At 33.0% G+C, this 72,089-nt stretch overlaps 1 protein-coding gene across 1 annotated transcript; it reads left to right on the top strand.

Annotated features, from left to right (window-relative positions):
- The first annotated feature begins 14,082 nt into the window (after positions 1 to 14,082).
- LOC129222588 (uncharacterized) lies at positions 14,083 to 44,272 on the top strand. Its single transcript, XM_054857101.1, is given in 11 exon segments — positions 14,083 to 14,359; positions 14,839 to 15,012; positions 19,489 to 19,618; positions 24,773 to 25,172; positions 27,600 to 27,935; positions 27,937 to 28,237; positions 28,572 to 28,771; positions 28,773 to 28,803; positions 34,672 to 34,804; positions 37,473 to 37,587; positions 44,136 to 44,272. Coding segments are annotated over 10 exon segments (1,929 nt in total). The 5' UTR covers positions 14,083 to 14,359; positions 14,839 to 14,846; the 3' UTR covers positions 44,253 to 44,272.
- Positions 44,273 to 72,089: the final 27,817 nt, after the last annotated feature.

Consider the following 72,089-nt stretch of genomic DNA (forward strand, 5'->3'; position numbering starts at 1 on the left):
TACGTTATTTCTGTAAGTGCTGTAATTTTCAGAACAAATTAGTAATTTGCGCATTTTGAAAAACTTAAGTTATCTTAACTGTTTCACCTTGCCTCACATTCTCCTACGAGTCACATTTTCTTCAATACATTGATATTAATGATGATGTGAAAAACCAAATGTTTACTAGCAACTATCACCTAAAGTTTATTTTCTTCCGGTTTTTCATTTTTTGAATTTATACAGTTAAAAATTACCTAATGCAGAGGGCGCTGGGAGTCTCAAAACAAGTATCTGCATCGCATACACGTACTTTACTGGGTTAAACATGTTCATCAAATCTTTCCCGAAATTAGTACATGCTCAATTCACTGAAATGTCAGTGAAATAAATGTCACAAAGTTTGTTTGTTTTTTATTTAATTTTTTATATACACTGTTGTATCCGCTTAATGTAATCGCGGTTAACATTATCAATCGCTTAAATGTATCAAAGTTGCTCGCTCATGATTTTCCCTATTCTCTTTTCCGTTTAAATTATCGCTTAATGTAATCATTACATCGTTTAATGTTATCAGTTTTTGAATCAGGATTCGAGTTTCTGTTGAAACGCTTGGAAACTGCTCCCGTACTCAATTTTTTTCACAAAATTTGACCGGGAAACTAAATTTTGATAGAAAATCCTTTAGATGTGACAACTCAAGAGTTCGAGTCATGAATAGAAAGGGAGGTTGTCCATAATTGATGTCATGCTTTGTGGGGGGAGAGGGGTTCGTAAACTTGTGGCAGTTTGTGACAAGGGGGTGGAAAGGGGCAACAAGAAGTGAGACATCAGGCCTTTTTTTTTTGGAATATGTTTGGAAAAAATAGTGTGACATGTGAAAAGGGGGAAGGGGAGGAAGAAAGTGACAATTTGTGACAAAGAAGGGAGGCGGTGAAAAATGTTGAAAGAATTTCATTTATGGACAGCCCCAATTTCTATTCATGACTCGAACTCCTGAGTTGTCACATGTAAAATATTTTTTATCAATTATTACTGTGCGGCAAAAAAAAAAAAAAAACTTCAAAATGCTTCTGATACAGTTCTTGCTGATTCTAATGTAAAATGAACCCCAGAATCCAAATATGACCCTCGTCTTTCCCCAACACGTCCCACGTTTTAGAAATGGCATTTTAGAAATGTGTGGTTTTTCCTGCTTTCAACAGTTTCGTAGCTATTATTTTTATTTGGAGGGAAAGGGAGCGTTATATTAGCCAGAGAGAAATAAGGATAAATTTTTAGTGCTAATCACTTAAAGTTTAAGACTTGTTTATAGTTATTTATTTTTAGTATGGAGCGTTTTTATGAAAAAATAAGGTAACGTGTCATGATGGTAGCTTCGTACTATATCTGAAATACGTACATTTAGGGAAAAGGGGGGCACATGTGAACAATTTTTTTCATTTCTTTATTTTTCCTAAAATGTTATCAATTTCTCAACGCAAACGTGTCCCTATGATTGAATACACTTTTCTTTGTGTCATGGATTTTTAAAATAAAGTTTTGTTTTACTATATGGTATTTTTAAAAAACGTCTGCAGCTGTTCACATGTGCCCCTACAGGGGTGCACATGTGAACAACTACACATGTGAATAGGGGAGCCCCTACAGGGGGCACATGGGAATAGGCCTGGAACACATATGAACACGGGTAAAAATAAGGACAAGCATCATATTTTAAGGGAAAATTCCTCAATATGAAACATATACCTGAATAACAAATACGTTGGAGGATTTGTAACCTATACTGCGTCAGTTTCAATTGTACAGTTATTGTTTCACTAAGAAAATATTTTTCCCGAATATATAACATCGCACTGTCAAACTCTGAAATCTTGTAGCCTGTTCTGATGTATGACTACATAGTACAAAGAATTTTTTTATGTAATGGTTACTCCATATATAGGGTAAAGGTTTTATTAATCGGCCATTTAAGAGAGCGATTTCTGTTCTTTGTTAACCTATAAATTTCAGCAATCAACACAACAACAAAAACATTGTAAGACTTTGGGCTATACCTTTCTGATAATGATTCACTAAATTTTTTTGGAAATAAAAGCTTTTTATTTTAAAAACTAACCTATTGTTAATGCGAGAAAATGCTTCAGAGTAGTCGACCATGGACATCCAATGCTCGACCATGTATGAGCCCGGTAGTCCGCCGTTTTATTTTCATTACTCTTATGGGGTATGAGTGAATAAATTTAAACAAAATTTAATGCTGAACTTACAGCACAGCATTGTACTTACAAATTTAATTTTTCCAATAATATCGAAATAATTCTGCATTTTTGATGTCTTTGTTACATTTATGTTTTTTTTTTTTTTTTTTCAATTTACAACCAGTTTGGATATGCATCACGTGCAATACATTTTTTATTATTTTTCTTCCACATCACTTACTAAAGTAGTATCATGTACTGCAAAAACAGAAATCAAAGAATGGAAAAGACCCGGGTTTTTGGGGAAAGGAATTTTGAGAACATGAGAGCGTAAATTCTCTCCCCTCCCCCCCTCCTGGCACAAAACGTTTCTGTATTAACTGTGTATGCTAAAAAAAGGACTCAATAAAAGAGTTGATAAAATTCAAGACCGATAAACAGTGAATTAATGATCGATATTATTGACACTTAACTGGTCAATGTTCATTTTAACGAAACAACATATGGAAAATAAAATTAAAATTGTAGTTTTGGAAACAATTTCCCCTTGAAACAAAGCAAGTAAAAATCTGTTCGAAAAGCACTTAAAAAATTGGCAATCGTTGGCACATCTAAAACAATTTATCATAAGAAAGGTACTTTTGATGTGAACGAACTGGAGTAAGACGAAATGTGTTGGCAGGTCCGTATTTTCATTTTCACGGGGGGAGGAGGGTAAAGTGTATAAATTCAAAGCGTTTAAAAGGAAATAAGAATCAAAATACTAGCAAAAATGCAAATTTCAATTAAGTTTTAAAAGTACAATGAGTCAATTGCCACCCCCCCCCCCCCCCCCCGACTGCTCAAATGACGGGTATGTATGTGGGTAAACCGAAATTGAGAAATGGGGATCGTCATGACGATAATCTTACAGCTTACAATAAGAGTATTAGTAAACAACGAATAAACCAAAATTGTGCGGGTAGCAACGTAATGCAACTTTGAAACCATGTTATTTTAAAATAAATTCAGCATAATTTTAAAACAGAAGTAAATTATGATTTCCTTGTGAAGAAAACCCAATTCGGTTAGAAGCAGTAATAAAAAGTGGTACCAACATTTGAAATAATTAATCTGAATCGAATACAGGTTTCTTGAACCTTTAGTGAAGCATAGTTTAGCAAAATGAGCAATAGAAAGAATAACACAGGTTTAACGTTCTTGAAATAATTTGAGCTAACGTAACTATTGCAGTATTACATCATAATTCTTTACAATGGGAGTTTATTTATTGCCGATTAAATACTAACTGTGCAATTAAATCATTTATTTTATCAATTTCACCAACGCATCATGATTCGATTGTTAAAAAACACCCGATAAATTACCTTTAGGTAGTGACAAGTTGAGTAATAGAACTTATATCCTAAACGCAACGACGGGAGGAACTTACAACCTGTTTTTGAGAATTCTTATCTAAAACCAACATTAGACGCAGCAAAATGATGAAACGACTCTTTTTGTCAAAAAAAGTTAAGCCACAAAATTTAAACTTTTTCTTTTGGAAAAATGACGGGGGAATTTTTACTTAAAGCAGCTTAATTGTCACTGTGTCAATACTTTATTTTATATACTATATTTGATGAATATTAGAAAATCCATATTAAGTACGCAGTAGACTACTGGATAGATCAACCAAACAGTAAAGAACCAGTGGTCAATCTGCCATGGCCGACTATTGGAAATGCATAAGAATTCAGCACCCTGTGATCGGCAACCCCTCTAAAAATAATTGAGAATTAAAAAACATTTAATTGAAACGTTATGTTTAAGCAAAGGTTAAAGCAAATTTACAATAGAACGAAAAAAAGAATGGGTGCTTTCCAGATTAATTTTTCCAGATTTTTTGCTTGAAGCGATCTTAGCAAAACATGCCATGTTTACATGTGTCCCATGTTCATATGAGCCGCTTTTCCCCTACACTTAAAAGAATGAAATAAAATAACTTTCTGTACTGGGATTTATGTAAGATTCGAATTAAAGAATTATTCAGATCAAAGCAACTGATTGGTATGAGATTGAATCAAGATTTGCGCTTACCTGAATTTATTCCCGTTTGAGACATCCTGTACCGGCCTGGAAAGGAAGTATTTGGCACATCGAATGGATTTCGAGAATGATTACACGAATTTAATTTCTTTCGAGTTTAATTGGAGATTTAAGACTACATGATTCGATTTATATGAAGACCAAGTGGTCTCAGCGTGCTTACACAGACATCCGAGAACACATGACTGAAAGTTTATAGTCTCTCTTACGCGCTAGTTGACTTCAGCGCCCTCTATCAATGTTTTGTCCGAAACATCTTCCGGGGGGGCACAGTCACTAATCGGCAGCAGTCGTATACGTCCTACAGCTCTGGTGACCTCTCCTGTGGCGGTTCGGATGCTGACCACTCGGGTGATGTCATCCTTCCCTGGAAATATTTTGGCGATTCGACCTAGGATGAATCCTTGGGGTGAAGCTTTGTCTTCTACCAAGACCATTTGTCCCAGCTGCAGTTGACGTCCTGCTCTGGTCCACCGGGTCCTGGGTTGAAGTGACTGCAGATAATCCTTGGACCACCTTCTCCAGAACTGCTCTTTTAGCTGTAATAACAACCTCCATCTGGAATAAAAACTAAGATGATTATTAGCGGAGTCAGATTCTGGGATTTCCAATAGAGGTGACCCGATCAAAAAATGACCAGGGGTAAGCGCTTGGAAATCGTTAACGTTGGTAGATAGAGACGTCAGTGGGCGTGAATTTAGACATGCCTCTATCTGGCAGAGGAGAGTACTTAGCTCCTCGAAATTTAGAAGCGCTCCTCGAGTGATTTTTACCAGATGACGCTTTGCTAACTTGATGGAAGACTCCCATAGTCCCCCGAAGTTAGGCGCGTACGGTGGAATGAAGTGCCACGTCACGTTTCTCGAAGCACAATAGTCTTGCACAATTGGGTCTTTGACCATTCTTACGAGTTCTTTTAGGTACGACGCCGCACCTACGAAGTTCTTCCCGTTGTCCGAATGCATATGAGTTGGTAGACCCCGACGTGCAACAAACCTTCGAAAAGCTGCTAAAAATGCCTGAGCAGACAAGCTGGAGACTAACTCTAAATGAACGGCTTTGGTGCTGAAGCACACAAAAAGGCATATATATGATTTGAATTCGCTCGCCTTGCGAATATGCTGACATTTTGTTATAATTGGCCCAGCGAAGTCAACTCCAGTGTTTTCGAACGCCCTTGAAGGTGTAATTCTAGATGCGGGTAAATCGCCCATTAGTTGAGTGGGCGGTCTAGCAGAATACCGGAAACATCTTATACACATACGAAGGAATTTTTTAACTGTTGATCTTCCATCTATTATCCAGAATTGTTGACGAATTAAGGATAAAACCATTTCAGTTCCTCCATGCAAACTGACTTCATGAAAGTGCTCAACAACTAATTTTGTGAAGTGATGTTGCTTTGGAAGAATAATAGGGTACTTATGGTCATACGGCAGAGTAGGATGCTTTGACAGGCGACCACCAACTCGAAGAAGTCCCTCGGCATCTAAGAAGACATTTAATCTCAAAAGTCGACTTAAAGTGGGAATAGCCCGTTTTTTTCTCAGGCAGTTAATCTCCGTATTGAAAGTCTCCTGTTGAATTTGTAGAAGAATGCACTTCAAAGACCGATCTAGCTCCGGAACAGTCAATGTCCCTGAAAGTCTTTCCTTGTGCTTCAGATTGTAGAAATAACGTAAAATCCACCCAATAACCCTAATTGTTTTCTTATAAGAAGAATATCTTTTAAGAAGGCTCTGCTCTTCAGATGCGGTGGTTGCCAGGAAAAGATCCTCCTCAATATGTGAATCGTTCCGAACAACATCTGGAATTGTAGACGGACTTGCCCAATTTGAAGCATTTTGGAGCCAGGTTGGTCCCGTAAGCCAAGTCTTATGATCTTTCAATTGGTTAGGAAAGAGTCCCCTGCTTGCACAGTCGGCTGGGTTCTCCCGGGAAGGAATGAAATTCCAGGACTTAACATTTGACATGGATAAAATCTTTGTAACTCGATGACGAACAAATTGGTTTCCGCTTGAGGGTGGATTGGCTATCCAACTTAAAGTGATGGTTGAGTCACACCATAAAAAGGTTTTCTCATTACTGAGTGACAGTGTTTTTTTGATAGTGTTCACCAGTTCTGCGAGCAATAATGCTCCACATAACTCCAGACGGGGTAAAGTCAATGTCTGGACTGGTGCAACTCGCGTTTTTGCTGCCACGAAAGATACGCGCACAGTCTCAGAAATAGCACGGATGTAAACCACTGCTGCGTACGCCTTTGTGGAAGCATCGGAGAAACCATGTAGCTCAATTGTTGTGGCTTTAGCGCATTGCAAATACCTAGGTGCAGAGATATCCTGTAAGACGAAACTTTGAGACTGAAAGGTTTGCCATTCTTCGAGCAGATAATGAGGTAAAGAATCATCCCAACCTATTTTAGTTTTCCAAATCTCTTGCAACATTATTTTCAGTTTAATGGTGGCAGGTGCGATAAGACCAAGTGGATCGTATGTTTTAGCAATAACGGAGAGTAATTGACGCTTAGAATTTACATGTTCTGTAAGGACTGCCCGAACCCGAAGACTGTCTTTAGTTCCATTCCATTCAAGACCCAAGACTTTCTGATTTACGTCATTTTGAAAGGAATGGGTATCGGTAGAAGCTCTCATGTGATCAGGAAGATTCTCTATTACCTCCGGGTAATTGCATGACCATTTGCGCAGAGGGAAACCCCCACTTTCCATGAATTTTATCATTTCGGGTATTATGGATCTTGCTTCTCCAACAGATGCAGCACCGCACAATAAGTCGTCGACATAAAAATGAGTACGCGATAATTCTGACGCAATTGGAAAATTTTCCTTTTCATCGTCACATAGTTGATGGAGAGTACGTAGAGCTAAGAATGGCGCTGCTGACGTACCGTATGTCACTGTGTTAAGACGAAATATTTTTAGAGGTTCATCTTGATTATTCCTCCACACTATTCTTTGATAATCTTGATCTTCCTCAGCAATACGAATCTGACGATACATTTTGGCGATGTCAGCCACAAAAGCAACGGGATAGGAACGAAATGTTATCAAATTGCAAAATATGTGAGTCTGAAGTTTAGGTCCAGTAAGAAGAATGTCATTTAGAGAATGTTGATTAGAGGTTCTAGCTGAGGCATCGAACACTACGCGTAATTTCGTGGTGGTGCTATTTTCATTAACCACACCATGGTGAGGCAAATAATAGTGAGGGACCTTATGGACATCTTCAGATTTTACGACACTCATATGGTTAAGTTTCTCATACTCCTTCATGAATGTGACATATTGTTCCTTTAACGCGGGATTTCTATCGAGTTTCTTTTCTAGGAGATGAAACCTTTGATGCGCTTGGGTTTTGCTTTCTCCTAGATTCGAATTTACTTTTATGGGGAGCTTTACAATATATCTTCCATTTTCATCTCTTTTAACGGATTTTTTAAACAATGTTTCCGCGAGTTCATCATCTTCAGTTTGAATTTCTTGGGTGGGCACAGACTCCACGGTCCAGAATTTTTGTAAAGTCTCATTTAATGACACAGTAAGGTGGGACACAGATTTCCGATCACTGTGGCAATGTCCGACTTTGCCTGCCAGCACATACCCTATTTCTGTTGGCAAGGCATCTGGTGTTCCGTGCTGACCTCGAAGAGGAGGGCCAATGATAAGACGTGTGGCTAGCTCAGCCCCTAGCAAAATGTCAATCTCTGATGTGTCATAGAATGTGGGATCAGCCAACTGAATCCCTTCCAGGTGAGGCCAAGAATGTTTTCTCAAACGGAAATTCGGAAGAGGTGAGGTTATTTGATTTACTACGAAAGCATTAATTTTCAGAAATTTTTTAGAAAAGTGTGCGGAGAATTCAAAGGTAGTCGAATGAAGAGAAGTTTCAGCCATAAGGCCATTAATCCCTATCAACTGATGAGATGTGTTCTGAAAATTTAATTGTAAGCGTTCCGCACATTTTCGAGTGATTAACGAATTTTGCGATGCATTATCAATCAATAATTTACACTGAATTACCTCTCCCGAACTACCCTTCACATTAACTAATGCTGTTGACAAAAGTACACACATTGAGTTTTGCCCCGCATTATTAGACACTGCTGATACCGAATGGACAGGCTCTGGAGCCACAGTATACCTATGCAACAAAGTATGAAGGCGCAAAGCGCAACATTTACATGTGTATGAAAGTTTGCACTCCGATTGACTGTGATTATCCCTCAAACAATTTTCGCACAACTTGTGAGTTTGCACGACACCCCACCTATCCTCAAGGGGCATATTATTGAATTTTGGACATTTGAATAACTTATGATTTTGTTTGCACGCAACACAGATAATTCCTTTCTCTACAATTGTACTATTTACAACAGGCTTACGGAATCGATTTGAATTGCCCATTTTATTTTCCCGATTATCCATGGGTTTACGGTTTGAAATGCTACTATCATTTCGACTTTCCCTTTTGTTTTCCAGACTTCGCGCTTCCTTTTCCATAAACGACTTAAAACTCTCTAGACTTGGTATACTGTGATTATCTAAAGTCAATTCCCATCTTTGTCTAACCAACTCATCCAATTTGGAAAGCATGAATCGAATTATCATTAAGTCACTTAGAGCGTTAGACTCCAAACCTAATGTTTTTAGATTTCTGACTGCTTCATTGCATCTATCTAACAACTCCAGTAGACCTTTCGAATTATCAACCTTTGTTATTTTAGACGAAAACAAGTTATTTATTTGAGCTAAGGCTAAAATGCGTTTGTTTTCAAATCTCTGACATAAAATATCCCAACAGTTTTTTAAGTTCTCTCCTTGGAGGGAAAAGCCACGAATTAATTTGGCTGCACTTCCACGAACAGCTGTCTGGAGATATTGTAATTTTTCTAAGTCTGTTAACTGACTGTTGTCAAGAATAGCCGATTTAAATATTTCTCTAAAACTAATCCAATCCTCTGTATCTCCATAAAAATTCATCAAAGTCATTTTCGGGAGTTTAAGAGTTTTTGCTTCCGGATCATTTCTTACCTTCTGATCAGCGGATCCCGAGTTCTGTGATACAAAGATTTCGATTTTAGCTAATGCTTCAAGCACTTGATCTGACGTTTGAATGTATTTATCATAAAACTCCTCATTATCTTCAATTAAAAGGAATGCTGATTCCAAACCCCCTGCTAAATTATCCAATTTTGTTTTTATGCCCGTTAGAAATGCAATGTTTTCATTTTCCGAAATTAAAGTTCCGACTTTATCACAGTATCTAATACATTCTTTCGACAGAAATGTGAATTTAGACACCGCTTCACTCTGATTTTGCTTCTTTGATTTCGGCATATTAATGCTCAGAATCTTACTGTTGCAATATCTAACTTTTCAACACCAAATGAAAGAAAAAATATTCCGCAAGGAAAAGAATTTTAAGTTTCGCCACTCACTACTCATGAATGAAAAAACCATAAACAACGCTAAGAATCCTAGTCAGACTGTGAAACATAACACATGGCGCCAGGGGCCATGAGGGGGGAAAACCAGATGAATCCGCAACGCACAACGAAATCAAAACGAAATGAATTAGATTTTCGCAATTTTTTGATTTATTTCTACTTTTTAATTAGCTTAATTACCCTCGAAAGCTCTCCGGCTCGACGGACCATAAACTGAACTGGGATTTATGTAAGATTCGAATTAAAGAATTATTCAGATCAAAGCAACTGATTGGTATGAGATTGAATCAAGATTTGCGCTTACCTGAATTTATTCCCGTTTGAGACATCCTGTACCGGCCTGGAAAGGAAGTATTTGGCACATCGAATGGATTTCGAGAATGATTACACGAATTTAATTTCTTTCGAGTTTAATTGGAGATTTAAGACTACATGATTCGATTTATATGAAGACCAAGTGGTCTCAGCGTGCTTACACAGACATCCGAGAACACATGACTGAAAGTTTATAGTCTCTCTTACGCGCTAGTTGACTTCAGCGCCCTCTATCAATGTTTTGTCCGAAACACTTTCAAAAAAAAATATTACCAACTTCAAAATTGCTTTTAAAAGTGAAAAATAAATTTATTCTTTGAACACCAGCGATAATACTTATAAACATAATTTTTGAAATTGGCGCAAAAACGAGAGATAAAATTATTCGCAGCCATAATTTAACTACGACTATATAAATACGTGTAACGAGGTCCAGTTTCTTCAATACCAAACCATTCGCATACATTATGCATTGATGACAGCATATTTGAGTAACGGTATAAATGCTTTGATCCTACCTTTGGATGATTTTCTGAAAAACTATGAACGAAGTATAGTTGCACATGATTTTACATTATGTTTTTGCGACAACTTCAAAAATTATGTTTAAAACTATTATCAATGGTGTTCCAAGAATAAAATTATTATTAACTTTTTAGAATAATTTTGAAGTCGGTTCCTTTTTTTTTTTTTTTTTTTTTTCGAAATTATTTCATTAAAAAATAAGTTGAGAAAGGTCCATTTATTTGGAATTTTTAGTTTTTACTTTTGCAAAATAAATCAAAATCCACCCGACGAAAAATCTTTTTTCAATCTATCATTAATTTTTAAATCTGAAAACTGAAAAGTGAGGGGACAAGGCTCTTTTACTTTTGAAAGTGAGGGGACAATTGCCCTCCCCCTTCTCCCGTATGAGACGCCTGTTAAGGGGTTTGGGAAATTTTTCATCCTGTTAAAGACAATTTATGGGAAAATTTAGCTTAAAAAATTAATTACAAAAAAATAATTCGATTTTTAGAAAAGAAAAAAAAAATGTTCTGAGGTACAAACTAGAGGTGCGACATCGATGGCAAAACATCGATGTTTGAAAACATCGATGTTCGAAATTAAAACATCAATGGTAATGATACATCGACTAAAAAACATCGATGTTTTCAAACATCGATGTTTCGAAACATCGATCTTTTTATCAATATATAACATACATTTTTGAGTATACAACACTACAGACTTAAACATATGATAATCTCTAACAAATGTTTCTTAGTAGATCAGTAAATTCTTTTTTAGCATTGCGTCAACTCATTTAATTATAACTATTTTTTCAGAAATTTCTAAGTAAAGTCATTATTAAATTATATACATATATTCTCTAACCAATTACGTACAACACCACGTTTCGCAAGTCAACAGAAAAAATAAACAAAGGAAGCTTTTCTGCCGCTGTTTATGCTTATAATACATTGAAAAAAATCCCATGTTTATTTTGAACGCATGCATTTCATACTCCGTTGAAGCTTAAATAGTTTTGGGAAATTTCTGATAATCTGAACACCGGCAGCAGCGAATTTACTTTCTTTGAATTTTTCTATGCTATCTTCCAAGCAATGAGAATTCTGAGCCAACCTTGGAGAAACAATTTGAGGAGCATATGTGGTGGTTTTAAAAAGCGTTTTGAAATTTGGCGGAGCAGCTCCGTATTTTGCATAAAATTCAATTTAAAAAACGAAAATCACTTGTCTTAAATTCTTTTTGAGCTTTGATAATCATTTTAAGCAGTAGCATAAAAATAAAAAACAGCTTTAAACACTATGTCATGCTTGAAAACTCTCGGCCGGGAAATACGGAGCAAAATAACTTTTTTGCAGAGCACAGGAGTTTCGCAATTTTTGCGGAGCAGTTGGCATCCCTGTGTGAGCTTATTTTGCATGGTAGTTGACAGGAGGTTCGATCCTTGCTGGTCGAAGACCCACCGTCGTCATTAAAGGGGACTGGGCGACGTTAAATATGCTCGTGGTCTCAATGTCGTCCAAGTGAAACGATACCTCTGGGGGTGCTAGTACCAGGTAGCTATTAGCTCTTGGACTAGTTCTAAATTCTCATTAACTGCTCGATCCGGTGATGGTGCTGCCATCTATCGGTATATAAAAACAATGGAGGCAAGGCACTTAGTATGCAGTCCTCGACATAAATGCAGTTGAAGTCAGTTGTGACTCTTGAATAGAATAGAATAGAATAGTTGACAGGAGCTCAGCTCCTAAATTTTTCAAATTTAGGTGATGTAGATGTTTCCGAGAGTTCAATGCTTTTGGGTCAATTTACAGATACCATCGTTTTTTTTTTTTTTTTTTTTTTCTTATCTTGAATATCGATGTTTTGAATCCTTGATGTTTTTCAATCGATGTCGCTTCTCTGTAAAAACTTTAATTACGATTTTCAATTAAAATACAAAAACATCAACATCGAAAGAACATCGAAACCAAAACATCGATGTTCCAAAAACATCGAAAGTAAAACATCGATGTTAAAAACATCGATGTTTTAACAAAAACATCGATGTTTCCAAAACATCGACATCGATATCGCACCCCTAGTACAAACCCTCGGAGCTCAAAGTAATTTTGTACCAAATTTCAAGGCTGAGGGCGTTATGGAGCCTCCTAGACGCAAAAGCGTCTAGACTATTACAGACAGAATTTCACAATTTTTTGGACGCTACTTTTTTTGTTTTTTTTAAAATATGTAGAGATTATTGTTAGGTTCCAAAACAAATGTACTTCTATATTTTTCCCCTTAAACTTCACTATTGCTTATAATTTCTTCTTTTGATTTTCAAAAACGTCTTTTTTTAATTTTTTTTTCCTTTTTTTTTTTTGTTAGAAAAACAAGTTAGAAAAATATTCATATATAAAGACATTCTTCCGTTTTCATTGTATCTTTTAGATTTAAAATCTATTCTGCGCTTATCGGAAAATTGGTGGAAGTTCTTTTTTTTTTTTGAGCAATCACGATTGCTTATTGTTCTCATTTGACGGTCCTTGGCGTTGTGGTTCCTTTTTCAGCTTGGACCAGGCCTGCAGCACCACCGTCCACCGGCGGCAGCGCGGCTGGTCCTGAGCGCTGTCCCCCGGAATCCACTTTTGCTGGGCGTTGGCGTCCATGTCCTACACACGCATGCTCATACACACTCGCATACGCGCGCATGCCTTTACACACACACATGCCTAAGTGCACACACGTAAGCCTACACACACACAACTACACATAACCACCCAGGAGGAGGGACATGCTTGGAGGGGGGGACCATTTCTAGAAACAATAACTCTAACCAGTAGGGTCTTGCCGCAACTCGTGATTGCGAAAAACATAATTTGAATTCAAAGTTTCAGAATTCAAATTAGAGCTGATTGGGGGAAGTGGGGGGTCACAGGTTTTTTTCTTTTTTTTTTCTTTTTTTCTTATTTCCTCAGTGCTCGTTAAATAATCGATAGTTTATGTAAAGCAGACGCGTGTTCAGAATAAATAAAAATCCTATTACTAATAAATAAACGCAACAGTTTGACACTTAAATGCTATGCATTATGATTGAATGGCATTCAAATCAAATATTTTGCTTTGTTTCTTGCCCTTTGTAAATCATCTTTTCTTCTCCTGTCCTCTAGTGAAGACATTTCTTCACCAATTTTCAGGTTTAAAAAAAAAAAAATAACAGAAAGTTTGTCTAATTTTTTAAACTGCTGCAGAGTAGCGTATTCAAGCTCTAGAACAGCGATAAAAATTGTATTATTCTTTCATTCAAAATAGTAGAAGACGTAAATCAAAATAAAAGTACATTTCCGATGCAAAGGTTGCGTTCGCATAGAGCTACTAGTCGACCGTGGTTGGTTGATGACGTGATAGTTCGAACATACCGCCATTTTTGCACGTTGATGCAAATGTAACTGTAACTTAACCTGCATTATCAGTTTCACTGTAACTATAACGAAGAAATCGCGATCAATTTCAAAAACATGCCAAAGATGTAAACAATCATCTAGCAAAGCATTTAAACTGTTTTATTTCATATTGAAAATCGTCGTCTTAAAGTAAAATTCAGCAGTTGTTTGATTTATTTTCCTTCTTAGTCCTGTGGATGAATCTTCTAGCGTTTATCTTTTATGATTGATGAATTTTCAAACCATTATATAACATTATATAACACTTGCATTGCAGCGGGCATCTAAGTTTTAAGTTTTCTTTTTTTCATCAGTGTATCACTCTTCTAACAAGTTGTTTCTTGCTGCATATTGGATTTCCTCTCCTATCTTAAGTAAATATATAATGAATTTGCATTGTAATAAAATCCTGTTGTATAAAATTAAAAGATTGTTAGAACTGTATTAAGAAAAGTTGTGCATTTTTAAATAAATCTTCATTTTCTTTTCACATGTTCTTTAAAATTATGTGAAACGTTTTTATTTAGAAGAGATATAAATTAATGTTTCGTTTGTTTGTTTTTTAATGTTGGGTAATAAAATTCTTTTACATTCCGAATATAAAATTTACATTTCGTTTCAGCCTTGAGTGATCATAAAGGATTTACAAGAGGCACAATTTTGATTGCTCTAAACTGTAACTCAATTTTACCAATATTTCTTTACATGCATATCAAAGCATCACTTTCCGAGTAGCTTATGATCAGCATTTAAAATGCTAACATTGAACACTAATTATAATGTGTTTTTTTTTTTTTTTGATTTAAATCAAGTTTAATTCTTTCATTATAATGATAGCGTTTGTATATTTTAGATATCAAAATGTTTAGAAATCTATATCTTCTAAGCTGTGGCCGTTGCATTTGGGGCTGTTACAGAAAAAAATTACACACTAGTACCTGTCAAGTGCTGTATTCATTTCGAGACAAAGATTTTCCTAACCCTAATCTTCCAACACCAGTAAGCAGGCTACAAAGTGCTGAACCAGGTATTTTAAATTTAAAAGTTTCAATGAAATTGCAGTTTAGTTAATATTTCAATTAGTACTTATAATTTATTTTTTGGTCATTCTACAAAAAACACACTTTTTTAGGTCCAGTGTGGTTAGTTTCAAAAATGTTTATTTTTAAACACCTTTTAATGATGTTTAGAAAATGAAATTTAATTTACAATTCCAGTACAAAAATCAACTAAACTAAACACTGAATTATAAAATAAACACTGATTTAAATTACTATACAATGAATTATTTTAAATACCTAACTAATTATATACGATCTCTTAATTTTTAATAGCCTTTTGAAGTCGGGGCCTCCTATAAACTACTACCTAACGTAACTGAGTAGGTTTAGTTTTAAAGACTAATTTCGCGTATAGTTAGTGTTTAATTCAGGATTCGGTGGGTTGTCAGTTACGTTATGGTAGTTGTTTATAGGAGGCCCCGACTTCAAAAGGTTATTAAAAATTAAGAGATCGTATATAATTAGTTAGGTATTTAAAATAATTCATCGTATAGTAATTAAAATCAATGGTTTTTTTTTATAATTCCGTGTTTAGTTTAGTTGATTTTTGTACTGGAATTGTAAATTAAATTTCATTTCTATGTTTCGGTAGGAAATAGAATGTAAGTGTAATCAGTTATTAGTAAATTCTAAATAACATGTTGCGTTAACCCTAAATCAACACAATGTGCATAGCAAAACATGAGTATTTGTATCCTCCATTACAGTATAGATGTAATGGAGGATATACAATCAGAAGTGCAGCATACGCAACTTTTTTTTAAAATTCATTTTAAGAAAGATGTGTAATTTCAATGTATCAGTTCAAATAGTGTTTCGCATACAATATGCAAGTTTATTTAAATGAAAAGTTTTAAAATAACATTTAAAATATATATTTACTATCCGTTACCTTCCGTTCAAGTCCAAAATTTTAGCTACAAAAGAAAATTATAAAATAATCAGTAAAGAATGTGACTGTGAGAGTTTAGGTGCTTAAACGAAACAATATAAATTAACTTTTAAAAAAATTGAAGATTTTTTTTTCATAAATTCCAACTTGAAAAACCTGCATTTTTTGTATAATGACCCTTTTACAAAATCATAAATTAAAAATTTTCAAATACTAGTTCATGCTCTTAGTCACAATATGAAACATTGAACTGCTGGTTAATTTTTTACTTCTCTTTCAATTTTGTTGGAACTTATTAATAGCATTTATTGTGGACCTGTTAAAATGCTGTTCTTTGTTTTTGTAATTAAATAAGGTTTTTCTACCATTCTAATATTCCGTGATGCCTTCATTTTCAATCTTGCAATCTCATTGCATCTGCTATGAGAATCCGATTTTTTTACGCTTTACTCTGAGGCATATAATTGAAATTTCTGCTCATTTTCTGATGAAGAGTTTTCCCCCAACAAATGAACTTGTAAAAAATTTTGTTTTTATAATGAACGACCTAATTACCCTCATTAATCAGCAGTATAAATATACAAACTTTCAATCCTGGATAGATAAAAATCAATTGATTTTTATAGCTTAATATGTGGAAACAACACCTTGGATTCAAGCTGAATTTAAATTTTTTGTGTTATAGAAAGTGTTTTGGCAATCAGAAAAAATGGAAATCAGATGGTACAATTTGTGATGAGAATATTTCTACTATTATCAACAGAAAAGGAGTGGTCATGAAACAACATAATAATGCAGGACCACACTGCTCAAGGTGAACCCTTAAAAAATTAATCGCTGTGGTGCTTCATCCACCAAACTCACAACTTGACATTGCACCAACTCATTTCATTTTATTTTGCTGTACATGCGACAAAAAACCTAGAAATTATGTCTGATATATCCGAAATGCTTTCTGCAGATATTTTGCTCAAATACAGATTAATTTCTATCTATCAGAGATTAAAAATATGTGCACTACACAGCAAAAGGTTCTTTATAACGGGGGTACTGTCTGTTCGCGAACTCTGCGACAATTGAAAAAGGGGTGTTGGTTTAAGGAAGCGCACTTCCCGATGCATTCAGTTTTTGCTTGCTCGTTACTTCCTTCTTGCTATCACCCCTGTTTTGATAAAATCAGAAGAGACCTGACGCATGTGCAAATTCAAGTAAGGTTTTGCATTAAAATATGGGACAATAATTGCACTGTTGATTAAAAATAAAAACTTTTGTTTGAAAAAAAAATATTACTTTCCCTTTCCCTTAATAGATTGGAAAGTTTTAATTGAAATTACGTTTTCTTTTCTTCGTCAAGTATCAACAAGGTTTTTTTCCTGGGCTTAGTTTTATTTGTGTTTCAATTATTTTAAGGTGTGTAATGTAATATATACATGACATTTATAGTTAGTACTAGAAAATGAGTATACCTTTGAAAACTAAATAATACACAGAATAATGTATGTAAATAGGTAAAAATTGACACACATGCTTGAAATGACATGGGGTTTTATTGTAATCATGAAGAAAAAACATCATGTTGCGACATTGGCGTTGAATGTCATCTTTTAGCATCCCTATTGATGTTGATCATGGTCTTCAGGTGTCCGCTGAGCCAATAATCACATGGAGTGAGATCTTGGGACCTTGGGGAGCAAGCATGACGAAAGTAGCGGCCCAGCATGTGATTATCACTGTTAGGCATATATGCCGGTTAGCCTCAACAATAAAATTTTATCTCATCACCTCACAACAACAATAGTAAAAGAATATGTTTTATTTTCTTACAATGTGTTATCTATCATTCTGCATGACTGGGAGAAAACACTTATCAGCATTCATTCACGTTGGTCGAATCGACTGAATGTTTGTTTTACTTTCGTTCACCTCGGCGAAACTCAGTAGCGGATGATGTCATATAGAAGGATCAGAGGACCCATTTACTCCATGATTGCCATGACGTATATCCGTTCATGTGACTCTAATGTGCTGATGACCTTGAGATGTTTAAACCACTCAGGATTTATATTCAATCTCTTCTCTATTCTTATCTTAGCTAATTGCTTCGTCGGCACACGAAGTTATTTGTTCGTGTCCACGCACGACTTGGCCATATCACATGAGACCGTAGTTGTTTTATCAAACCGGCATGCTGTATGATATTGATGCTTTAGTTGTCAACAGTCATGCAGTTAGGTATTATAATTTTGAAGTTAGGTTTTCGTTATCTTATACATTGTAGCAACTATCACTACGTTGTGTGCTGTAAAACACTAAAGGAAATTAAGATAGAGACATTATCAGGCTAAAAGTCTCTTTATCAATCACCAAATGATGTGTGCAAGAGATCTTTCACATGTCTAAAAGTATGGGACAGAGCACCATCCTGTAAATAAATCCTTTGCATTTTTTTTTTCCATAGTTACAATAAAAACCTTTGTCATTTCAGGCAAGTGTGTCAATTTTTGCGTATCTACATGCATTATTCCCTGCATTATTATTTTTTTAAAATTCATTCATTTCTTATCACCTGGTATTTCCTTCCGTATTATGTGTATGTGAAGTATAAGAATCTGTTCATATTGTTTTGAAAAAAATTACCACACTTTGCATCGAAAATGTAATTATTTTTTAAGGTGAAATCAAAAGACTTGAAACAGATCTTCCATCGTCTGTAGAAAAGCAAGGTATCTAAAGCAAGGTTCGCCGATATAAGTCATTCAATATTTTTCACGATATATGTATGCAATATTTATTTTAAAAATATCATGCTAGCCTCTCAAATGAAATTTTTCCAGAAAAAAAAAAGTTTTCCACTGCTTTAAAATCACCGGAATTTTTTTATCCTCTTCAGTCTCAGCAATATATTTGCAACCATGGCCAAATGGAATTGAGTTACTGTAAAGGCATGGCTCCAGAACTAAAACATTTGATTCTAGAACTAAGACATTTGCTACTGAATACAGAAAAGACTTTAACTAGATTCAATATGCAAATCTCCTAATCTATAGCCTGGGAGATTTGCAGCGTAGCGGATATACAAATTCGGGGTGACTGCTTAAGACAGGTGGCCACTCAAAGAGGTTTTACTGTACAATCACTGTATCACTGATGTGTGAAAAAATATTAATCAAAGTAAACTTATTGAAAATTATTTATATTTCTTCAATAGAAAATGTTTCTTTATTCCAAATTTATTCAGATTCTTCTGGCATATGCAAACAACTATGTTTGAAGACAAATTTTCAAGTTTAAAATTGTTATATATCTGTTATGAATCTGGATAAAGGATTTTCAACCAAAAAAATTGCTGTAAAGATTATAGTTTCCAAATATGTATTATGCCATACACCTTCATGTAAAAAAATTTTTTTTGATTTCTTTCTTCATTGTTACTTTGAAGATACAAAATGTCTGTTAGATGTAAATTATAATTTTAATTCTATAACAAGTGATGCAACAGAATTATCTTATGTTACTTAATAAAATTGAAAAAATTATTTTTTTTTTCTAGATCTTTTGCTGGAACAACTTCGAAAAGCAAAATCGGTACCTAAAGTTCTAGAAATGGTATCTCTGCATCTGGATGTAATGAACAGCAAACATATTGTGACATGTATGGACATCATTCATGCTTTTCTAAAGTAAGAGCTAATTTGAAGAGTAACTATATACAGCGGAAGTTGGGGCATGTTTTTCTGCTTTTCTATTTTTCATTTTCCATCTCATCAAAAAATTGAGTGAGCAGTTTGATTTTCCACCATGAAGTTTATTAAACATTTCCCACCATCCCAGATTTTATTGCAAATGTTCAATTCATTAACTTTTTTTAAAAATTAATTTTTAACAGATTTCTTTGAAGCAGAATGCACCCTGAGCGCGAGATACGTTGGTCTGCAGTACAAAAAACTTCTGTAACAATTTTAATGATAAATATTATCTAAGATTGTAATTTACTTATGTTCTTTTAAAATTTAGAATGAAAAAAAATAAGTTTAAAAATCAATATAACATATTAAATTGACCAACTTCTACTTTTTTGCACTATTTATGCCAGTAGGATCTACATTTTCTCTATAATCAGAACTTGTGTCTTCAATAGGGACGGATACAAGGAAGGGGCGATGAGGGCGATCACCCCTCCCTTGAGGGACTCTCTACTGGTAATTTTTCAAAAATGAAGTTCAAAAACTCAAATTTTGACAAGTTTTATTGATGTTGGGAAAAGAAAGTTTTGGGTGTGAGACCCTATCCCGGAACTGTTTAAGAATTAAAGTTCAAACCCTTTGTGTTGAATTCTTTTAATTCAGTATACATAGTAAAAAGTAAATAATAAAAATAAATCGCTCCTCCCTTGAAAATGTTCTGGATCTGCTCTTGGTCTTCAACCACTTTACTGTTTCTGTTACTAGAATTTTGCTCTTCTAATTATTCTAAAAATTTTCATGTATTGTGGGTTTTCTAAAACTGGGTCAATGTACCCCACATTCTTGATCTGAAGAAATGCTGCCACAATTTTTTGCTTTATGACAAAAAAATAAAGAAACTACAAATAATTATGAACTAAAAGAATTTACTTTAAGAGAGTTCAATTTAATGCTCCATTGTTAATTGAAACCATTTTTAAAAAGGCAAAAGTTGCTTATTTATGAAAGTTACTCATCACCGAAAAAAATGGCAGTAAAAACAAATGAAGTTTTAAAATGAAGTTTGTTCAGTGTAACTGCTTGTTCAATGTAATTTGCGTGGAAAATATTATACTCTACCTCTGTTACATGGTACTTGTGTTTTATTTCTTTTATCATTGTTTGAGATTTTTTTTTTCACAAAATATCTGGTATACAAATAAATTTTAATTAATTTTTTTCAAGTTTGACGCTTTATTGTGAAAAAATGGTTTTATATTCATTTCCAAAGTATTTTTCATCATTGGCCACTACCTTTTCCGATCTTTCTGGCAATTTTCGAAGGCCATCTCGAAAACTCATCTTTTGATGCAATCCAAGAAACGATCCACTTTTTGACTTCTTCGAAAGAGTTGAAGTGTTGATCCTTAAGAGCGTGCGTCATTGCCTTAAACAAATAATAGTCTGAAGGGGCAATGGCTATATGGCAGGTGGGGTAAGATTTTCCATTTCAGAATATCAAGGTAAATGTTGACCGGCTGCGCAACAATTGGACGAGTGTTATCATGTTGCAAAATTACCTTTGGCCGTTTTTCTTGCAGTACTCAGCCCAAACGCATCAATTGAGTTTGGTAAAGTTGTTCTGTGATGGTTTCACCTAGTAGTAGCAGTTCATAGTACTCTATGCGCAATTGGTCCCACAAAGTACAGAGCATGACCTTACTATCATGAATATTTGGCTTTGACGTCGGTTTTGACACATGGCCGGGTGGCCCATATGATTTTTGTACCTGCGGATATCGCAGTGAACCCATTTTTTGTCACCAGTAACAATACGATGCAAAAACATTTTCTTTTTGCCTTTGAAGCATCTGCTCACAAGCGAAACAACAGCGTTCAACTTCCCTCTTCTTTAATTCATACTAAGCCCAATATCTCACCTTTTGGATCATTCCCATGGATTTTAAGTGAACGGATATGGCTGGTTGTGTCACTCCTGATGCTTTTACTAGTTCTTGCATTTGGTACTAGTCTTTGTCCAATATAGCCTCCAATTCAGCATCCTCAAACTTTTGTAGCCTCCCATCATGCTCTTTGTCATTGGTATTAAAATTGCCAGTTCTAAAACGGTGATACAAAAACTCACAAGTGGAAATCCATGAAGCAGGTTCTCCGTAAGCTTTTTGCGGCATTTGATTGCCTTCAGCAGCACTTTTCTTCAAGTGGAAGCAGAAGAGTGAATTTTCTCGCAAATTGTATTTTGTTGGCACAAAAGTTGACATATTCAGAGCGCACAAAAACTATGTTGTTACCAATTCAGCGGAGTGTCACATACTGAAAATAAAAGCCTAATGATAAAGTTATAAAATGACGTTAGTTGACACACATTATCCGTTTTGATTTCATACTTGTGAGGTCAACTCTCGAAAATCCTTTAAAACTTATTTGTATGTGTTCCTTAGCAATTGTTGTGCAGTTTATTACAATTTTGTTCGAATTTTTGACATTTGCTGTGTTTTGTAAAAGCAAGAGTGGGATTACTTTATTTATTAATTTAGTAGATACTTAAAGCATGCATTATTTGGTTTCATTATAATATTGCATTTGTGATACTGTATGAATCTCATTAAAAAAGTATATCAGTACTGTTTGATTTAAAATAATATTTGACCAAATAGATACTTTACCGAAAAAAACTAATATTGTTCAGGGATCTTAACTAGTCCGTTTTTTCGTTAAAAGTCACTTTTTTTAGTTTCAACTCTGAAAAAAAAGTTTTTTTTTTTTTCAAAATTTCGTCCTTTTTTCCTTCAAAATTTCAGTTTCATTTTGAAATTTTCCTGTTACCAATTTCATTTATTTGAATTTTTTCACTAAAAAAGATATAAATGTTGTTCACACCCATACCACAATTATTTGTAAAATTTGATCAGTGGAATAATGAAGGCTTAAATTCGAAACTATTGGCAAGTGTAATAAAATTATTCAGTAAGGTTTTTTGTTCTTGGTAATTTTTTTCAGTTAATTGGTAAAAAAGAGTTGATGATAAATAATGAGTAAAGTAGATTATTACAAACAATGGCCGATTCATCAGTACATCCCTTGTTTAGTCCCTTTTTGGTTTCTTAGTTTTAAAAAGTGGCTTCCTTTTGTCATTATGAATGTACAAAAAAAATGTTTGGAGCCCTGAATATTGCATATGTTCCAACTTTTACGCTTTTATTTTTAGTTGTTATTAGGCTTTTATGCTCTCCAGTCTCAATTTCTTTCACACTTTGAAATATGTTTGCATCCGCTTCCTAAACTCGCTTATTTTTGCATTTTACAGTATTCTGCAGCTTAGATGATAATAGCTTTGTGGTGATTATTATTTTCAATCCTTCCAAAATTTAATCTTTTCCCGAAATTTTTCACACTTATCTTTTTGTCATGCCTATTTCAAAAATTTCTACTAAGTTGAATCCAAGTTAATTTAAGCCAACATAATTCACAAAATTTTGTCTTAATGTGTACCAAAGATAAAGTTTAGATATTTTTAAAAGTAACTTGATTTAATTATTTAGAATGTTTCTTCATGGCAATAGTCTGGGGAAATTGCGAGTTAATAACTTTTGTGTTTTTACAGTCATTTCAGTTATTGTGGTTATGAAATATAGTTATATTATTATAATATGACTAAAAAATGTTTGGCTGGAAAGGTTTTTGTTGGGGGGGGGGGGGGATGATGTTGATGTATGTTAATGGATTGTTTCAAATATTTGATGGTTGATTGAATAAGTATGCTTTGGTGTGCTTCTCATGGCAAAGTAAACATTTTGATTGCTATACCAAGCAATATTTCATGCACATTGCTTTTTCAATACCATCAAATTCACTTTGTTTTTCATTTTTCTTTACTTCAATTTTTCACTTTGTTTTACCATCAAATTCACTTGATTTGATAGTTCTAGTAGCTAGTCTTATTTAACATGTGCAGGCCCCCCATGCGCAGGTTTTCTTTTCTTATAAAAAGAAAGAAAAGAAAAGAATGTTTTGAACAAAAAAGAAAAAAAAATGGTCTTCACCGTTTATTCCTTCCAAAATGTCTAGACTCCTTTTGATGCAAGGGCGCCTGTTTTGTTATTAAATTTTTTTTGTTCATAGTATTGTAGCAGAAATTTATATGATTGTACTGCTTATTATTCATTTTAGAAGGAGCATTTTTGTTCTGACTTGTGAAAATGAACAATCTTCAACACAACGCCATTTTGAAAACGTGGCGCCATTTTGGAAATGCGTTGCTTAAAAAGTAGCGCAAAACTTAAAAATAACCTTTAAAGGAGAAATAAAGTAATTAAACGAGTTAGCGATCAGCAGAAATGTATATTTCACAAAATCAAATAAGAGATTTTTCTCTGTTTACGTTCGCAAACTTTGCAAAACCCAATTTTTGAAATTACGATCTTTGTAACGAATTCGTGGCCATGATTGCGATTTTTGCTTTTATTCTGAAACAAGAACATTAAGATTTTGCTTCTTTTACTGTAACCTTATTACATTTAGTACATGATGAATTTTCAAGCGATAAACTATAGGAATTTTGCCAACTTAAGGTACAAAATCCTTTTTTTCGAAAAAATGGTGCCCACATGCAATTTATTACTACTGGAAAATTATGACAGGTTCTTATGAATTAATTTCTCACTCTTCATTAATATTAACTCTTATTTACTTATTTCTTTTTTGTACTCTAAAATTAATACTAGTAGAAACAATTATTTTGGCTCATTTTTCAAAAAATCTCGATTATAACCCCTGCTATTATAACAGATACCCCTCGATTATAACCCCTGCTATTTTGAGATGCCCTGTAGACTTAACTGATAAACAACTTTTCAAATACTGAAAATTCTGGTTCATTTGGAAGTTTTATCTTACTATACCCATTCTCTCTCTCTCTCTGTACTTTTTTTTTTTTTTTTTGTTTGTTTGCATTCTCTATATTGAATCTTTTTAGACTGAAAATAACAAACAAACCAAAACTTAGTTTTTAAACTATTGTACTTCTGTATTGTGCACCATTATCATAAACAAATAAATTTATTTTTTATTCATTTGCATAAATGCAACTTTTTGTGTAATAATTAGTTGATTATAACATCTTAGTAATTTATTAATTTCATTTACTCTCAGAAACAACAGTGAACTTGGTCCGCAGTTGCTTCAAGATCATACTTTTCAGGCATTGTGTACACGTTTGATGAAAACTGTTCGCTTCATGGATACCTTTGAAATAATAACCATTTACAAAACTTTGACAGCTCTTGATGTTCGTAGCAATACATATGTCATGAAATGTGTTTTGAAAATGATTGGCTCTCAACTGAATGATATGACATTAAACCAATTGACTTTTCTAAATTATCTGCTGAGCAAACAAGGACCAAATTCTTTAGTTGATGGCTTAAAGTTGGCTCTTCCACTCGTTTTGCAAGTCCAAATAGACCAACAACTTGACTCGGATGATATGAATGAAGTTGTTGATTGTCTTCAAATAGCATGCAAGTCACGATTAAAGCCTGCTACTATACAGGTAAAATCTTCCAATATTTCTTTGATTTATGATATTACTGCAGTTTTTCTTATGTGATCTTCATTTTTTACTTCCTTTTACAAAAAAGGAAGTATTGTATTCGCGAAAAAAATTTTACTCAAAAATCGACTCTAATTTCCATTTTACTCACCCCCGAATGAATATTGAGTTTTTCTTTCGACTGGACCACACGTGGATAAGTGCCTAAGAACATATAGACACGCAAAATATCCATTTTGACTACTCCCAAGTTAATTACAAAGAGTTTTCTGGTGACGTCTGTATGTACGTATGTATGTGCGTATGTATCTCACACAACTCAATAGCGGTTTCTCCTAGAAAGTTGAAATTTGGTACATAGACTTTTAGTGGGGTCTAGTTGAGCACTTCCCCTTTTGATTGCATTCGGTTGTTTCTAAAGGGGTCTTTTGCCCCTTTTTGGGGGAAATCATTGTTAATTTCAATGTAAATTCATGTGGTGTTATAATTTGGTTGACACTTGCCGATATATCGGCAGTTTTTTTTGGTCGCCAACTTGGTCATAAATTTGGCGATTTTTTTTTTAAATCTGTTTCAATTTGGCCACTGTTGGTGATATTTAGAGAGTAAACTATTGAATCACATTAAAATTGCCAGTAATGGGGAAATGATATTAAATTGGAGTAAAAGGAAGTCATGTGATGCACACATTAGCTCGTTCTCTACATTTTTTTACATAATGCTCTGAAAGGAAAGCTGTAAGATAACTATGGACCATGAAAGTATATGTGTTTTAATTTGATATGCTGTTGCATAAATTTGGTACGTAATGCACTGATAATAAAGCTGTAATATAACTAGCGTTTTCTTTGAAATATAACTTTTTATTTTACTGAAAATAAGATGATAATTGTAGTTTAACCTTTGCTCTAAATTCTAATTGAATCTGACCACAAAAGGGGAGGTAGTACTGTAAAACTTGATGAACTTGAATTTTTAAGGTTTTCATTTCTTTAGTCTATCTGATGAAGCCTTTAAAAATCAGAATAATTTTATTTCCGTTTACTCACCCTTCCTTTGGCAACAATGAACTTAAAAAAAAAAAAAGATTTTTAGGATTTGCAAGAAAGTAGATGTAATTAAATTTGATATGCTGTAGTACAAGCTTTTGTGTAACATATTATGAGTAGTCATTCTTCATGTTTCAAAATATATGTTTTCTTTCAATTACGGCATCTATTCATCAACTTAAGATTTACAGTGCTGGACAATGCTCACAAATTTTCAAATGCATTATGCAGCAGCAGCATTATTCTATGTTAGAATAACTAATTTGAAGTTAGTATGAAGGTATTTTGATTTTTATTAGTCAAAGTGTGGGAAGATTTCAATTACTGGGAATCTTGGTGATTTTCTCTATTAAGCAGTAAGTTTACCACTCGTAAGCTAAAGTTGAAGCAGAGCTATATGCAATTGTATAGAATTTTTGAAATGAACTGAAGCATGTCTGCAGACTCTCGCTGATAAGCTTAATTTACTTTATCTACCAGTTTGTTTACACTCTCAGCTTCAACAAAATGGTACCTACTTCTAACTTGGTTATTCCCTATCCCAGACTGATGAGTCAATAACAAAGACAAAACTGCAATCTCTGAATGGGATAACCGGGCTGTCAGTACATTGCATGTAGTTTTCTCTATTATTGCCAATTTCTTTTATGCCAAAGGTATGTTATGATGAACTGATATGATGTATTTTGGCCCAGATGATATTGACAGAATAAAGCAATTGTTGTCCAAAATTTGACGATTATGCGTTTTGTCCCAATGATTTACATATCCTTTAAACTGCTTCATTTCAACATTGTGATTCTTTTGTATAATTTTTTCTCATGTTTCATTTGCATGCTATCCTTTCCTTTAGGTATGTGTGTGCTGCTTCACAATAAAATAAATATGTACATTCAAAATGTGCCATTCATTGATAACTCGTCAAATAAACTTATCCCAATATATATTCAAGTATAACCAAATGATGCGTTCAAAAAAAATTATCCCGAGTAATATTAAGGCGTGACATTTTAGAGCACTGGTGGTGTGTCTGAAGTTATTTCAGGCGTGACAGTTAAAAGGTACTCGGGTAAAATCAGAACAAATCCTCTCTTTATCTCTCAACTGGCTCTGGTACTTTTTTGCATTTTCCTCATTTTAAGCTATCCAAGTTAAAATACGTTAATATTTGCTCATTTCGCAGGTAAGTTTTAATGACAATGTTTTAGTTCTGAACGAGTTTTCTCCTGCTTTCTTCCTTACAGACACGGGGAGTTGAACTCGCAAAATTATAAACGTACTTTGAATTGATATATGTATTTTCTTTCGGTAAAACTTTTATTTGCTTTATGAACATAATTTTTTGTATTAATTTCCATTTCTTTATTTTCTTTTCCAGAAAATTGTAAATACCATATTGCAGAAAACTTCAGTCTTGACACCTGATAATGCTGTTTCAATTATCTTTGCTTTTCTTAATCTTGAGGTTCCAGTTGATGGGTATAAAGAAATTCTAAAGAGTGCATTTGATGTTGTATCCAGAAACGTAGACCAGCTCTCCGAAAAGCAGCTTACGTTCCTAATCAGAACCTGTAGAGGTCAAAGCTTCTATCATAGTCCATTTCTATTCGCAGCTACAAAGAGAGTGATTTCTGATAGATTTAGTTTGAGTTCAACTTACGACATTATGTGCAATTTTAATCGACTGAACTTTTGTCCTTCAGATTTTAAGGATTTTTTTTACTGAAATGATTTGTGCGGAGTCTGAACTTTTGAGGAGGGACATTTCATATTCACCTCTGAATTGCACTGAATTCCTCACCGCTTCAGGATACCAACCATCTCGTATTTTAGAGGCTTTTGAAGTATTATGTTTTTGCAGCAGACAACTGACTACCTTTATAGAGAAGTATCCTTACCTGTATATAAAATTTGTGTGTTCTGTTAGTACATTTGGCTACTTCCCCCACGATATGTTGTCTAAAGTTCTTGAAGAAGATTTCTTGTATGAATCTTGGTCTCAAAGCAAAAAACAAGGTAAAATGTTACATTGCATCATATTTCGTTTCACTTTTCCAATAAAATAATTATTTTAAATCTGAATAACTAGTACATATCTGCCAACTCTACTGGTTTTTCCAGTAGTTGCCTGGATTTTGAGCATTTCTTTTGATCTCTCGATTTTATCAAAAATCTGACAATATTGATCTTTAGGAAAATCCCTTTATTTAGTGATTTTTTTTTTTACCTGTAGCATTGTGTTTGTATACTGTAAAAGCACTTATTTTTGCAAAAAAGAAGATGTGATTTTGTGAACTGAAAATCTCAATTGTTTCTAATTTCTCTTGTTCCTTATTTTCATTTCTTGCAGGTCGTGCTGGAGATTTTGAAAAAAGTATTTTTAATTTGCTGTGGAGTTTAGAAATTTACAATCAACTTGACAGATACAAAATTCCCGAGTCACTGGTCAAAAAGTTGACACAAGGTATCAATCAACGTAATTTGAATTTTGAGTGCTCACTTACAAAGTTCCTTGAAGTTGGATTAGGTGGATCTCAATTTGTTTTGAGTGGGAGTTCTTACTCATGATGGACATATCATTGGTAAGAGTTTCATTTTTAATAATAAATACTATTAGCAAAAAGCCTTCTGTATTAAATCCATAGCATTAATTTATTTACTGTTAGATTCACAAAATTAGTTTTGAGTTGCAATGCAATATTTTCTTTCTACCCCCCCCCCCTTAAAAAATATTAGCAAGAATGTGAAATATACTAATAGCCTTCAGAAAGTATGAAACTATGTATTGAAGTTTTAGTTAATTTGCATGATAAAAGGTATAATCCCATTTATATAAAATGGGCCATTTCACAAAAAAATCAACCGCTTGTCCCTCCCATGACTGTTCATATGTTTCATAAAAAATAATAATTTTAAAGGGCAATGACAAGAGTTTTTGCTTAAGATATTACACATAATTGTAATTTGTTAAGCAAAAAAAAATTTTCATTGATATTTTAAAGTATTATTTTGAATGACATATATGAGGCCTCACGTGTGGGACAAAATGACCGTTTTCGGTGGAATGACCCAAAATAGTGCTGTAAATATAGAGAAGTGTCCCTTACTTCTTGTGTGGCCTGTTGCACTACAACCAAAACTTAATGGGAGTTCCTTACTCTTCGTATAAAAATTTCGGTATTCTATTTATCTGAAATTCTTCACGTGCCAAAAAAAACTTGATTATCTGTTACAAAAGGTGTGGTACCTTTTAAGACTTCACATACCTCCATCTCTTTATTTATACAGTTATTAGCTGCATTGCCAGGCTTTGCACGGTCTACCTCAAAAGTAAAAGCTATGTCAAGTGACGCATGTTCAACACGCAGGCTTGAACAAAAAAAAAAACAGTAACATTTTTGCGTCAGATTGCGGAAAAATAACGAAAAAGTAAACATTTTACCCCCCCCCCCCCCCCCAATTGCCGGAAAAGCCTCAAAACAAAAGCCGGAATTTTATTTCTTCATATTCGAGAAAAAAAATGGCAATGCATCTTTCTTCTCAATGATTTTCTTCAGGTAAAGCAGGTAAAGTATTGTTGTGGAAAGTAGAGATCAAGCACTGAATAATAATTTGAATGGAGGAAAGTCTTCAAAAATAGGGATTTTATGTCAAAGTCTAAGTGTCAAATTAATAGTTTTTAATTGGTGTCTCCACTAGTTATTATCAGAGTATTATGTTAAATAGCCAAACATAAAGATAAAAAGATTACGAATCCATAAATACCTGGTTCAATGGTCAGTTTACTGTCAGACACAACTCGGACATAGATGACTACATAGATACATATGCTCAGTTTTTTAATTATTCAAGGTGTTCAAAGTTTGAAATTGTTTCAACGTATTTTACCCAGAATCATTAATTTATTTTTCTTCGTAATAACTTTTTTAAAACTTAATTTTAAGATTTATAAAGTACCAAGTTTACCTTTGTGTTGGAATAATAAGGGGGGGGAAATGCTTTTTTTTTTTTGCTCATCTGGCATAGAATTAATGTTGTATTTTTCTCTCCATGATTTTAGTTTTTATTAAAAAAAATAAGTTTATTTTGGGGAAATGTTCCGTTTTAGAATAATACACACTTAATCAAATTAATTAATATTTTATTTGTGCAGTTTCAAAACTAAGTTTTTTATGAAAAGTCAAAAGGTTTTCCTTCTGTTAAATTTATTTCTATCTCCACTATTCTGTCATTCTTAATGTATTACTTAAATAATAAAGCATTTCATTTATATGTATTTTGATAACTTTTGAAAAAGACTCAGATTAATTTTTCCTGTCTGATGTAAATGCAGTAATTTCGAAAATTGCTGTTTACTGAAAGAGTTTTGTTAGATTTAAAAAATTTTTACTTAAAATCTTATATACTCTCCTTTTCTTTTTCTTCCAATTTTGGGTTTTCAATGACGTGAGTTTTCACATGACGAGACATTTTTATTTATTTCTTCCTTTATCAATTTTCTTCTAACATGCATTCAAATATTTTAAACATCATTTAAAGATAACGAATAAATACCTTTGTGCTGAAGATTCAAAAAATCAGTAATCCAACGTCATTAAGCACAAAAATTGCAAAAAAAATTGCAGACACGTCTTTTCTCGGATGACTTTTCATCCAGAAGCTCACACTTCTTTGCATTGAAAAAGGTGTTCCTTGTAACACCGAAACACGTGTCTGCAATTTTTTTTGCAATTTTTGTGCTTAATGACGTTGGATTACTGATTTTTTGAATCATTCAATAGAGTCTAGTTTTAGAATGTACATCTGTAACACTGTTATTTAGGGGGTATTCTAGTCTAGAGGTTTGATTTTAAGGTGATTGTACAGGCGCAATAGAAAAAAAAACAGTAGCTATTTTCACTATCCATTTTTATTAGTTTTTTATTGATACTTAAAAAGTATAAAAATGCATAATAGTTTTAAAAAATTCAAAATTGTAGTTGGTGGAGGCTAGCATAGTGGGGACTCTAAAAAAGGGGAGGGGGTCTCCTGGTTGACAGGATTCCAATCCTTTTAGGTGATCTGAAACATTAAGTTAAAGTTAATCCTTATTAAACAAAAATGTAAAATTGTCTGGAAGTAGCCGATTTGAAAATAATTTTTTTTTTCACAAAATGGCACTTTTTTGAAAAAAAAGTTCATTTTTGGCTCTTTTTTTAAATTTTGGTATTTTTTTTTAAATAATAAAAATTAAAAATTACAAAAACCCCTACGTGAAGACAATTTTGATAGTACTAAGAATGTCTGTACCAAATTTCAAGTAAATCGGTACATAAGAATATTTTGCCAAGTTTGTCGAAGAAACTAGTTTCGAGAAAATGCGTTTCAAGTTTGCAGTCTCATTTCAGCAAAAGGGTTTATTTTAACAAATTAACTGTAACTCTAAAAATAATTTGAATTTCCATAAATCCTCTTAGAAACTTATTCTTGAAGGTCTAAGCTTTAAAAATATTAAAGGGGAAAAATCTTTTTTTTTTTTTTTTTTTTTGAATTTTTAGACTAAAATAACCCTTTAAATGGATTTTGTTAAGAAAGTTAATTTGCTATTGTGCATGCATTCAACATTTTACAACATACTGTGAGTTAATTTTAAAAAGTATATTTCTATTGAAACAAAATGTATGAAGTTTTTAATAGTGGTTTCTGGCATAGTATTGTATATACTGTTGGGACCTAAAAAAATATCTTAATAGACAGGTTATCGATATAGACAGTATCATTATACATAGGTTTCACTGTATTGACATTAACCATTGATTAAACAACGAATCTCCAAGCTTTATAAGTACAACATGCAGATGTAAATGAAATAAATGCAATATTCATTCAATGTGCTTATATCTTAGGTGTGTTGGTTTTACCTCAGAACGACCCATGAAAATGATGTTGTGTCCTATATTTTGTTAGGTTTCCCGAAAAAGTCAAACTCCAGTTTTGAGAATTTTCAATTTATTCTGATTCCCTATGAAAAATAGCAAAAATTTTACTGACCCCTAAGTTTAGCAGGGAGTTTATTCAAGTAACTTGTATGTTGTATTATTGGTTTACGTCTTGAAATAACTAATTGTTAAGCCTAATTTGTTTCAGTGATTAATCTTTCTTTTCTTTTCTTTTTTTTTTTTTTTGTAGACTTAAAAGGAGAGTCGGTACCTCCTATACCGTCACTTAATTTGCACAGGTTGATGTATCTTTTTCCGAAAATCTATTGAAGATACAATTATAAAAAAATTTCTGTACCTTAAGCAGACTCTTTTCTCTGTACTAAAGTAAAATTTTACAGAAAGAAAGCTTAGTTTTTTAAAAAAAATTCTGTTGTATAAGTCACTGTATTTTTTTCAAAAAATGCAATTCTGCAACACGAAATCAGCTCTATAAAAAAATATTTTTGGAATATGAGAAAAATTTTACTTCAGTATATGCAATTACATGTATGGGATTGGTGGTAAAAATTTAGTTTCTGAGAAATAGGAACATTTAGTTTCAAAAATAAAATTTTGAGATATTGCAATTTAAAAGGAAAAATCATACCTCATCAAAATATGTTCACATTTTTTAAAGCTTTTTTTTAACTTACTTCTAATATGAGCACGATCAAGAAGTTTGTATCATTCAAAAGGTCTTGAAATGGAATTTCAAAATGTATCAAAGTCAAAAAATCGAATTTTTGATAGTATTTAGGGTACTGACTCCCCTTAATGATTTTTGCCAAAACGCCCGTGATTTGTTCTATATTATTATAAAAAATCTTACATTTTGTCATAATGAATACTGAATACTTATTAAGTCCTGAATTTATTTTTAAAAATAGATCCAGCTTTTCATCCCTCTTTCTTAAATCTGGTGCCCCTGTTGAGCCCTGGTTTTGTTGTTTGAATCTGTTGATACTTGCATAAAATTTCTTTAGTCATTTAGTTTTATTCATGTTCTTTTTTTTTTTTTTTGAGCAATCACGATTGCTTATTGCTTTTATTTGACCTTCCTTGATGTCCGGTTCCTTCTTCAGAATGGACCAGGGGCCTCTGCAGCACCGCCCTCCAACCGGAGGACGGAGCTGCTCCTCTGGTCCTAGCCTCCACTAGCAGCACTGTCCACCGGAATCCCCCCCTCCTTGGCAGTGGCGTCCATGTCCTGCATACGCACATGTCTACACACAAACATGTTCTTACACACATACACTCACGTAACCACCCAGGAGAAAGGATAGGCTTGTGGGGACATGAGCCGTTTCTAAAAACAACAGCCTCCGATGAGCAGGGTCCTGTCGCAATTCGTGATTCTCGAGAACCGCTGTGAATCGAGAGTCGAGCGAGATACCGATCAATTCGAAATTCTCCAAAGAAAACAATCGGACCATACTCGTAATTGTATGACTTTAATTAGCGGAGATATTAATTAAAACGTTAATTAACATAACCTTATTCAGGAATTCTTATTTCTTTCCTGTTGCCATTTTGCATATGGGTGAGCAAATAAAATTCTAAAAATTGTTTTGAAAGAGATTTTTTTGGCTGCTGTCCAAATCTTAAAACAACGTTTCCATCTAGAATTTCATTTTAAATTTGTTTAAAATTGGTTGCCCTATTCGGGCATAGCCTTTATTTTATCGTCTGTCCTTTTTTGTATTTCTTACATTCAACGTTCTTAACTCTTTTTAGCATATGAAAATTGTTTCTTTAGCTATGTTTATTGATTGTAGTGTAAGTTTATCATTCACCGGCCTCATATTTTGGTACACTTAGGATGTGCGACTAATTATGTTTATTTTGTTGGACTTTTTCCCGTCACATGGGTGAGTTTTCGAATTGTAATAACTCTCTTTTTCCTTCCTGTTTTTTTTTTTTTTTAATGCAGTTTGTATCGTGAAAATAATATGTTAAATTAAGATTGTTTGGATTTCTTTGTGAAACTGAGTTGAACAAAAAAGATTGTTTTTAAGGATTTTAACTAAGGCTAAATTGTAAGGTAATTATTTAGCCTTGGTGCTTTAGTTTCACGTAATCAACCAAAAAGTATGTGTCATTCTATGTAAAAAGCTGATTGTAATTGTACATAAATAGTTCAGATATAGTCTATCAGATGAAATTCATTTCAACGTGAGCACAAATTATAGTTGAGAATGCATATATTTTCATCTTTTGTGCTAATTGAAAATACTCATAACTTGTATTATTGATAACTATGATTATCATTAAAGAGATTTTTGACAAAAATATGCTCTACTGGTTTTTTTCAAACCTTGCATTACGCGTATTTATTTACTCCTTAGCGCTTTAGAAACTGATGTCAGAGTAATACAAAAACATCAATTGGACATCTCTTTCATTTTTTAAGTAGCCCGTGCAACGCCGGGCATGCAGCTAGTGTATACTATATATATTAATATATCTTTTTTTCTTTTTTTCAAACTTTAGATCACATACTTGCAATGAGAAGTGGAAATTATCCTGTGGCTCTTCCAACATCTAATTTCAACAGGGCAAATGATAAACCAACTAAGCAACTGACACCATTGGAAAATATCGCACTTGCTGATGATGCCAAAATGTAATTTTTAGTAAATGTCTTTTATAGTTATTGAGGTGAACTTACTTAATGTGGAATGAGTATTTTAATCTTTCTTAATTATTTAGTTTTATTTATTTATTCTTATTTTTTCTGAGACAATTTGAAATTAAATTTCTGTAATAAAGTTTACTACTTTACAATATTTCACTTAATCATTAACTAAATATTGCTCTGTTTACTAATTTTTGATAAGCGTTTTCTGAGCTTTTAAATTAAAAAATAATTGTATGTAATGCTCTTTTTCACTAAGCATCGTAATTGCAAAACACTGAAAGTTTTTCCACATTAATTTTGATTATTACATTCTACTTACAAGGAGCTCTTTTGAAATTATATTTAGAAATTTCATTTTCCATTGATTTTTATTATTCAGGTGCATAATATCAACTATTGTACAATGCTATCTAGCTCAAAATATAACACAGCAGCTATGAGTTTGTAAACTCAAAAATCAGCGGAATCAGTCATTTACTATCAACCAAAGAATGAAAGTAGAATCAAAGGTGCGTAAAATTGTTAAAATAATGTCTTCATCAGAATCGATCTAGTGTCTAGCTTTCGAATCAAATTCTTCCAATTCTCCTTAACATTATCATAATAATCATAATTTTAATCCATTAGGATATCAAGCTGTACTTCATATTGTAGGTTTTTCTCTCTTCTGTTCTCCAAAAGTATTTTCAAAATTTCTCTTTCGTGCACTCACCACAATTATCCTCAAAATAACTGTTTTATTTTAAATTACTTTGCCAAAGTATATAACAAAACCTTTTCCCATGCCAACATGTTCTTCTGCTGATTGTTGACAATACATCTCCAAAAAAGGTGTTTTATATATATTTTTTTTTTTAATTTCATTTTTTTCTAATAATATCTCATTTTGCTCAAGAGAGGACATTGCAAAAATTAAGCAGCTTTCCTATACTTTTGATGCATTTGATAAAAAGTATGTTCCTAATATTTTCAGTCTCAGCTCCCATGCTTTTGATAATTTTATCCCTCAATGTTGAGCGACCTCGATTTTCGCCGTTAGATGTATTTTTCGGAAACATGCCAACATCAAACTCATGCTTCGCCAAAAATTGTGTGAAAATCGCAATCCTTCTGCATCTTGCAAATGCTTCATTTATTTTTTAAAGTTGAAAGGTATTTAACATATACTACTCAAATCAACTTATTTTATTCTTTATTTTAACATTTTTTTATATCTTAACTTGATTTTAGTTGTATCAAATCAACCAAAAAAATTATTTGACACCCAAAGTCCCTTATCTTGATAAAATTCAGCACCTTTGTTCCTGTTATTTATTTAAGAAAGCCTGCAAAACATTTTTGATGTATCTAAAACAGCTAAGGTTTTACAGTCTGTTGAAGTTTTTCATGTTAAAATTGGTTTTCTTTTCCATGCTTATCAAACTGCACTTCACAAACAAAAACAGTTTGAAAAGATAAGGTTTTCATCATCAACATCTAATGCAACATTCAAACAGCGTCCGCACATCACGTTCGCCAGGTCAAGCGGACACACTCATGTTTTCCGAACAGGGGGAAGAATTCATACATTCGAACGCGTGTAAAGCACATGTCAATACTCTCACCCAATAGCGAGAAAGCGCTCATCTCGTGGAGACCAATGAAATGCGACTCCCAACTCTACGGACGTCAGAGCCGTCAGATATCTGGCTTCTAGGCAAGTCGACGGCTCCCACACAATACGGCTTGCTGTCATGGCAATGCCGGCTGAAAACTGGTTTTAGGGAGAAAAGTATACATCGGTGACGGATGTGCGGATGCAGTGTGAATGTTGCATAAAAATTAAAATCACCTTAAATGAAAATACAGATATGTATTAAGCTTTTAAAACCATGAAAAATGGGCATAATTAAAAACCGTCAAAGTTACACACTGGCCTAATATATGCTTTCTTATTAAAAGCCAAGTCTTCCTTTAAAGATCCATTGAAAAATCAACCTATCATTATTGTGTTCTCAGTTATACTGACTATTTTTTTTCATTCAATTCCTAAAAGTAATGTTGTATAGTTTTTAGTACCTTGACTTAAGTTTTAATGTTTATCAGATATGTTGCTGTAAGTTTTTCTCATTATTATGTCACTTAGGTGTTGAATATATATCAAAATGAGCTCTTGCTTTTTTTTAGGAGGGGGGAGTTAGCATGTATGTTTTTCAGTGACCTTTGAGCAAAAATGGTTGGAGACCCCTGATCTATATACACTATTGATAGTTTGTTTTTGATGTTGCACTTCTAGTGTGTGCCAGAGTTAACCAATTGTAGCTGACAATCATGAAACTTCTTAAGATCTCAACTTTTTTTTTATCATAATTTTACTTTTGTGAACTTGAACTTTAAAAACTAAATGTGTGGCAGTGTTTTAATTTTTACTTATAGCTTCTGGCTTGCATTAATGTTTTTTTTTTTTTTTTTAAAGAGAACCAAATTTTAAAATTGTATAGCATTTTTCTGTTTAAACAAGTAAAAACATGCAAAAGTTTTTTTTTTTTTTTTGAAGTTGTCACACTTGCATAAAATTTGATAACAAAATCTTAATCATGATAATTCTTTTAGTGTTCTTACCAGACTACATTTTTCACATTTAAAGTAACAAAACTTGCATTTATTACACTAGTGTTGCTGTCATTGTTGGCAATGAAACTGCATATTGCAAAGACCCAGAAGTTTTAAATGGTTGGATGGATTTGAAAGTTAGAAATCTAGCCTTTAAGAAGTATAATCCTGTTGTTGTAAGTGTATTGATTTCTTTATTCATTGTGTACAATTGTATTCCTTTCTTAATTTTTAATTCAAATCTTTGTCAACTAACATACTTTAGCAAGTACATAAAAATTGACATACAGTCAACTCTCGATAACTCAAATATTTCTCTTATCTCAATCTTTTCATTGGGTTCCAAACTCTTGAGAGGGTTTCTGACCCATACTTCCCATAACTCAACAACCAAAAACTCGAGAAAGTTTTAGTGGGTGCATTGGTACTTTGAGTTATTGAGAGTTGACTGCATATGCAGTAGACTCCCGATTATTCGGCTTGCGACTATCCGGACTCCGTACTATCCGGCTTAGTAAAGACTGTTTGAAATCGTTCATTTGTAAAACTAGTCATGAAAGTGCTCGGGAGAAATAAAGAATACTAAAATGTTTTTCATGTTCTACCCCCTGCACAAGGGGTGCCCAAAGGGGGGGGGATTATGGCGCAAGTTGTGCCATCAAAATTTTTGGGGGGATTTAAAAAATTTATAAATTTAATTTAAATTTATTTATTGATTTATTTTTAAGTCAAATTATTTTTTATTTTATTTTATTCTGTTTATATTTTATTTCAATTATTTATTTAGTTGGCTTGTGTGTTATTGGTGTAGCACAGAACTTTTCTAATAAAATATTAATAATAATTAAAAATAAATAAATAAATAAATATTTTTAAAAAATAAATTAATTAAAAAATATTTTTAAAAAATAAATTAAAAAAACTTATTTTTTTTAAATAAATTATAAAAAATATTTTTAAAAATAAATGAAATAAAAAAGGGAGCTAAAAGTAAAAAATAAAGAAGGAAGAAGAGGATTGAGAAAGAGGATTGAGAAAAAATTTGGGGGGGGGGGAGATGTGCACCATTGAACTTGGGAGTAATGGGCACCCCTGCCCTGCCCGCAACCTCCGTGCATTCTGATCCCCCGTTGCACATTAGTTAGAAGCTATCTCGTAGTCACTTTTACACACGACACTTATCTATTAAATAAATAGTAAGTACTACTTCTGCTTTTGTTTTTTATCTAAAATAAGTAATTATAACAGGGTCCGAAAATTATATTGCCCAACATGCCCAGGGCATGTAAAAATTCCGATCGGGCATGAATCTTTTACCCTTACATGCCCAGCTGGGCATGTAAATATTACAATTTTTAAATTAAGTATTTTTAATTTTAATGACTTATTATGCACTATTTATTTAAACTTTTTTTATGTTGCATATTGAAATAAATCTTGATTCAGATATAAAGCTGTGAAATTAATTTTTTATGCGATTAATGCTAGACAACAAACTCAAATATTTTTATTATTATACAATTAAAAAAAACCTAGGCATATAAAAGTTTATTCGGGCATGTACCTTTCAGACAACATGCCCGGTAGGACATGTAAAGTTTTTAAGATTTTTCTAGTTCTGAATTACATGTGTTTTGAATTATGTAGGAAATGGAGTTAGAAGATGGAACTCCATCCTATCCAGATTTTTTGTTATCCGGACTTCCAATCCGCCATGTTAGTCTGGATTAATCGGGAGTCTACTGTATATATACCCTCATGAGTTCATATTCAGTAAAGCCCATGATGTAAAATCAAGTGCTTTTGCAATATAATTCATCTATCTAAAGACAACTTTAAATGGTCCCGAATGCTCCACTGTAGTTTTAGAAGCATTCTATTTAAGGACGCATGCTATTTAAGAACAATTATTTGTGGTCCCTTAAAAGTCATTAAATAGAGAATCAACTGCATGGATATTGATGTACTGCACAACATCAATTAAAAGCAATTCAAAACTAGAAAAAATGGCTATTCCTTGTTTTGCAACATCTTATAATTTGTATTTAAAACTTCCTGAAGCGATAGCTCTTGAAAAAAATTATGTTAAATAAAAAATTCTGCATTTGTTTGGGTAAATAACAAATATTCAGCACCAAGAAACATTTTTTATCATATTTCTCTATCAAAATGAAACACTGTGGGCAGGGCCGTATGCAAGGGGGTGGTTCATAGGGTCCAAGCCCCCTCCAAAATTTTTCATCCAAAGAAATGCTTTCCATCATTTATTTTATTTTCAGTAAGCTCCCGATTATCTACGGAATAGAGTGGCACGGTTACCGCGGATAAGTTGAAACCGCGGATAATCCGAATACTAGGTAAGAAAAAATACTACTCGATAAAAAATATGAATAACACTCACAAATTATAGCTAAAAACATTACTATATCTCATCTACTAGCATTGAATGTAAAAAATATACATATGTAAAAGCTAAAAATGAACAATAACACAATCATAAGTTTAAAAAAAACAATTAGTAACAGTTGAAAAAAATAGTGAAAAGACCCGCACATAAACCTACAGCCGATAATCGGGAATTTACTGTATTTATATTTTGGTGACAAAAATAACATTATTGTTATTATTATTATTTCAATTTTATTTGTGAAATGAAATTAGTATGACTGAAAAATTGTACGAGCTCATTGTGAGCATATGGTAGTTATTGAGAAATTCATTTATTATGTAACAATGTGGTATTTTGTAAGAACATCCCCTCTCTCCTTTTAGATAATCTATTGTAGCAAAAACCAACAGAATACACATGAAACCAAATTTGATAGACCATATAAGTGTTTCAAAAAATGTGTTTGGTAAAACACCCTTTGAAACAAAAGTCTGGTTATGACCCTGAATAAGGGGATAAAATGCAGAGTACTGTGGCACATTCATTGCAGTGGAATTAAAGCATTGGCATAAAAAAGTTTTCTAAAAAATCCATTTTTAATTTGCAGAAAATTTTAATTTCCAACAAAAAAAACAGCTAAAATTTTTTGTTTAGTACAGTACCCGCCAATAATAAAATCACTGGATATTAAAATCAGCCGCTTTATAAAAACAAATCTGGAAGAGCAGAATCATTGCAACATCAAACCATTCTTTAATAAAATCAGTATTGCTGTTTTATAAAATAAAACTTTTGGATGTAAAACATAAAAAATTGATAAAGCACCAAGAAGTGAAGGAATCGGTTTAAGAAGATGAGGAAATCTTGAGGGCAAGTTTGCTTTTTTCAAAAGATGGCAGAAAAGTGCTTGATGTTAGGCGATTCACTTCAGAGCAAAGAGGAAAATATAATGTTGAAACTTACAAAACATTTTGAAAACTTTCAAACAATATTGTTCTTTACTCTCAAATTCTGTTAAACTATTGGTAAACTGAGAGTTGATTAAAATCCTTGTGCAAATTTTGAAAAATGTAATTCATGCTGAAAATGTCAAATGTATTTTGAAACACTTGAAACAAAAATAAATGAAATAATTCATTTTGTAGTTAGAGTATTTGAACTTCAAGGCTTTTTTGAGTGTTGGTATGTCGTTTTATAAATCAGCTGCTTTATAAAATCAAATGTCTTCAGAACTAATGTGATTTTAAAAAGTGGCGGGCATTGTATTTCCTTATTGAGAGTCCACTCTTACTTTGAATTTTACAACATTGTTCTTAATAAGAAAACTATTTCTGTATGTTCTTGAAAATTCTTGAACAGTGAACAAATTGCAAAGTACAGTGAAACATGTGTAAGTTGACCACTTGCTGTGCACTACTTTATTGGTCAACTTAAGTGGGTGGTCAACTTACAGAGGTTGATTTATACGATAAAGAATAATTCCGTGCCTGAAAAAGGTAATCAACTTACAAGGGTGGTCAACTTTACAGGTTTTACTGTACATGCATCAAGTAGTAATCTAGAGGAATCCGCTTAAGAGGGTTGAAATTAGGTACAGGAAATTATAAAAACAATTTACATCACAAAATATTTCTGATGTGTTGCAAAGATTGTTAATTAGTTTGATGCTTGAAAGAGTATCAAAATTATCATATAGATAAAGTAATAGTAAATAATAATGTTCGACAATGTATAATACCAATGATAAGTAAATGGAGTTGTTTAAAATATTGAAATTTAAACGGGGAAAAAAGGACTTGATCGACCAACAAACATCATCTGCCAGCATCATATTTCTACTGTTTATTCATCTCAAATACTGTTTATTAATCTCAAATACATCACATGAAATCTGGATGAAAGCGCTGAAGCCTTGAACTGCTTTTAACTCATTTGAATATTGACAAACCCTCTGTACATATATCAGGGATGAATATTTTTTCCTCACAAGAGAGGATATTAATGCAGGGGTCTGGCCAGAGGATATTTGGATCCGTTAACGGATCCTTCACAAAAATCCGATCAACCAAAACGGACCTTTCACAAAATCCCGATCAAACAAAACGGACCTTTCACAAAATCCCGATCAAACAAAACGGACTTTTCACAAAATCCCAATCAAACAAATCGGACCCTTCACAAAATTCTGATAAACAAGATCGGATCTTTCACAAATTGTTTATTGAAAGAACAAATCTGAAAGCAAAATAACGCATATTTCTGTATATAAACCGCATATTTCTGTGTATAAACCGATGTTTTTTGGATTTTTTTAAAAGTCAAATTAGAGGGATCAGCTTATACAAAATCGGCTGATTTTGAAAAAGAAAAGAAAATCGGCACTCTTGCGATGTTCCTGCAAGCAATAATTGCTACTGCCAAATAAATATAATGGTTGTTTGTTTTATCACACCTAATTAGCAGCGGTGTTGCTGTAAACTTTTCTGAAAAGGCATTGGTAAGCACTTTTCTCGGCTCATGATTTAATAAACAATAATAATATACTATATCTGCGAAATGAACTTAAAACTGCAAAGTGATAGTAAGGGTGGGGGAGAAATATGATCGCTTCAGATAGGGTTACCAACTTTAAAATTATCACCACTTAGCATCTGACATTGAACCTTTATAATGACTTAATTAGAAAATATTCTCATCATTTTACCAGATGGTCAATATTTGCGTTTTTACGGTGCGGTGTGGTGCGATGTTTAACTGTTATTTTGGGAGAAAATTATATGGGTTTTGATTTTTCGATACTAACAAGGATGATTAAACTCTTTTAATTACCGTTTTTTTTCTTTAGATGTCTACATTTTGAAAAATGCAATCTTTTAACATCCGATATGAGAATCATATTTTGTTCTTTTTTCAAGCTAATTTCGCTTTATTAGGATGCAAATAAATGAAAAGTCTCTTAATTACTGTTAGAACTCTCATTTCAAGTTTTTTAAACCAAAATTCCATTTTCTGTTATGAGTAAAAATTAAAATGCTGAATAGATGGGTTTATTTTATTTATTTATTTTTTTGCGTCAACTGTGTCCACAGATATTAATGAAATGTTTATCATAGGACTCTAAAATGCAATTTTAAAATAATTTTATCAAAAATATTTCTTTTACGAGCCGTTTTTATACTTTTGATGCCTTCACTTTGAGAATTGCGATCTCGTTGCATCCGCTATGGGAATCCGATTTTTCGAATTTTTGATGATATTTACGCTTTGTTAAGAGGTAAACAATTAAAACATCTTTTTATTTTTGTTAAAATCACGGAATTTATAAATTTTAAACGAAATTCTGTGCTTTTTAAGAGTGTCTTGTGTCAAAAAGTTAAATGCTGAACCCCCTATTCTGAATTTTATATCTTTTTTTTTTTTTTTTGTAACAATTATTTTAAATACTGTACAGAAATATTAAGTTTAATTGATGCAGCTTGTGCCATCTCTAAATTCCAAAATTTCGTTTTAACAAAAAAATTTTTTTTTTTTTTTTTTGCGAAATTTTTTGATTTTTCACAAAATTAATTCATTTTTCACAAAATTATTTGATTTTTCACAAAAAACGGACCCTGTGAAAAATCCTGGACAGACCCCTGTAATGGAAAAGCAACCAGAAATGCGGACTAGATAAATATTTGATTCTAAAGTTCATTTCAACTAGTACATTTTGACCATGTGAAATGTTCTCAAGTTTTAGAATTTTCAATGTCATTGTTTTGGAACATTTTGTATGAATTCAAAAAAATAATTTGTCTTTTTTGATTCTGTATCAGAAATACATTGGTTCAAGACAGTTGAAGGGGAACATTGTACAAGCTACATAACTTCCATAATGCATAACCCCAATGCTCAAAAATTTATAATCCTGCCCTGTCCTTATTTATATGCCTGAAATTTAAATAGATTGATTTTAATTGATAAATTACTGACCAGTTAATCTTCAAAGAAAATATTCAGGATTAATTCTTGTATGTAAAAACAATTTAAAAAATTTTGTAATTCTTGCTGAAAAGGAAAACCAAGTATTATTAATTCCTAATGTTGCTTTAAAAGATAAATTATTAAGTAAAAACTTGAATGAGATGCAGTTCTCATCCTACCTACAATATGTATCTATAGGAGTTGAAGGGGGATGAGTGTATGTAAAGCAAGCAGCATATTTTTCCATGAAATGCAGTTTGTTTCGAAAATTATAATTTTAAGTTTTGCAAAACTCACGTTTTGTTCTACTCAAATGAATATCGGTATCTGTGTGCAATGCTATTTCTTTTTAAATGATTTTTTTCCCTTTAGATTAATTATGCATTGTGGAGGAATCTGCCTGATCGAGAAAAAATTCCTTATTTGATGCGTGAGATCAAAGAAGCTGTTAGTGAAGATGCAGAAGTTAGATCCAATTTAACGAGATGAGATGTTACCTTAGCACAGAAAATAAAACATATTTAAGTTTTTCTTTGGCTCTTCTATTGTCTGTAATTTTCGCGAAAGTGAAAGAATTGGTGATTTCGTGGGCTGATAACTTCGAGAATATTATATGAATTGAACCAAAAGTTGATTATATCAATAAAAGTGAAATATTTCGTGAAGCTTAAATTTTCAACATTATGAGGGGCTTGCAAAAATTAAAGCTTTTCAAAAATAAATGCTTTTGGAGCATTAGGGAATACAGAGCTGCCAACTTGCACAATTTTCGATAACGAATTTTGATTCGATTGTACGAAGATCATTCATTTTCTACAGATTTCGAATAGTTTGTTTATTTCCTCATAAAAGTTAGTCAAATGTATAAAACTATAATTTTGCTGTTTTAAATTTTTTAAAGTTATAATAACGTAAATGAAACTGCACTTCTTACCAGGGTTGTTCTATTTTTCCCAACCCAGAAAAAAGCGGCGGACCTGGTCAAAACGGCCCAGGACAAAATCATTTTCTCCTCTTTTTCAGTAAATTTAAAGTTTTTAGTTAAAAATTTGAATTTTTATTCAAGTTTTAAATTATAAATAAATATTATATAGATTCCTCCCATTCAAGTAATATTTTGATATCAAAATAGCATACATAAAAATGTATTTTAAAGGGAAAATGAAAAAAATAATAAGATTAGTTGAAGTTATGTAAATGTGTATATAAAACAGATAAATATTATTAAGTTATAATGCATGCAACAGCATTTATAAATCCAAACACATCATCAGTAAATTTTAAGATGTTTATCTTCTATATGGGAGTTTCATTGCTCATAATAAACATATTTATGAAATTAAAAAGTAGAAAAGAAAAGTTTTAAAAGGTCGGAGTCTCAAAATATTAAAAATTATGTCAAGAAAAAACTGATCGGTATTAATACAGAAAATGTTACCATGAAATCTATTCCTGTAATACAAATACAAATGTGATGACCAGCAACAGGCTACGAGCCCAGCTAAGCCGGTCCTAGTAAATTTATTAGTCCACAATGAAGATCAGTGAGCAACCACCTTGCTCGTTACAGCCTCTTCCGATAAACTGATCCAAGTGTCCACAATCCTACAAAAGTAGTAATTTTCCTAATTTGTAAAACACGTTTAAAGTTCCGATCCCTGATAGGCTTTCATTGAAAAGTTTTTCTAAATCATGCTGTATAGCGGCACCTGCCAGAGCTAATACCACTATCTCTTGCCTCAAAACAATGGAGAAGTTTACCATTTGTGCTGGTTATCTCCAAATTTTTAATTCTGCCTCTTTCATGCATTTGCTTCTCTCTGCCTCACATGCAATGGCGTAGCTAGGGTGGGGCGGGTCCGCTCCGGGTAGGGAATTTTTCAGATTTTTGATGGTGGGAAAAAACAGTATTTTCCCAATAGAATCATTCATTCCATGTCAAGTGACCTAGTGGTCCCCACTCGACCATCTCCGAATTGGATGAAATTTTATAGAAGTGTAGAGATGCCTTTGAAACTAATCAATGCAAATTTTCAGCTTCCGAGACCTAAATCCTGATTATCTAGAATCTCCTTAAAAAAAATGACCCAAAATGGCGGATGAGCTTTTTGTGAAAAATTGCCATCTTTAGCCAAAGTTTGCAGAAAAATTTATCACCCTGGAAGCCTGAAATTTTTGGAGCATAAAGTACAATTGGCTGTTAATACACTCATGTATTTTTGTGAATTTGAGCTCATTAGATTTTTTATAGCACGCGTGTAAGCTCGTGAAAAAGTGAGGCGGGGAAATTTTTTCCTGGATTTTAGGTTACCATAAAATCTGAACAAAAATAATTCAAAGGCTCTTACTTCATGATTATATTGTAAAAACACTTGTTTTTAATGGGTTACATTTTCAGAGCTTAAATATCTATTTTCTAAAAGATATTGTCGTCCAAAGTGGCTATGAAAACCATTCAAATGAAAAAAAAGAAGCCTATTTTCAAAGTGCTGTAGCTCAAATTTGTCACCTCGCATCCTCTTTTCATTTATACCATTAGAAAGAATGCATTTTTTCCTATCAAAGTAAGTTTTTTCTTCCATGGTGTTCTTTTGAATAAGGATAAAAAAATTGAGCTTGAAATTCTGTCTGTCGTAACGAATTGCCATGCTTAAGCCCAAGTTGTGAAAAATTTTATCACACTGGAAGGCTGAAAGTTTAGGAACTTAAAGTACTTTTAATTGTCAATATGTTCTAGTAATTGTGTGAGTTTAAGTTCATTAACTTTTGTGTAGCATGCAGGCAAAGATTTGACAAAACACAGTGGATAAACTTTTTCCTGGATTTTAGAATGTCATTAATTCTGAACAAAGATAGTTCAAAAGCTCGTACTTAGTAATTCTACTGTCAATATACATGATTTTGATGGGTAAAAGTTGCAGAGCATAAATATTGATTTTCTACAAAATATTGCCATTCGAAGTGGCTATCAAAATCGTTCACATGAAAAATAGCCTATTTTCAGTGAGCTGCAGCTCAAGTTTGTCAACTTACATCTTCTTTTCGTTTATACCATTAGAAAGAACATATTTTTTCATATAAAAATAAATTTTCTTTCCGATGGTGTTCTTTCAGAGAAGCATAAAAAATTAACTTAAATTATTATTTCTCGTTTACGAGAAAATCTCGATTTACATTGAATAAAGAATGGTGATTGTCATGGAAACTGTCTTTTGTGATTTCGCAACTGTTAGTCGACAGAAATAGTTTTTTTATTTATCTTTTAAAAAGCTATTTTGAAAATGAAATATGATAGAAACAGAAAAACATCTTGTTCACTCTGATGTATCAGTCTGTTTCCAGAATAGGATGTTATAGTGTTTCTCTCATATTTATTTAAAAATTGGGAAAAGATTTTTTTTTTTTTTTGGAGTTTCATTGGGCACCAAAAGCTTCTTCACAAATCCACATTGCATTTACTGCAGAATAACTTTCTCACGACTACAGCTTTGCAATGAGGTGAGTTAAGCAAAATTGGCTTTGCTATGGCTTGTGCCTTTCCTTGTGTACTTACACATTAAGAGTACCTGTTGAGGTGATTTTTAAGAAGTCTTATTTTGTCCACATTTTTCCCTTTGAACATTTTCTATCTGTATTTTTCAGCTCATCTTGAATTGCTCAATGCAATTTCTTTAGTTTTGCAATTTTCCTCATCCTATTACTCCTTTCTCCGGAGACAATGTTTCCCTTTAATATAATTACTTTCGGCACCTGTTCTGATATACTGCTGTAACTGATGCCTTAGTTTAAAAACTTCTTTTTTATTGGTAGAAAACGCCCTTTAGAACTACTGAAGTTCACTGAACCCACTGATAAAAATGTTCATGTGGAAAATATTAGAATTCTAAGAACCAAAAATAGACTCTTGCAATAATTAAAACATTATAAAATAATAGACTAAATAAATTTATTCTATTTAATTAATGTCAGTTGTACTATTAGTCATATATAGGCATGTGTGTAAATGCTAACCTCCCATTAGCTCCTAAAATAGCATTAGAATAGATTATATACCATTAAGAAGTCAATGTTATCTTATATTGGCTGTGATGCACATTACGCGTGACTTTAGTTACAAGATAAATATGCCTATTTTCAAAATAGGATATTTAAAAAAAAATCAATTTGGCCTATAATTTCCTTTGAGTTACATAAATGAGTAGAGGACGCAGTAAGGATGTTTTAATTTACAAGCTATAAAATTTATAAATATTAAAAACTTGAATTTTTTGTGACTCGCATCACATAGAATTCACTGATTTAAAAATCAACTATTTTCAAATATTTTAAGGAGAAATTTAAAAACCTAGTACAATAATTGTCTTCTCATGGAATGTATCTTTCTGAAAAATATGTAATTAGTTTGAAGGGACAGGATAAAACAATAGAAGTATGCTCGTTTAAAATTGCTTCTAACAGAGAGAAAATTCACTTGAATGTGAGCTCATAAAACAAGTTCTCTCCCGAAAAGAAACTGGTTCACCTGGAGTTACCAGATACTAACTTGTAAACTTCAGTTTATAATGAGAACATACAAAAAATTTGGGACATTTTTTTCAAGATTTTTTTTTTTTTTTTTTCAAAACCTAGCTTCAATGTTTCATGGAATTTCCCATATGAAGCAGTGAGAAGCAAAGGGGTGTAAGTTGACATTTTCAAGTTTCGAATACATCGCATTTAAAGGTCAGACCCAAGGTAGGCTTTCATTAATTTTTTTTTTCTAAATCATGCTGTACAGCAGTACCTACCAGGGCCATTAGTACTATAACTTGCCCTAAAACAGAGGAGGGGTTTACCTAGCATTTGTAATGGTTATCTCCAAATTTTTAATTTTGTCACTTACTTCCCTTTGCTTCTCACTGCCTCATATGTAAAATTTCTTATCAATGTGTAGAAAAGAGCGATTTCCTGACTCAAAATGTAAATTTAAACCTCTTTGTGTTAATGAATTATGTTCAGAAAATTTTTTAAATACTTAAGCTAAATGTAGTTCTAAAACTAACGTACATCAACTTTACAGAATTTTGCCAATCTATTGTGTTCCACAAAACCCATTCGCAACTCCAGAGCTCGAATACGCTACCTTTCGGTGATTAATAATACTAAATAAAAAGGTAAAACATTCCATTCCACGTGTTTTCTTTGGGGTAAATTACAGGCTTCAGACAGTTTATGGTGTAGTATAATTTCAAAAGAATAGAAAAGAAAGCTTCCCACAAATACGATGAAAAATTACTGTCATTCACTAAGCGTCAAAGCAAGTTATAAGTTACGGCATGCGTTTGTTTTACCTTTTTCATCTGCCATTAGACAGTGGCTGAAGCACCCCCTATAATTTATTGTAGTTGCGAATTAAAACTGGCAGAAAGCGCAGTTGATATTAAGAGAAAAACCCATGAAAACTTAATCCACTATTTTGAATACAGTGGCTCCCAAAAGTGTTCGTACAGTTTGAAATTTTTTAGTAAAATCGAAACAACTCAAAACTGAATTCGAATATAAAGTCCAATATTTTTTCACATTATTCCTTTGTCATTCTAAATAAAACCCTGTAATTTTTTCAAAATATTGACGGATCTTCTTTTTGAAATGGGTCGAAAAACGAGGAGACAGAGAAATAATACGTCACAAAAGTCTTCGTACACCTAAATATTTTCGAATAAATTCATGATTTAAATTTATCATATGTCGTTTTTTTATTATTTTTGCATTGTATTGACCCTTAAAAGTCATTTGGGTTTAATTTTTTGTTTATTTATTCCATAATATTGTGCTTATTACTTTAAAATGGCTGGTATTCGTAAAAAACCACAAACACCATTCGAAATTTGATTTTTTTTCTTCATATTAGCGGTAAATTGGTTTAAAATGTCTCTAAATTAGTTAATTTATTCCATTCTATAGTAAAGTACTTGATAAAATGCTTTAAAGAAAATACTTGGACCGAAAACAAGGTAAGAAAAGGTCAACTGGCAAAGTTAACAAAGCGTGATCGGAGGTTTACAGTTAAAAAAATTATGAAAAATACACATTTGAGTGCTGAAAAAGTTTCTGCAGAATTGAATGAAACATTTTACATTTAATTTTCACCTAGAATTGTTCGCCAAGTTCTCTGATTAGCTGGATTAAAGGGGACCTCTTCCGGCAGAAATTTTCTTGTTCGTGCGAAAATCAGTAAGCTTACGCCTTCCGTCGTAATATCAATGATAAATAAGCTCAAAACGTTTTGGAACAACGTCTTACTTATAGATGAAAACAAATTCAACATTTTGGGTTAAATTGTTGTATAATTGTCAATAGAAGAAAAATGAGGAATTTAATCTTAAGAACTTAGTTGGATCAGTTAATCAGAACGGTGAAGGTGTTCTTGTGTGAGGGTGCATTACAGCATCAGAACTTGGAAGTTTGGAATTTTTTGATGAAATAATGAATCATGCTGTTTATTTAAATATTTTGAAAAAAAAATTTAAACTATCAGCCCAAAATTTGGTAATCGGAAACAACTTTGTTTTTTATCAAGATAACGATAAGAAGCACACGTTTGCGTTTGGTGCCTGAAAAATTGTCCTTAAGCTGAGAAATATCTCCTCAGTCGCCAGATTTAAACTTAATGGAACATGTTTGGAGATATCTGGTAGCTAGATTACGAAAATACGCGAATGAAACGAAAAGCTAACTAGAAAAAGTAAGACTCGAAGTGCGTCTGAACACTTACTCAGAAATTGCACAAAAAAAGAAAGAAAAAACAATGAAATCTATTCCCAGACGTTTCAAAGCTGTTGTTGATACTGCATGATATTCTACTAAATAATAACTTCGTAAAAAGGTAGATTATTTACTAATTTTTTGACATTTTTTCAAAGTGTACGAAGACTTTTGTGAGATAAAATTTCTGGCACTTTTTGGTTTTTGATTTTTTAAAAATTATGTTTTAATGGTTTATTAAAAAAATTTATGTAGTTTTGCTAAAAATATATCATAAATCTTATAATAAAATACCTATTCCTAAATATTAAGTCTAACCAATGGATAATGGCCTATTTCATTGAAAGTCGTAGGTGTACGAACACTTTTGGGAGCCACTGTATATGAAAAAAGTTTTCACTCATTTTTCCAAAAAAAACTATAGTTATGAAACATGAAATTTTATTAAGAAAGTTTATATTTTGTTTCCTTTTTTTATTTCTTCATGCTTGATTTTTATTACTTTTCTTAACGATAAAAGTAATGTGAATCATGAATTCAACTTAATTCGCAACTCCAGTAAACTATAGGGGACGCTACAGCCACTGTCTAACGGCGGATGAAAAAGGTAAAACAAATGCCATAACTTCTAACTTACTTTGCCGCTTTGTGAATGACAGTAATTTTTCATCGTGTTTGTGGGAAGCTATCTTTTCTATTCTTCTGAAATTACATTACACCACAAACTGTCTGCAGCCTGTAATTTACTCCAAAGAAAACACGTGGAATGGAATGTTTTGCCTTTTCCGGTAGCATTGTTAATCACCGCAAGGTAGTGTATTCGAGCTCTGGAGTTGCGAATTTAATTTTAATTCCGTGAATAGAAACCGCAGACGATACTTTAAAGATGAAGATAAGCCTTATTTTAGAATATGAAATCAACTTGAAATGAAAAATTAGGGGGATGTTCTATTTATCCCTCAAACTTCGGATGAAGTTTATGTTGTGGAGCTTTTTAAGGTCTTTAAGATGCTCCAAAAATCAAACAAATATGACGTTTTTTAGATGAGATTCTCGCAAATTGGAAAGGCATAAAATTATGAAAGATAGCCTATGCACTATTCCGTACCTCTGACAATATGTACACAAATTTTTCTGATGATTGGTTGAGTAGTTACGGCGTAAAATAGTTACAAACAAACAAAGCCACTTTCGCATTTTTAAGATTAGTAAGGATTTCTAAGAAACAGAGGTGTTTTCTTTGTCTGAATAATTAAAATTATAATTTCTTCTTGTAATTTAGAGGAAAAAATTCAATAGTTAATTTATTTTTAGAGTAACTTTTATTTATTTTTTTTTTTATTGAGCAATCACGATTGCTTATTGCTTTCATTTGACTGTTTTTGGCGTCCTATCATTTTATTTTCCCGCCAGCACCCTCTGCAGCATCACCGTCAACCGGCTCCTCACGATGCTGCTCCTATAGCGAAAACTGTCTCCAGGTTGCCTCCATACGCTACACACAATCGCATACATACACAACTACACACACACATAACTACCCACACGTTCATGCCTGCACACAGACACAAACACATATGCCTACGCACACATACACATACCCGTCCCCACGCACACAAACACTCATACACACAACTACCAACACTCATGCCTGCACACAGACACAAACACACATGCCTACACACACATACACATACCCCTCCACACAAACACACGCCTACATACACGCACACACTCGTGATTGCGAAAAACATAATTTGAATTCAAGATGACGAAATTCAAATTAATTAATTTTTTTTTTGGGGGGGGGGGGGGTTGTAATTGTAACTATATTACCCGCCTTGTGGGTAATAGCCTTAAAAAGGTTGGGAACCAAACCATAATTTTACATTAGTATGCAAGAGAAGGATTATTCTGCATGAATACTAAATTGTAGTGTATGAGAATAGCAATATGTTGTTTTTGAAATAATATCTACTTAAACTTGAGAGAAAGTGAGTTGATCATATAAATATTCATAATGTGTTTTCTTTGAAGTATTACCCTGAAATTTTATTCTACCACTAAACTTAGCAAAACTACAAGTAAACAATTATGAAACATTTAAAATACTTGTTAACAAAAAAGTTTGAATATTAGGTTCATCATAATAAAATGACCGGGTTGACGAACTCTAAATTTTAATAACATTTTTTTTTTTTTTTTACCCTGCACATCTACCAATTTTTTCGCAGTCGACCAGTTTTTTCTTAATGCGTCGACTTTTTTTGCTTACCAAGTGTGTGTATAATGAGCTGTTAATAGCTGTTGTGCAGTTCGTATCTAAATCCATGTGCTTTAGTGCGAAGTCTTCTAACGTATGAAGTAAAACTTATGTAGAAGCTATTATAATGCGAGAACCATTTGTATGTAAATCCGTTTTTGGCTCTGTTTTTTTTTTTTTTTTCTTTTTTGCTTGTCACTATCTATATATATATATTTTTTTAAATATTTTTTCCGTGTTGGGTCTCTATTAGTAAAAAAAAAAACATATCCCAAGCAGCACTCGAAGAAAATGATACATTAAGTTTATAAATGCACCACTTCTTTACTCCTGACAAGTAAAGGCAGATATCTAAGCCCACGAACACAAAAAGCACAGTAATCCAGCCCAAAATACCTGTTCCATAAATATTTAGCTATCTTAGCGCCATAATCTAAAACTTATGACTTTTGCGCTGAGGATCCGAGTTTGAATTCCGGCTGAAGATTGGATATTGATAGATGTATCACTTACTCAGATCTTGCTCTATAGTTAGGGAAAACCTAATCAGTCAGTACTATAAACTGAGGCTACTTGAACCCGAAATTTCATATTTTTTGCGAGTTTTATACTTATTTGTTGATTAAACATATAATGTGCACTGATAACCTTGTTTTTACTGTTTTTCAGACGTTCTGCTACCACCTTAAGCCTTTTTCAAACCATAGTTTTAGCCCTTTATATTTTTTTCCTATTTTTACTTCCTTTTCCAAAAAAAGAAGTATTGTATTCGCAAAAAAAAAATTTCACTCAAAAATCGGCCTTAATTTCCATTTTGCTCACCCCCGAATGAATGTTGTTTTTTTTTCAACCCAACCACACGTGGATAAGTGCCCAAGAACGTACAGGCACGCGAAATATCCATTTTGACGATTACCGAGTTAATTACAACGACTTTCCTCGTGACGTCTGTATGTACATATGTATGTGCGTAGGTGTGTATGTGTGTAGATATGTCGCATAACTCAAGAACGGAATGTCCTAGAAAGTTGAAATTTGGTACATAGATTCCTAGTGGGGTCTAGTTGTGCATCTCCCCTTTTGGTTGCATTCGGGTGCTTCTAAAGGGGTCTTTTGCCCCTTTTTTTTAGGGGAAATCATTGTTAATTTCGATGTAAACTCAAGCGGTGTTATAATTTGGCGGACACTTGGCGATATATCGCCAGTCTTTTGGTCGGCAAGTTTTGTTGCCAACTTGGCGACAAATTTTGCGATTTTTTTAAAAATTTGTTTTAATTTGGCCACTGTTGGTGATATTTAGAGTGTAAACTATTGAATCACATTAAAATTGCTAATAATGGGGAAATTACATTAGATTAGAGTAAAAGGAAGTCATGTGAGGCACACATCAGCTCGTTTTAGAGCGGAAACCTAATAAGCAAGCTCGTACAATAAAGCTAACATGCAATAGATGACAAAAATGCAAAAAAAAAAAAAAAATTGCAGTTACTGCCTTTTACCTACCTACGGCAGTATAGTATCAGAAATAATAAACCAATTCTAAATATTGAATCTGTAAGGCAGTCGTTAGTATTTCAATTGAAAGAAAACATGTCACTCTTTTGTCCTCTGATATTTATGCTTGAGCTTCTTATTTTACTATTTGGTTGCATTCGTATGCTTCAAAGAGGGTCTTTTGCCCCTTTTTGGGAGGGGGGGAATCATTGTTAATTTCGATGTAAACTCACGTGGTGTTATAATTTCGCGGACACTTGGCAATATATCGCCAGTCTTTTGGTCGCCAACTTAACGACAAATTTGGCGATTTTTTTTTTTTTTTTTTTAATATCTGGTTTTAATTTGGCCACTGTTTGTGATATTTAGAGAGTAAACTATTGAATCATATTAAAACTGCCAGCAATGAGAAAATGTCATTAAATTGGAGTAAAAGGAAGTCATGTGATGCACACATCAGCTCGTTAAAAATTGGGTTCTTGAACCCAACTCAGTAAATCCGTGGACAGACTCAGCAAATCCATTAGAAAAGGCTGTAAACCAGGTGGTGGGATCAAGAAGGACCAAAAATTTTGAAAGATAATTCAAAACTACATTCTAGTGAACTAACTATTTATATGAATTAATATAAAATCAACGTATACATAAAAAAATATTTTCAGGCAAACATAATTTCTCAAATAGGACATAATCAAACTACAGCAGAAAACAATTAAAATGCGCATTGTTTAAACATAAGAGAGAATGAAAACTACTCTCTTTAATAGCTTGGGTGGATGTTCTTTCTCTGATATATTATTTAATACCTGCTCTTCCTGGCTACTAAATACTACAGGATGCCCAGGTTTGTTTTGTGAACGATCTTTTAATTTCCTTTTTAGAGTTGATATACTTAAGTCAAAATGGGCTGAGGTCACTCAACAGTTCTCTGAAGTTAACTGAATCATCAGAAACAACCCTGTTGTAAAAATTTTCCCGCCAAGGAAACCTTTAACTTTTCCGCACAAAAAAGAAGACCTTCATCCTAAACTCCAAAACCCTCAGCCATAAAAAGTTATGATATCTAGTTAACCCGCCAAGTATCTCTGCCAAACTATCATCCTCCCTCTTCTCCTCTTTCATCACACCTACTTCCATTATAACCTCCTTCCACCTTCAACTCCTCAGAAATATGGATAGATCCTTTAAATTGTTTATCCTGTTTGGCGGGAAGCTTTTCAAAGTGAAGTGGTTGCTTGGTGAGCAAAATTTAGCATATTTTTTCAAACTTTCAGCCTCATGCGCGAACTGAAGATGCCAACTTTGATTTTTTTTATTACTTTTCCCCAATAGGGGAACTACAACTTTTGAGAGGTTACATGATTTCGAAATTTAAAAAAAAATCGATTTTTTCGAAACACCGTAATGTTTCGAAAAATGTGTACCTTTTTGAACCTCTCCCTCTGTGTACCTTTTTGAATTACTTGCGACGCTGAGGAAGGAGGGGGGGGGCATTCTGGTGTCCCCCATTTCAGAAATCTAGCAAGCCTCACCAGTGTTGCCAGATTGGGGGAAATTTCCCCATTTTGGGGAAATCTGGTATTCTCTGGGGAAATGAGTTTTGAGGGGAATTCTTTGGGGAAAAATTTTTTTCTTGGGGAAAACCTGAAGAAAAAAAAACCTCGGGGGGGAAAAAAGTTTTTTTTTTTCGTATTGAGATTCACAAGAAGTAGTAGTTACATTGTTTGTATCAAACAGCGTTGGTTTAGCTTTGATTAACTTTATGGAATTCGCATTTCGCATTATGTGGAATATTATGCTACGGAATTCGCATTAATGTTCTGCTTGAGTAACTAGTTGATACGTGAAATAGGCAAAAATGAGTGTGATAAAGAATGTTCTTGGATAAATATATAAAAAAATCATAGTTTAAATGTACATACAGAAGCAGAGTAGTAAATTCAGGTAGGGAAAAAAAACATTTGGCTATTTCTTATCTTTGGGTCAGACGCTTGTATTTATGACTAGTGGCACCAGCACGGCTTTGCCCGCAGTAGAAAATTAAAAGGTGTTTTGGTTCCACTGTATACATACAAATAATGCATGATGAATTTCTCGCCAATTGGCTTGCCCACTTCCCGGTTCCACGTTGTGACAGCTTGGTCATTTACTCGCCCATCTTATGATAATTTTGCTCGGGAAAATGTTCTTAAAATTGGAATAGAAAGAGAACAAAATCGAATTTTCGAAAAATCGCTTCGAGGTGCACACCCCTATGCTACAAACTAATTTTTTGCCAAATTTCATGAAAATCGGCGTAACGGTCTAGGCGCTATGCGCACATCACAGAGATCCTGACAGACAGAGAGACTTTCAGCTTTATTATTAGTAAAGAAGATAAAGAAAGCTAAAGATAAAGAAGACAAAAAAAAAGTGAAAGTGGGAAGAAAAAAATGTGGGGGAATTTTATAAGAAAATTTGGTTATTTGGGGAAAAATAATTTCTCAGGAGACAAAAATATTAAAGGAATTCGATTCATTTTATGAAAATACTAGTGGAAAAATAATTTTTGAATTTGGGGAATTTTGATAGAAAACATCGCTTTTTGGGGAAAAGTAAAAAGGGAATTGGGGAAATCTGGATTTTACCATCTGACAACCACGCTTCATCTCCAATTCCAACTTTCCTCACCATAGAATGACCATTTACGTTTCTCTTACTCCAAGAAAAGCGAAACAACCTTTCCTTTTCATTAATCCATTAATAATTCATCCGAAACGCCATTTGATACAAATGGAGCCTCCTCCGAAATACTTAAGGGTACAAACTGGCGAACAACAAGCGTCACCATTGAACCGAAGGATATCAAGCAAGCGGAACAATATCAGATAAATTTTTTCAATGTGGATGACGTGATCTGAATAACGATCCAAGAAACAAAAGCGTGCAGTGAAAGCATTCCATCGAATTGCAGAAAATTATTTCGATATTATTTATTGTCCAAATGAATTTTTGAGTGGCATTGAGATTCCGAATTCATTTCTGTGTGGAATGACGAAGAGTATTATAGTATATTAAAACTAAAGTATCCGTGGAACGCTACCGTGATCTGTAGCAGTTGGTATAAATATGTATAAAACGTCTCAATTTGTCCAAATGATAAGAAGCAATTGAAATATAAAAAAGCGCATTAGGAATGTATAATGGATGTTTATGTTGCATTAGTGTTAGAAAGGTGTCGTTTCCAAAATTTTAAAAGTATTTTATTCTGAAAGAGCATGCTTAAAAATATAGAATCTGACCATTTTTTAAACAATTTGTTCAAGTTTAATATTTTTAAAAAATTACTTAAATCGTTGCGCTTTCATTGTTTACACTTCTTCTGTCGTGTGACATCACAAATGATGAAATGCCACTCAATGTTGCCATTCACAGAACAAAATATTTAATTCGCATCTTTACTCACTTGTATTGGCAACGATGTGGTTGATATCAAGCGTAGAGCGCAATTTTAATTCGCTGCTTGATTGTAACGAACTGATTGAACTTGGAAACGTAGTAGAAAGATGCGCCAAATTGCATCATTTGTGACGTCATAAAGACCACGCCTCGTTTGAAAAATCGGACATTTCAAAAAATTAATTTAAAAGAAACTGTTGGGAAAATCAAAGTATTTTCTGGGTTCGTGTTTTTTTTTTTTTTTTTACTCATTCAATCCATTTCAATGACTAAAAGTAGTGCTTTTGACTGAAGGAAACCACCCCATTTTAGATTGTAAACGGTGTAGTAGTAATTTTGAGTAGGAGTGAATATATATTTTAAATCTTGTTTAAAGTTCTAACATCAAGAAAAATTTGCAACCAACTTCGTAAATAGATACTATTTTATGTTTTAATATGCTGGAATTTTGTTACATTTGGGGTTTAATCCATTAACTTTCGCTCAAAATGACTCATTTTACCTGTATGTTGATTTTTTTTGCTTTGCACCAACTTGAATAAAGGATTTATCTGCTTGGTAAGAAAGTGACGAGAAATTGCAAGGCTGGGGCATAATTTTTCGCTCCAAATTTGGAGGGAAGCTCAGAACGTCGCCAAACCTGGCGACTTTTTGAACCTATTCTATTCTATTCTATTCAAGAGTCACAACTGACTACAATTGTATTTATGTCGAGGACTGCATACTAAGTGCCTTGCCTCCATTATTTTATATACCGATAGATGGCAGCACCATCACCGGATCGAACAGTTAATGAGAATTTAGAACTAGTCCAAGAGCTAATAGCTACCTGGTACTAGCACCCCCAGAGGTATCGTTTCACTTGGAGGACATTGAGACCACGAGCATATTTAACGTCGCCCAGTCCCCTTTAATGACGACGGTGGGTCTTCGACCAGCGGGGATCGAACCCGAGGCCCTCCGGCCCCGAGTTCAATGCCTTACCGATCAGGCTACCACGGCCCCCTTTTTGAACCTAATACATAACTCTGGAATTAACTGGAATGTTGCCAGTATTTTCTAACAAAGGACAAATGAACCTACTTTGATACACGAATTTTAATTTCTTGAAATTTTATAATGATAATCAGAAATTTATTTCCTCAAGAAATTATATGTGTTCAAAATATTTTTTTTTTTACATACTCGACGAATTTGAAGTTAAGGTTGAATATTTGGTGGATGTTTGCAGCAGAGAGAGAGAGAGAACAGTATTATTGAGTAATTTTATATAAATAAAATTATTTGTGTCATAAATTTACGAACTTGGTCCAGATCCATAAAATATTTTAAGATTTACGTAAGAACAACTTGCATAATCTATTAACAGGAAAACATAACTGAAAAAAAGAAACTTTTTTGTAATGCATTTTTATTTTTTGTTAAAGTCAAAACTTTACAAACGCAGGAGGAATTAGAATATGAACGTGCAGTAACGAAAATTTAGGAACTATCGATATATTAAACTAAGATATATATTTAAAGAAAGAAATCATTTATGTATTCACGATTATTACAATTTAAAATATATATAAGTAAGTGTAAGTTTATTATCCCGTATGAATTAATGTAAACAAAGTTCAGCAATTTTTTTTTCAGATGGAAAATTAAAAGATGTAACACAATGTTCAAAAACACATTATCAAACAATAAATACTCAAAACGAATCAAAAATCAGTCGAATATCGCAGAATATAATTGCAGTCAGAATTATACAAGGAAAGAACAAACTCAATGAACAAAAAGTATTATTTCAAACTTGCAAACACTAAATCTCAGCTTATCCAGGTGATTTGATGAAAATGAGATTTATTTTATTTTTTCAGCAAAGAAAGCATTAAAATTAATTTTAAAATTTCAATAAAATGTCGTCAGCTTTCAACAATATTTGATATTTTTTCTGACATTTATATATATAAATTTTTTCTGTATGTGTGTTTGTCACTAAACTCCTCCTAAACGGTTAGTCTGATTTCAATGAAATTTTGTGTCTGTGATTAAGTTGATTCGAGTATGGTTTAGAGCCACAATTTGATCCGATAGTTAATGTAATTAACTAGTTTATTTAATCTTTACCCTAGGCAATCTGTTTTTTCTAGTGCAACATGAGAATATTATTTTTCAAAATAAAAAAAATTTCTTATTAGTACTGTCCACTGCATCAGTATTTTAGCAAGGTATGTAAATATGTATCGAGTAACGGTAACTTGATCGCTTGACGCGATTGGAAATTAATAAATGGATTTGGCTGATTACTTAACATTTTAATGGAGTTTTTAATACAATTTAATGGCTTTTTATTTGTTTGGTGGATTGGGCACTTACTTATTGTACAATCGACCATAGATCTCACCAAACGTTTTGCAAGAAAATTCCAATAGCTGAACTCTACAGGCAATTCTTTTAACTTTCGCTGTTTTTGGACGCCAAAGACTAGGGTTGACCGGGGCACGTTTACGCATGGGGCCCGTTTACGCAGTGCCCTTTTTTCAAAACGAATTATATCTGGAAAGCCAACTTTCATAACATATTGATGCTGCTCCCTAGCAAATATCCTCAAAAGTTTTTGAACATCAACCGAATTTCGGTCCAGCATGCAGAAAGAATAATCTGTTTTCTACCAAGTCGAGTAAATTTTGAGTTAAGCGTTTTGAAGCTTATTGTGAATAAATAATACTTAGTTAAAAAAGAACAAATGTATAAAAATTAGCAGAACTTTATCATTTTCTGAGAATTGTATTTGTATGAACTGAAATGTTATTAATGTGTTTTTCATGTTAAAAATAAATCCAAAGTTGATGACGGGGCAAGTTTACGCGTTGACGTCTGAGCTCATGCTTAAGCTGGTCATGCCCGTTCAGCTTTAACTTTATACACAACTCAGTTTGTAAAAAAATTGCTTTACTTTAACGATGGTAAGACATTATGCTCAAAACACTAACAGAGCCACGTTAAGTGTCAAAATAAATATGCGTAAACGTGCCCCGTGTCCGGGGAAAGTTTACGCAACCGACTTGGACTCAAAAATAATTTTTTTTAACGGTTAAAAACACAAACTGAGCAACAACTGAATATACCAATTTTGACTCCATTAACTGCTTCATAATCCGACAGTGTCTAAAATTTCCTAAGTTAAAACATAAAATTTAGAAAATTCTTTTTAAAAAATGCTCGCAAACGTGTCCCGGTCTACCCTACAGATTGATATTTTTCGACTCTAACAATGTAAGCAAAATAAAACAATTATTGTCTGAAATTTGTTGGTCGTGCCAAAATCTAAATGATCGAAATAACCCCAAAAATGCAAAACATACTTTAGTTTTTTTTTTTTTTTTTTTTTAATCGATTCCTTGAGTCGGCAACAAAAGACAGTATTTTTTTTTCTTTTTCGTAAACATCTAAAATATTTCGCCAATTGAATTGAGCAACCTTTCGCACAAGATTACTTATTTTAGAAACATTTCGGATGAAAATTTTTAGCATCATCTTATGAGCACCGCATTTGGCGACAATTTCTATTTGACGAAAATTAGTAACGGAATAATACGTAAGTACCTTTTCCGAAGTTGGGATGCTGAGCATTACGTAAGGTTTCCCAAACGATTGCAGCAAATTTAGTGACATTTCAAATCTTACCTAGAACCCAGAATAGTTGAAGTGTCATAAAATAACTAACGTAAGTACATGAGATTACTGACGGCAAATGTTTAAATTAACGGTAAAAATATACTGTATGATAAAAAAATACTAAGGAATGAGTATGTACCTATAAAATCATTGATGTAGGACTACCTACCTCCATACATGAGATACACCGCCTGCTCAGTCAATTCCAGCCGAGGACTGCAGTTTATTAGCACTCATCAGCCCGGCATAAGAGTGACTGAGCTGGAGGTGGAAAACCTCTTAAGGAAGCCTACAGTACCAAACAAACTGGTAGCTAAAACAAGAATTAGCACTGACCAGACGAGTGACCGAAACAATGGTTCGGTTCAACTCGAATATTAAAGGCAAGGCAGGTACCTACCTCCATGTATAAAATACGATCTGATATGAAGCAGAAACTGTCAGGTCCTTGGGAAAGAAACCCTTATGTCTTAAAAAATGTGGTGGGGGTGTTCTTGAAAGATGCTATTTTGAGAACCCACTTATGGTGTTCCTGGATTTGTCCGATTTGGTGATATCTATTACAAACTTACATTATGCTACAAACCTGCCCATTACTGGTTAGTACCTTAGTACACTACATGTTACTTAAACGAAATCTCTACATAGTATAAAATAAAGTCTCCAAAAAGCGTCTGTGTGTTTGAACTCGCAAAACTCGAGAACTACCGGGCCGATTTCGCTGAAATTTTCACAGTTTGTTCCTTCAAGTCCTGAAAAGGTTTGCAGACCAGTTCGAAAAAAAAATCGACGAATAGTTCTTTTTTTATTCCAATTTAGGCCCAATTTTCTCATACATTCCCGAATATGGAGGTGAAAAACTACTTGCACATATTAATATTATATATCATTGGAAAGGGTAGAATTTTCCGTGTTCTACGTAATTTGTTTCAACACTCTGACTTAATTATGGCGGGAGTTATTTGCGTTTTTAGCTCGAATTTTTTAAAGCTTAGTTGAAATTTGGGCACTACTTTCTTCATTAAATTCATCAATAAAAAGTAAAGAAATTGTCCCACAGTTTTCGTTTTGACTCCATTGGAAAGAGCAGTTTTTTTTTTTTACTCCAGATCTAACTTGACCTAAGGTCGCAAGTTTAACTAACCCTCTATCTACATTAGAAAAAAAGTTACAAGCGAATTAAATGAAGTCCAAAAATCTCTTCTCTGTCCAAGTTTTTAACCATTTTATGTTTCGTTTCCACGGTAACGCTTTTTGAATCCATTGTTATTTCAATATTTCTCATTTTCAATTCTTAAACTTATTTTATTTTGTGTTTCCATGGTTACGCATTTTAAATCCATATTTCTCATTTTATTTTAATTTCTTAAAAGTATTTTAGTATCTGTCGTCATTGTTTGAGGGAAATTTTGCATGATGATTTTTTTTTTCTTTCATTTAATCCTGGTTATTGAATATACTTCACTTGACACAATGATTTTTTTCAAGGTAGACCGGGCAAAGCCGGGCAACGCAGCTAGTAAAATATATTTTGGAAAAAGTAAATGTGTAGAGAATGAAATGTTTTATTTATCTCTTGTATAATTTTTTAAAAGCGATTGTGAGATTGTTTTGATACGAAAACCTTAGTTGTTAAAATAATCAGTAATCCAACGTTTTGAAGCAAAAAATTGCAAATTATTGCAGACACGTGTTTCGGATCTTTTTTGTTTTGTTTAATTTCTATTTTTTGGTATTTATACTATCTCCTGTTCCACCGTGTTGCTTTTCTTGGATGACTTTTCATCCAGAAGCTCATACTTCTTTGCATTGAAAAAGGTGTTCCTTGTAACACCGAAACACGTGTCTGCAATAATTTGCAATTTTTGTGCTTCAAAACGTTGCATTACTGATTATTTTAATTTTCAGCACAAAGGTATTTATTCGTTACCTTAGTTGTTGTTTACAGCAGTTCTTCTCAACCTTTTCACTATCGGGGCCCACTTGGTACTCTTCTTAATTCTAAACGGATCGCATGCTATAGAAATAATATTTTCCCAACAATTATATTACGTGAAATGTGATGAATTAAAAAAAATGATAATAATTTAATTACAGCTATAAAAATTATTTCGATTAATTTTTAGTAGGTTTTTGCCTGCCACTTGAACATTTCTCGCGGACCACTAGTGGTCCGCAGACCACAGGTTGAGAATCTTCGGTTTGCAGCAGCGTTTCTTAATTTGTTTGACAAGTGGAATCCTTTCGAATGTCAATTTTTGTTTGTGGAACCTTTGTTCTTCCATGAAACATATAGTATAGTTTGCATGTAACATTCTGGAAATGATTTATCTTCTTTACTAATAATAAAGCTGAAAGTATCTCTGGAACTCTGTGTGGATATCTGTCGGGATCTCTGTGACGCGCATAGCGCCTAGACCGTTCGGCCAATTTTCATGAAATTTGCACAGAATTAGTTTATAGCATGGGGGTGTGTACTTCGAAGCGATTTTTCGAATATTCAATTTTGTTCTTTTTCTATTCCAACTTTAAGAACATTTTATGGAGCAAATTATCATAACGTGCACGTTTAAATTACCAAATTATCATAGCGTGAAACCGTAACATGAGCGAGTAAATTGGCGAGAAATTCATCATATATTATCAGTAAATATACAGATGAGCCAAATGATCTTTTAATTTTCTACTACGGGCAAAGCCGTACGGTACCACTAGTTTTCAAGAAAAGCGATTTTTTTTTCTGTTAAAAAAATATTTTTCGCTTTAAAAAAGAAATTTCAAAATTATCACAAATATTTCTAAGCATCTACAACTTGCTTCAAACTAAGTTTTAAAGTTTTAATTTTAATGATGCGTGTGGTGCCTATATATATATATATATATATATATATATATATATATATATATATATATATATATATATATATATATATATATATATATATATATATATATATATATATATATATATATATATATATATATATATATATATATATATATATATATATATATATATATATATATATATATATATTTTTTTTATTATGACAGATACATCCCTAATGTCAGGCTTTACGGATGAAAGTTGCATTTTCAGATCAGGTTTAGCTCTGTCAGTTGATTTTGTCGACACATAAGTTGAGAATATGAATTTAGTTCCAAATAGTAAAAGTGTCAACAATTAGTTTCCTTACAATCGAGAACATTCATCATTTAAATTTCTCCAAAATTTCACTGAATGGCATCATTTTAAATTTCTGGTGTGAGGAAGGATCCAGTGCCATTTCAATAAAAGTGTCGTATTCTAGAGCTGACGTAGTTGATGGTTATACATTCATAACAAATCGCTTTTTAACATTATTGATATTTTCTCAGTCGTTCATTCGGAAAATACTCATCGAAAACTTCACTCAAACCCTATTTTTTAAGTGATTAATTTGAATGTTTTGAAAAAAAAATTAATTAATTTGAATTTTGTCATCTTGAATTCAAATTATGCTTTTCACAATCACGAGTGTGTGCGTGTATGTAGGCGTGTGTGTTTACGTGTGTGAGGGGGGTATGTGTTTAGGGGTGTATGTGTATGTGTGTGTAGGCATGTGTGTTTATGTCTGTGTGCAGGTATGAGTGTGTGTGGGAGGGGGGAATGTGTATGTGTGTAGGCATATATGTTTGTGTCTGTGTGCAGGCATGAGTGTGTGGGTAGTTGTGTGTAGGTGTGTGTGTATGTGTAGGTGTCTGTATGTATGCGTGTGTGTGTATGTGTTTGAGTGTGTGTATGTGTTTGTGTATGTGTAGGTGTCTGTATGTATGCGTGTGTGTGTATATGTTTGAGTGTGTGTATGTGTTTGTGTATGTGTAGGTGTCTGTATGTATGCGTGTGTGTGTATGTGTTTGTGTATGTGTGTGTGTGTGTACGTGCGTGTATATATGCGTGTAAGTGTAAGATATTGACGCAACCTGGAGACGGTTTTCGCTATAGGAGCAGCATCGTGAGGAGCCGGTCGACGGTGATGTTGCAGAGGGTGCTGGCGGGAAAATAAAATCATAGGAACGCCAAAAACAGTCAAATGAAAGAGCAATAAGCAATCGTGATTGCTCAAAAAGGAAAAAATGCAAATTTTGTAGAACATTTGAGTGATTTCCACGGAACCCTGGGGCTCGGCGGAACACAATTTGAAAAAGACCAGTTTACTGCATAAGAAGAGAAAATGCGTTAACAGAGTAAACAACCTGAAGATGTCAACACAAGGGCGATAAAAGCGAAAGTAAGGAAAACGAAACAAAAAAATAAAAAACTTGTTTCGCTTTGAACAATTCCAGAGAATAAAACGTCACATTGAAAAATTCTACACGCATTGTTAGAAATACCAGCCAGGGTGAAAAAAAGAATCACTCAGTCGTATATGTATCACGCCCCTCAAGCAAAATTGCCGCCACGGAACTAAAATGCCGAGTCATTTTCAATCGCATTTTCTTGGCTGAGATAAACTGTTGATCGTTATGTTGAATTTTAGGTACTTATTTGACAAGGTTGATTCAATGTTTAAAGTGACCATCATTTTTAGGGTAGTTCTGGGAAAAATCTCTCAGAAAAATGAAGGAGAAGACGATGATTGTGTGGCATTAGCAGAAGTAGCTAATTTTAAGAAAAAATCGTCTGTACGAGTTATTGTACTTAGCTAGTGCAAATGAACTGGAATTTGAATGAACTTGAAAATATTGAAAACTATATAATTATGCATACGACTATTTACATTTTAAAGAAAATTGAGATTTGTCTCCGCATAAAGTATTCGTGGGCAACTTTTACATTTTAGTAAAATTATACACTGAGAAAAATGACGTTTTCAAAAATGAGTACGTTCATGCTTTCAAATTTTCTTGAAACCTTTTGTTTCAAAAATGAGTATCCATGTGTTCAAATAGTGTGTTCAATTATTTCACACTCAAAAAAGAGTACATAATACTCAGTTTTGAAATTATTACACGTTCAAAACTGAGCACAAATACCTCAAAAATGAGCACACGTGTTGATTTGAGTACTTGAATGTTTGAAATTTGAATATCTCGTAGTCGGAACCATTTTGACTCGCGATATGTTCAAATTTGAGTACTTTTTCGTCATTTTTGAAATTGTTGTTTTTAGAGTGTATATATATAGTCGGACCTCCATATATCGAAGTAGCAAATTGCAGGAAAAAAATTCGATGTATAGAAATTTCGATATATGGAAACGATCTTATTTTATCATAAAAGTATCCTAAAACATTACAATAAAAGCTAATTTTCGAGTATGAAACCCAATAAAAAATTTACACGAGTATCGGATTAAATGAAAGTTGATGATTAAAGAATTAACAGAAATTACATTTTTACGCCAACTATACATCTTCATATTCTTCAGCAATTCAACTTGATCGCAACATTAGGGGATTTTCGTTTTAACAATGTGATCGAGAGAAAAGTAAAAAATCAATCTACTCGACTTGAATGATTTTTACTAAGCTGAGAAGACTAGGAATGATAATTAACAGACAAAAGGGATAACTTGAAACTGATTTTACAGTGTTACTGGTGACAACTAAGGTTTGAAATAAACTTGAGGGAATTTATGAACTTCAGAACGGAACAACGATTTAACTACGCACCCTTCAACCCCAGATTCCTTATGAGTTCCGTAGCAACCTTTAGTGAACATAATTTTCTCCTCTAACCTTCATTTTTCATGAGACAAACAGTCTAAAGTGGAAAAAAAAATCCACGAATGTCTCGAAAAATTTTTTCGATATATAGAGATTTTTTCGATATATAGAAACAATTTTTCTATATAATGAACAAAGAAATTTGCTGGGATTTCGATACATAGAAAATTTAGATATGTGGAAGTTTAATATATGGAGGTTCGACTGTATATACTTATGTAATAATAATGAGAAGAAAAGTAACAATATTAATGGAAATAATAATATAATTATATTAATGATTAAGTTATAACAGACCCTTGCCCAGGATTTCACAAAGGGAGGGCTTTTAATATTTTTTAATCCTTTTCCACATTGTCAGAAAGACATACCGATGTGGCAAATAAGTTTTTTCTGTTCAAGGACCACGATCAGTGTGCAGAGTACGGATTTGGGGGTTAAACTCCCCACAGAATCCTCTGTGTTAAATCATATTACTAATCCTAATGTGGTGCTTTATGTACATATAATTCGTTTCTGATTCAAAGAAAAACCGTAAAATTGAATGGGCACCGACTGTTGATCATTCTACTCTGCTTTTGAATTTATGCTTTGTCTTATGTGTGTACGGTTATAAAACTATTTCAACGTTGTTGTTATTTAGTAGTACTTAATACATTCTAAACTACAGGGCTTATACATTTTTCTTTTTAGTTTTTTTGGTTTTTACGCAGTCGGGTTTTTTTTTTTTTTTAAATATATCCGTGCTGTTACACATTTATTTAATTCAGTTTTTTATGAGAATATCTAAATCGCTTTTTATATTCTTTGCATTTGAAATTTTTCGTTCAAGTTTGAACATTCCAAAATACTAATTGGTATATAAAAATGTGGATCAACGAGAAAAAACGGATGGTTGTTTTAATCAAACCTTATTGTTAAGAACTTTTAATATATAGTTAACTGGCAGTTAAAAATTGCTAACCTTTTGATTTGAATGAATCAATTTATCATCGTTTTGATGCACAAAAATTTCAAATTACTTCAGATACGTGTTTCGGTGTTACAAGAAACATCTTATTCAATGCAAAGAAGTGTGAGCTTTTGGATGAAAAGTCATCCGAGGAAAGCTTCATCCAACAACTCACAACTCACACTTCTCTGCACTGAAAAAATTGTTCCTTGTAACGCTGAAACATGTGTCTGCAGTAATTTGCAACTGTTGTGCATCAAAACGTTGGCTAATTGATTCATTTAATTTTGACTCGCAAAGGTTACTTTTTGTTTGGTTGAAACAAGTTTCCGAATTTGACCATTATATTTTGATTTCAAAAGAAACTTCACCGGGTGCCGTTTTTAACGGGTTTTTAATTGATACCAAATTCATAATTTTATGGAAATTCTTTCGTCTTTAAAAGAGCAATTTTCTAGCTTAGTATTTAAATTCAGGTCACTTTGGATTTTTTTTTTTTTTTGAATTTTCGTCCAAAACTTCAAAATTTTCGTCACAAAACCTTATGTGAATTCTTGTGCATCAAAAACCTCTTTACCAAATTGTGCAAAGATATAACGTAAATTGGATTTGAAAAAGAAATGTACACGCCTACCCACCCACACAACATCCATTTTTTATGTGAATTGATTGCTTGAATCCTGTAATACATTTCGTGAACAGGAATGATTCTTAAGTCACTCAAATTCTTAAATAGTAATAGCTTCAATATTCTCCCCATTTCGTTGAAATAATCAAAGTAATTTGCCCATTTAGAGTAAAATTTGCCGGTCGACGTTCATTTGAAATGATACCAAACATAAAAGTATGCAATTTTAAGAAAACATTCTCATTTTTTGTGCGCGAAAATCCAATTAAAGTTTTACCCAAAAAACACATTATGTATACAAATTTTCTGAACAGTAAAAAAGAATTATGTGATAAAGTATGACGTAACCAGATAAATAGTAATAACTAGTGTCAAATAAATAAATAAATAAAAATTAATGTAAGTAATAAAAGTAAGAATACGGTAAGGTAGATTCGTTTATTTCAAAACAAATGTTTAGGTTGCTTAATGTAATGTATCAAACTATTTTTAAAAGTTACGATAATAAAAGAAACAAACTTATGCTCCTTTTTATTTATTTGTTCCCAAACCACACTTTCGAAGCCTTGTCGAATTTGTTAATCTGGCAAAAAGTGAAAGATTTCCGTAGATTCGAATCAGAAAACGAAAATACGGTGATGAAAAAATAATAATAAAGGAGGTAAGACAGCACTATTCCGCATCTGCGCAAGAGCGCCGGAGCATCACAATGACGTCACGCGATTTCCCCTCGCGCGTATTCAAAATTCCTTCCATCAGATCTCGACAGAACGGTGCTCGCGGTTGTTGAGTTCGGATCTGTCACGCAGCTTGGGTAACCATGGAAACTGGGCATCTCTTCATCTCGGTGTTCTTGGTGGTGGCTTGCTCCTGGGGAAAAGGAACCGCACACAGCATTAGGGTCTCGGCTGCAGGTAAACCATTTTTCACAAAGTACTTGATTTAAGTAGGCTTGCCAGATTTCTGAAATGTTCAACCGGAACATCAGATGTCCCCCCTCCCCCCAGTGTCGCAAGTATTTATAACGGTGCACTTTCTTGGTCGGTTTTTAGATTATTGTTTTTGAGGGTCGTTTCTTCTCAATGGTATGAATAAATAATTACTAACTATGAACCGAAACCAGAGGGGAACCAAATCCCATGAAACAGGCAAATAAAAATTTAAACATTTTATTTCTTACTTAAGTAAGTAGAAACTATATGAATGAGGGGGAAAAAAATTGAAATATATTTTCATGTATTTTCAATTAGCCAGAACTTTTTTCGTTTTTAATCTTGTTGTAAAAATCTCCACAAGCTAATATTTTATTAATTTTTATGTTAATGTTACAAATGGAAAATAAACTATCCCCTAAAAATAATCCTTCAATTTCTTCTTTTTTAGAATTTTTCGGTCATATTTTTATCAAATTTATCATTTTCCGGGACATGAAATAAACCAGCCGGGACACCGGAATTTTGTCTGAAATCCGGACTATCCCGGTTAAACCAGGAAGTCTGGCAAGCCTAATTTAAGTCAGTGTCAGTTGTTTTCTTAGTAGGGCTGTCGGTTTTTTTTTTTTTTTTTTCAAGCAAAACACAAGACTAAACTCCTAAACTTCCCATTTTCGCAGAAGGAAACTGAAGATCATGTAAATAAGAATTCTTGTACATAAAATACACCGCCAGCTCAGTTATTCCATCCGAGGACTGCTGTTTCGTTTACCGCCTACAGCTCAGTTGCTTCCTATTCCGGGCTGATGGGTGCTAAAAATTTCAGTCCTCGGATGGAATACCTGAGCTGGCGGTGTATTTTATGTATTTCTGCCTTAGCTCTGGCTTAAGGCGGTAACTTACTGCAAAAGAATTCCTGTGTTTGTAGTTGTTCAATTATTAATCTTTAAAATTATAAAGAGAATAAAGATTCAATAATTATTTCTTAGGAGTAATTTCTTTGAAAAAAAAAAAGATGTAAAAATCTAAAACTTATTTAGTTAATGTCTTGGCTTGACACAATTATAGTACAAGAAGGCAGGAAATTTATATCATTGCAACATAAACAGAGGAACAACATCCAGAGCTAGAGTGGAGAAGTTTTATTTATTTATTGAGCAATCACGATTGCTTATTGTTCTCATTTGACCGTTTTTGGTGTCCGTGCCTTTTTCAACTTGGACCAGAAACCTTTTGGCGGCGCGACTGCACCTGTTTTGAGCTATCAGCTTCTCCTGGTCGGAGGCGTCTATGTCCTACACACACGCACGTTCACACACATACACACGACTTCACACACATACACTCACACACGCCTACGTGCATACACACAGGTCTACGCACACACACAACTATGCACAAGTAACCGCCCAGGAGGAGAGGCAGACTTGGGGGGGGACAGGAGCCGTTTCTAGGAACAATAACTCCAATGAGTAGGGTCCTGTCTCAGTTCGTGATTGCGAAAAACATAATTTGAATTCAAAATTTCAGAATTCAAATTAATTTTCTTTTTTTTTTTACTTTTTTTTCATTTGCATCCTACATTGCTAAGTTTAAAAGCCACATTCAGTAAAAATATTATGCTTCATCAATAAAATATTCAATAAATGTATCTTTCTCTTGAATAAATCCAAAAATGCTGAGCAGAATCCCAACAACCTAAGCCTTTGCAGCCTCGATTTTAAGTGCTTTAATTTTCATTTTTTTTTAAATTGCACGTATTTTGATTTTAGGATGTTAGAAAGCCCTAATAAACTTTTAATCTGCGAATTGCATTTTTGCCTTGTGGAACACACTGAAAAGCGTCATTAGATAGCGGCATAAATTTGTTGCACTTTTTGTACCAGTGCCGGATCTAGGGGAGAGCAAGCCGAAGCCCTTTCCCGGGCGACAAGTTCTGAGGGAAAAACATTTACCCTATTTCTGTGTTTTTTCGTCGATACTCGATAAAAAATTTAAAGGAAGAATGTTAAAGGCGGCAGTTTCAAGTTTTTGCCTCGGCTTGGAAAAATCAAAGATCTTGCGCTGTTTTAAATTTTTCCTTTTTCCTTCAGTTCAAAGCGAATCTTTTACAACTATTAGACTTATTCAAATCTTCTATAGTAGTTTTGTAATGTAAAAGAACTATCCCACTTTTGTAAAACAAAAGATATATGCCACTTGGATATAGTTGCCACTTTTCTAGTTCACATAATGAAGAATTACACATATATACATTTGTGTGTGTGTGTGCTAGTTCAAAGCTCCAACACGCGTATAAATGTGCATGCAGGCTCGTCCTTTCGTTTTTTTTTTTTTTTTCATGTCGGGGGAAGGGAACAAAACATTTATAGTCAACTAGTGGTAGCTGCATGGCTTTGCCCGTAATTAGGGTTGCCATCCAAATTTTGCTTCAAAATAGTTGCTTTAGTAGCCTAATTTGTAAAAAAAAAGTCGCCTAAATAGTCTCCTCAGCACAATGA

Source organism: Uloborus diversus, chromosome 5 (assembly GCF_026930045.1).
Source record: "Uloborus diversus isolate 005 chromosome 5, Udiv.v.3.1, whole genome shotgun sequence".
Taxonomy (NCBI): domain Eukaryota; kingdom Metazoa; phylum Arthropoda; class Arachnida; order Araneae; family Uloboridae; genus Uloborus; species Uloborus diversus.